The sequence below is a fragment of the Salmo trutta genome, chromosome 8 (genome assembly GCF_901001165.1).
Source record: "Salmo trutta chromosome 8, fSalTru1.1, whole genome shotgun sequence".
NCBI lineage: Eukaryota > Metazoa > Chordata > Actinopteri > Salmoniformes > Salmonidae > Salmo > Salmo trutta.
In genome coordinates, this window is record NC_042964.1 from 20,505,725 (window position 1) to 20,577,813 (window position 72,089).

The window sequence follows — 72,089 nt, forward strand, 5'->3', positions numbered from 1 at the left end:
TCCCTCCCTCTCTCTCCCTCTCACTGCATCCCCTCTCTCCATCTATTTCTCTACCACTTTTATACACCCCATCTACTCTACTCAGTACCTAAGTAAAGGAAAACAGTTGTTCCAGGCCAGGCCAGACAAGAGTGACTTCATTATACATACATAATCAATGTTTAATCTCCTCTCCTGAAACTGGCGTTGCTCTTCGCACCATGATATTTTCATCCCGGTAATCGAGATAAAACCAAATTGAATAACCTTCCCTTCCATAACCTGCAAAAAAAGAGAGAAAACATTAATACGGTATCAGACAGTGCCAGATGGCTCTTTCAGAATTAGGATTTTTTTTCGGTAACACCTGGTGATATTTGAAGAGTGCCTACATAACACATTCATAACCCATACATAACACATTCATAACCCATACATAACACATTCATAACCCATACATAACACATTCATAACCCATACATAACACATTCATAACCCATACATAACACATTCATAACCCATACATAACACATTCATAACCCATACATAACACATTCATAATCCATACATAACACCTTCATAACCCATACATAACACATTCATAATCCATACATAACACATTCATAACACATTCATAATCCATACATAACACATTCATAACCCATACATAACACATTCATAATCCATACATAACACATTCATAAGTAGCACTTTGCAATACACTACGGCAATACACTCTTGTTACCCTTCTAGAACATTCGAAAGTTCTCCGATTCTGGCTTGGATTCTCCTCAATCAACATCCCTACATTACCTGCAGATAAAAGTAACATTTTCAATACATACTTTGTTAATGTTTGGAGGAACCGTTTAACAGTTACATATAGAATTACATACAGAGTAAATCCTGTATTGGTTTGAGGTAAATCTGTGTGCTCTCTCTGTGAGTATGTGTGTGTGTGTGTGTGTGTGTGTGTGTGTGTGTGTGTACAAGTGCGTCCATACGTGTGTGTGCGTCCATGCGTGTGTGTGCGTATGTGTGTGTGTGTGTGTGTGCCTCCATGCATGTGTGTGTGTGCATATGTGCGTGTCTCTCTATCTAATTCTCTGTCATCGGGATTTGCTTTGCAAAGCGCTGTGCAAAGCTGCATAATACTTTATGCAAGGAGGTCTCAGATGGGGTGAGAGGGTCAGATGAGGATGGGATCAGCCCAGTGTTTGGACTTGTTTGTGTGTGTGTGTGAGAGCGGGCGAGAAAGAACGAGAGAAAAGCTGAGGAGATTGAGACAAATACACCGAAATAAATTGTGCCCAAGGCTTCAATGTGTTGGGTCTGCATGCGTGCGTGTGTTTACTTTCTATCTACCTATACACACGTCTAAGTGTGTGTCTGTGCGGATAGATTATCCAGTTGCGTTGGAGGCTGTTTTCAGATGTGTCCAGCAGAGGGCCCCAGACCGCGGTGAACCTTTGACCCCAGCGGTAGGGCCTCGGGTGACATCTGTCAGCTAAGCCTTTTATAGGCAAATGCAATTGCACACACCAACACTGACTACATCAAACTGAGATACATTCAGCCAAGGGTGCAACTTTCACTGGGGAGGGGTTTTTATCAGTACAATGTGATACAAAAAGAGGCAACGGTGTGCTTTAGGACCATGTGGACGCCTCAGAGTGGTCGGGTAGACTGTTTGGAGTGTTCAGCCGGCTGGATTTAGGACGGTGCGGACACCACTGTGCGGGCTGATAGGCTGTGTGAAGGCAAAGCCTCTGGAAGGCTGGCTGGACCAGCACGGGAGAGTTGAGCATAGTTCAGTGTGTATGTGTTGCGCTTTTTCACCGAGATGTAAAAGCCAGCAAGTAGAGCAGAAACGGTCTACTCTTTAGTTGACTGATGTAGCTGACAAGGTAACTGCTGTTTAACTTAACATAAAAAACAAAACTAGTATTTATGCGCAATGCTGAGCTAGTATTGTAACTGATGTGTAATGTTTTTAATCCCCTCTCAACTGAGATGAATGAATTAGCTGTGCTAGCTAGTAGCTACCACAGCCAGGTCAGCTCTAGCCTCTAGCTACCTGTCAGATAGCGATATGAGGTGGCTATTATTACTATCTATTATTATTACTAACAGCTGTTGTTTGTAGGGACATGTTTTGTAGCCTTTGTTTTGTCCCGTTTTAACAGAGAGCTGGCCAAAAGTTGGCAAATGTTAGCTAATCTTTTTGCCTCAATGACACTAGACGTAAATCAAACGATGAAGCCGTCGGCCAAATGATTGAAGATTGATATTGTGACATTTTTTCAGTGCAATGTGAGTTTTTAATAAGTCAGTATGGCTATGTAACGTTATTTATCTGTCAGTTTCCCCGAGTTAATTCTCTACTTTTCACACTGACAAAGTAATAAGCAGTTCTAAAGTTACAGGGGTCACTGTCATGGTCATATTCGATCCAAGATGGCGTAGCAGTTCAGACGTCCTGTCGTGTCCCGTGTATATATATATATATTTACATATTTTTTTTCTTCACTTATCTTTTTACATTTTTTTATTCTAAACACTCAACCTCAAAGCACTCTCCTGCAACCCGCCTCATCAATTTAAAAAAAAAAGAAAGTATTATTTACCTCATCTGAATTCCACGACAGAAGCTAGCCAGAGGTTAGCTATTTTCACTGGCTAACGTTGAAGTTCAGCTAGCTACGGTTAGCTGTCCTCAGCTATCCATTAGCTCGAAAAGCTATCGCCAGTTTTTGTACAGCGCGACTCAGACCAGAGCATATCGGACCTATTCTCTCTCCTTTCCTCGATTTCTACCGCAGGCTCTGGACATTTACACCTGGATCTTGCAGCTAACTAGCTGCTACCTGAGTGACTATTGGCAACGTCGGTCTCGGAATTAACACACACTATTACGGAGCTAGCTAGCTAGCCAGCTGAAGAATTCCGTCAGCCACTCGTGGGCTACTCCTGAGCTAGCCAGCTGAAGTGTCTCCTGGGCTACAACTCACCTATCCTGACCCGTTTTACTGCCGATGCGGAGCCCCATTGGGTCTTCACGACTGGATCACCGACGTTATCTGCCCGAGGGAGTTGTTCCAACTGGCCCCTCCGTCGCGACGTAACCTGATCGCCCATCTGCGGCCAGCTAATCGTTAGCTGTCTTTTCGGCTGCGATCTGAATAGGTCTATCGGACACTTTTCTTGGGCCACTATAACTAACTATTTTGCCAACTTGGACAGGTCCCCCCTTCCACACGGAACCCCACTAACCCACAGACGGAAACGCACGAGGCGGCTAAAAACAGACCTCCCTCCCATCTTCCACCAGCTTGCTACCTATGGCCCGGCTAGCTGTCTGATTCTCACTGGACCCTCTGATCACTCGGCTAAGCATGCCTCTCCTTAATGTCAATATGCCTTGTCCATTGCTGTTCTGGTTAGTGTTTATTGGCTTATTTCACTGTAGAGCCTCTAGCCCTGCTCATTATACCTTATCCAACCTCTCAGTTCCTCCACCCACACATGCTATGACATCTTCTGGTTTCAATGATATTTCTAGAGACAATATCTCTCTCATAATCACTAAATGCCTAGGTTTACCTCCTCTGTACTCACATCCCACCATACCTTTGTCTGTACATTATACCTTGAAGCTATTTTATCGCCCCCAGATACCTGCTCCTTTTTCTCTCTATTCTGGACGTCACAGACGACCAATTCTTATAGCTTTTAGCCGTACCCTCATACTTATCCTTCTCTGCTCCGCTGGGGATGTAGAGGTGAATCCAGGCCCTTCAGTGCCTGGCTCCACACCTACTCCCCAGGCGCTCTCTTTTGATGACTTCTGTAACCGTAATAGCCTTGGTTTCATGCATGTTAACATTAGAAGCCTCCTCCCTAAGTTTGTTTTATTCACTGCTTTAGCACACTCTGCCAACCCGGATGTCCTGGCTGTGTCTGAATCTTGGCTTAGGAAGACCACCAAAAACTGTGAAATCTTCATCCCTAACTACAACGTTTTCAGATAAGATAGAACGACCAAAGGGGGCGGTGTTGCAATCTACTGCAGAGATAGCTTGCAGAGTTCTGTCCTGCTATCCAGGTCTGTACCCAAACAATTTGAACTTCTACTTTTAAAAATCCACCTCTCCAAAAACAAGTCTCTCACCGTTGCCGCCTGCTATAGACCCCCCTCGGCCCCTAGCTGTGCTCTGGACACCATATGTGAACTGATTGCCCCCCATCTATCTTCAGAGCTTGTGCTACTAGGCGACCTAAACTGGGACATGCTTAACACCCCAGCCATTCTACAATCCAAGCTTGATGCCCTCAATCTCACACAAATTATTAATGAACCCACCAGGTACAACCCCAAAGCCGCAAACACTGGCACCCTCATAGATATCATCCTAACCAATGTGCCCTCTAATTACACCTCTGCTGTTTTCAACCAAGATCTCAGCGATCACTGCCTCATTGCCTGCACCCGTAATGGGTCAGCGGTCAAACGACCTCCACTCATCACTGTCAAACGCTCCCTGAAACATTTCAACGAGCAAGCCTTTCTAATCGACCTGGCCCTGGTATCCTGGAAGGATATTGACCTCATCCCGTCAGTAGAGGATGCCTGGTTATTTTTTAAAAATGCCTTCCTCTCCATCTTAAATAAGCATGCCCCTTTCAAGAAATTTAGAACCAGGAACAGATATAGCCCTTGGTTCTCCCCAGACCTGACTGCCCTTAACCAACACAAAAATATCCTGTGGCGTTCTGCATTAGCATCGAACTGCCCCCGCGATATGCAACTTTTTAGGGAAGTTAGAAACCAATACACACAGGCAGTTAGAAACGCCAAGGCTAGCTTTTTCAAACAGAAATTTGCTTCGTGCAACTCCAACTCTAAAAAGTTCTGGGACATTGTAAAGTCCATGGAGAATAAGAACACCTCCTCCCAACTGCCCACTGCACTGAGGATAGGAAACTCTGTCACCACCGATAAGCCCACTATAATTGAGAATTTCAATAAGCATTTTTCTACGGCTGGCCATGCTTTCCACCTAACTACCCCTACTGCATTCAACAGCACTGCACCCCCCACAGCTACTCGCCCAAGCCTCCCCCATTTCTCCTTCTCCCAAATCCATTCAGCTGATGTTCTGAAAGAGCTGCAAAATCTGGACCCCTACAAATCAGCTGGGCTTGACAATCTGGACCCTTTCTTTCTAAAATTATCTGCCGAAATTATTGCAACCCCTATTACTAGCCTGTTCAACCTCTCTTTCGTGTCGTCTGAGATTCCCATAGATTGGAAAGCAGCTGCTGTCATCCCCCTCTTCAAAGGAGGTGACACTCTTGACCCAAGTTGCTACAGACCTATATCCATCCTACCCTGCCTTTCTAAGGTCTTCGAAAGCCAAGTCAACAAACAGATTACCGACTATTTTGAATCCCACCGCACCCTCTCCGCTATGCAATCTGGTTTCAGAGCTGGTCATGGGTGCACCTCAGCCACGCTCAAGGTCCTAAACGACATCGTAACCGCCATCGATAAGAAACATTACTGTGCTGCCGTATTCATTGACCTGGCCAAAGCTTTTGACTCTGTTAATCACCACATCCTCATCGGCAGACTTAGTAGCCTTGGTTTCTCAAACGATTGCGTCGCCTGGTTCACCAACTACTTCTCTGACAGAGTTCAGTGTGTCAAATCGGAGGGCCTACTGTCTGGACCTCTGGCAGTCTCTATGGGGGTACCACAGGGTTCAATTCTTGGGCCAACTCTTTTCTCTGTATACATAAATGATGTCGCTCTTGCTGCTGGTGAATCTCTGATCCACCTCTACGCAGACGACACCATTCTGTATACTTCTGGCCCTTCTTTGGACACTGTGTTAACAACCCTCCAGACGAGCTTCAATGCCATTCAACTCTCCTTCCGTGGTCTCCAACTGCTCCTAAACACAAGTAAAACTAAATGTATGCTCTTCAACCGATCGCTGCCTGCACCTGCCCGCCCATCCAGCATCACTTCTCTGGACGGTTCTAACTTAGAATTTGTGGACAACTACAAATACCTAGGTGTCTGGTTAGACTGTAAACTCTCCTTCCAGACTCACATCAATCATCTCCAATCCAAAGTGAAATCTAGAATTAGCTTCCTATTTCGCAACAAAGCATCCTTCACTCATGCTGCCAAACATACCCTCGTAAAACTGACCATCCTACCAATCCTCGACTTCGGCGATGTCATTTACAAAATAGCCTCCAATACCCTACTCAACAAGCTGGATGCAGTCTATCACAGTGCCATCCGTTTTGTCACCAAAGCCCCATATACAACCCACCACTGCGACCTGTATGCTCTCGTTGGCTGGCCTTCACTTCATCATCGTCGCCAAACACATTGGCTCCAGGTCATCTACAAGACCCTGCTAGGTAAAGTCCCCCCTTATCTCCGCTCACTGGTCACCATAGCAGCACCCACCTGTAGCACGCGCTCCAGCAGGTATATCTCTCTGGTCACCCCTAAAGCCAACTCCTCCTTTGGTCGTCTCTCCTTCCAGTTCTCAGCTGCCAATGATTGGAACGAACTACAAAAATCTCTAAAACTGGAAACACTTATCTCCCTCACTAGCTTTAAGCACCTGCTATCAGAGCAGCTCACAGATCTCTGCACCTGTACATAGCCCATCTTTAATTGAGCCCAAACTACTACCTTTTCCCCTACTGTATTTATTTATTTTATTTATTTTGCTCCTTTGCACCATATTATTTATATTTATATTTTAACTTTTAACTTTCTTCAAACTACAAATCTACCATTCCAGTGTTTTTTTCTTGCCATACTTTATTTACTTTGCCACCATGGCATTTTTTTGCCTTTACCTCCATTATCTCACATCATTTGCTCACATTGTATATAGTCTTATTTTTTTTTTTCTACTGCATCATTGATTGTATGTTGTTTTACTCCATGTGTAACTCTGTGTTTTTGTATGTTGTCGAACTGCTTTGCTTTATCTTGGCCAGGTCGCAATTGTAAATGAGAACTTGTTCTCAACTTGCCTACCTGGTTAAATAAAGGTGAAATAAATAAATAAATAAAAATGGTGCACGGTAGAGGTCTGTGTTGGATTTCTTCATCCCGCTCCTGCCTGCACCCACAGCTTTTCATACCACCATCCACTGGCTTTCTGTCCGACTCCCACCAGGTAGCCGCAAGAACTGGTCCTAAACCCAAGCACAGTCCCGCAATGTTTTTTTAGGCGTATGTGACACATCTCACTTGCCAGCCATGGTCCCAGCAATTTTTGTGCCCTATAGGCGATATCAAACGCGCAAAAATCACTTAAGAAACATGTTATATTACCAGAGATTCTCACATGGCCTTATATTAAGCTATCTGTATTACTGGGCTGGATTAGCCAATATGCTAGATGTAGTTTGAAGAGAGCAGAGTTGGAGAGACTTACACTTTCTCTTGAGCTATTTTTTATAGCCTACCAGATAAATATGGGTGATCAATATTTAGGCCTTTCTAGACAATGTAGTAAACTAATAGCCTAATCATAGGCCTGTTTAGGAAGTACATTTCCTTGGAAAGATAACTGCGCCATGCTATAGCCTACTCTTTTTAATTGAGACCACACGTGCACCTGATCGCGCAGGTATGGCTACTGAACTTGAAGCAGCGAGAATGATGACAGCGACCCTTGCTACATTTTGCGTAGGCCAATAGGATATAGTCTACCTTTCAGGAGGACAATTTGCAGGCCGTGACAAATAAATGGGTAATCAATACTTATTGAAAATGAAAAGGTGCAATGCTCGCTCACCATAGTAGACTAACCTATGTATTTATTTACAGACACTAGTAAAATATAGTACAATCATATTTAAGTTCATTTCATATTTAAGTTAACTAAAGTATTTGAAGGTGGTTCATATACTGTTTGTACTGTACACAGTACTTTAGCGCTTGATTGAGCTTGCCTGGCATAATGTAACCAATTGAATAGTCCCCTAAAAGTGCAAATCAATCCTGTCTTTCTGACTCTAGAATAAGCTCAATCAAACACTCACAAAAGTAATTTGAAAGAAAATCATTACAATTTGAACCCAGGGAGGTCTCATGCATTCTTCCCTCCCCCTCTTTCCTCCCTATTTCCGCTGTCTCTATCTCTTTCTCCACAGGGTTAGGGTCATGGCACCCCAGGCGTTTACGTAGAAGGACATGTGAGTTTTGTTGACCTCTCTATCTGTCCCTTGTCCCTTGTTTAAATTTTCTTGCAAGATCTAACCCAAACAATGCAGTAATCAAGAACAAATCAAGAACAATGTAATACTAAAAATAACAAGGTAGAACAAAAACACATATAAAAACATATGAAAATAAGAAGAACACGATAGAAGAACCCATTCCTACCTCTTCCTACTTTCCTTCCTCCGCCCCAGAGCTCCCTGTCAAGGCTCCGCAGTGGTCTACGGCGATGACGTTGTTCGTTCTTTCGTTCATTCGAGGAAAGCACCTTGAACTCAGCAACCACCCCGGCAGTCACGCTCGTCACGTTGCGTAACTCCCTCCCAACCCCGCCACCTGACCTCTCCGTGAACCGTTACATCGCCGCCGGGGGTTACGCTAAACCGTCCCGTTCAGGAGGCAAAGAAGAGAGAAGAGCAACAGCGCCTCACCCCTGTCTTCTTCTAAAATCTATATCATAAATCTAAGCAGGAAGACAGCTGAGGATACAACTTTTGTGGTGTATAGGGGTTTGGGTTCACAAACAGGGAAATATGCATGGTCATAGCCTATAGTGGCACTGTATAGGACAGTGTACTTCATGTCCCAAAATATACAGAACAAAAATATCAACGCAACATGTAATGTGTTGGTCCTATGTTTCATGAGCTGAAATAAAAGATAGCAGAAATGTGTCAATACGCACAAAAAGCTTATTTTGCGCACACATTTGTTTATATCCCTGTCAGTGAGAATCTCTCTTTTGCCAAACTAATCCACCCACCTGAGAGGTGTGGCATATCAAGAAGCTGATTAAAAAAACATGATCATTACACAGGTGCACCTTGTGCTGGGGGACAATAAAAGGCCACTCTAAAATGTGCAGTTTTGTCACACAACACAATGCCACTAATGTCTCTAGTTTTGAGGAAGTGTGCAATTGGCATGCTGACTGCAGGAATGTCCACCAGAGCTGTTGCTAGATAATTGAACGTTCATTTCTCTACCAAAAACTGCTTCCAACGTCATTTTAGAGAATTTGGCAGTACGTCCAACCGGCCTCACAACCGCAGACAACATGTAACCACGCCAGCCCAGGACCTCTGCTTCTTCACCTGCGGGATCATCTGAGACCAGCCACCAGGACAGCTGATGAAACTGTGGGTTTGCACTTCCAAAGAATTTCTGGGTTATGGGCAGGCATAAGCTACAGACAACGAACACAATTTTATTGATGGCAATTTGAATGCACAGAAATACCGTGACAAGATCTATGTTGCAAGGATCTGTACACAATTCCTGGAAACTGAAAATGTCCCAGTTCTTTCATGGCCTGCATACTCACCAGACAAGTCACCCATTGAGCATGTTAAGGATGCTCTGGATCGACGTGTACGACAGCGTGTTCCAGTTCCAGCCAATATTCAGCAACTTCACACAGCCATTGAAGATGAGTTGGACAACATTCAATAGGCCACAATCAACAGCCTGATCAACTCTATGTGAAGGAGATGTGTCACGCTGCATGAGGCAAATGGTGGTCACACCAGATACTGACTGGTTTTCTGTTCCCCTCCACTACTTTTTATTTTAAAGGTATCTGTGACCAACATATAGATATCTGTATTCCCAGTCGTGAAATCCATAGATTAGGGTCTAATGATTTTATTTAAATTGACTGATTTCCTTATATGAACTGTAACTCAGTAAAATCTTTGAAATTGTTGCATGTTGCGTTTAGATTTTTGTTCGGTGTACATATATATATATATTTTTTTTTAATGGAAACTTCTACGTAATCTCAATACAAGAATACATACATTTTTGAAATTGTGTCGTGCTTTTCAAGAATCTCAAAGCACGTAAAAAGTGAAATAACAAACACGAAATTTTAATGGTGGACATTAAAAGTCTCGGGTCAGTTTAGGATGAAATGGAGGCTGTTTGGGCTGGAAATGCAGTGGAGGTTCAGTGGAGGGGGCATCGATGGAAAAGCCAAGGAGAAACAAACACAGTCCGAAAAACATTAGTCCCAAAGCTTTAACAGCGCACTACACCTGCTTCACTCCATTGAAGCCCCTTCTCTGGCACTGGTCCTCCATTGCCAGGAATGTAACACCCACCTGGGAGATGCCGTGGCTGCTGAAAAGCGCACGAAAAGCCACCACATCTTGGCAGTGGTTAGGAGCATTCCCTGAGCAGTGCCTGAACTTCCTTGGTTACCTCTGGACACAGCATGCAGTCCTTGGTTTAATACTTCCAAACACGTTATTTGAATCCAAACAGCCAGCTAGCTAGCTATCATGCCAAAATATAGACTTTTCATCACGATCCTGCAACTCTGAGAGTCAAGACCACAGGACATAATGAGCAAACGCTAGAGCAGCCTAACACCCCAAAAAGAAATAAAAAATGTAACAAAACACCCTTAAAAATACAAAAAATATGGACAATATTTACAGAAGAATGAACAGAAGTGGAGAATAAAATGTGTTGAATAAATGTATTTTCGATTCAAGAACAAGCAGAAAAAAATATTTTCAAGAGCGAAGTGAGGGGGGGTGGAGATTTCACTTCACTATGACACCATCTTTTGGACAACAGCGGTCACTGCATTTCAGAGCTGCGAAGCCCAACAGAAAAAACTCCTCCGATCCCTTTCATATATCTATACCAAAATGCCGTACTCATATGTTGACTAAAAACAAATGGAGCTTTGCAATCAGCTCAAACCAATCCAATAGTTTACAATTGACACGAATGAGGCTCACAAACAATAGCACAGCAGGATTTGAACACTCACTCCAACCAGTATATCCACAAAGACAAATCCAGACAAATGTAGCTTTTCATAGTAAAATGCCTGCTATATTTTTAGATGACTAGAGTATCATTTCCCTCTGATTTAGATGCATTGCTGTGTGCTGTATTGGATATGAATGTACAGTGCGGTATTTGATTTGGAACCTATTCTGACAGATGCTTGCCCACACACGGTCTCCCCAACCCACCCCCTCCGCCCCCTCTCGGGCCTTTTAGCCAATGGGAGCTAGGCAGACCCTCTGGGGTGTGACTCATTAGCTAGATTCCAGGACCTGGATCTGGCCCACTGCATGCGCTCAGTCAGAAGAGATGTGGTCCAGAGGGGCCGACATCATCTGCTTCCTCTCCTGTTGGAGAGGAGAGGAGGGGGAAGAGAAGAGAAGAGAAGAAAGGTCTGCTTATTCATACCTGAATATTACAGTCCATTATTTTTTTCTCTCTCTCTCTCTCTCTCTTACTCTCCTAATGACCCTTTCTATCTCTCTTTGTCTCTCTCCTAATGACTCTTTCTATCTCTGCTCCTCTGTCTCCTGTCTCCTCTTCTGTCCAATTTGCTGCTGTGCTAAGGATATTACTGTGATATACCAGTATTGCTTGTTTTGGGTTTGGATCCATATGTTAAATTGATAGTGTGGATGCTCTGTTCTGAGCTATGAGACAGGACCAAACCTAAGACCTGGTAGGGGAGGAGAGAAGAGAGAAAGGAGAGGAGAGAAGAGAGATGATAAGAGAGGGCTGGGTGGGTGGGTTTAAATAGTCATGCAGAAAGCTGCCTGTAGCCCAAGCCAAGCAAGCTCCCTTATTCAGAGATGCCCTTTGGGGTGGTAGAGGGGAGGGGGAGACGGGGGAGAGAGGGAGGAGATAAGCCCCCCTCCTCATGGTCCATCAGCTCTCGTACCCCCATGAGAGACTGGTCTGGTCTGATCAGTCTCTCATCCCCTTCCCCTATACACGTCTCTCTACCTCCAATGCCCAATCTCTCATCTTTCCTTCCACTATACTAACCTCTATCTCTTCTTCCAATGCTTTCAAAACAAGATATAATCAATTACCCCAAAAATGGAGCGAGAGAGAATGTAAAAGAATGCTAGCTTGCCACTTCCTTTTCCTGCTAGCTTGCCACTTCCTTTTCCTGCTAGCTTGCCACTACCTTTTCCTGCTAGCTTGCCACTACCTTTTCCTGCTAGCTCGCCACTACCTTTTCCTGCTAGCTTGCCACTACCTTTTCCTGCTAGCTCGCCACTACCTTTTCCTGCTAGCTTGCCACTACCTTTTCCTGCTAGCTTGCCACTAACTTTTCATGCTAGCTTGCCACTACCTTTTCCTGCTAGCTCGCCACTTCCTTTTCCTGCTAGCTTGCCACTACCTTTTCCTGCTAGCTTGCCACTACCTTTTCCTGCTAGCTCGCCACTACCTTTTCCTGCTAGCTTGCCACTACCTTTTCCTGCTAGCTCGCCACTACCTTTTCCTGCTAGCTTGCCACTACCTTTTCCTGCTAGCTTGCCACTAACTTTTCATGCTAGCTTGCCACTACCTTTTCCTGCTAGCTCGCCACTACCTTTTCCTGCTAGCTTGCCACTACCTTTTCCTGCTAGCTCGCCACTACATTTTCCTGCTAGCTTGCCACTATCTTTTCCTGCTTTACTGCCCGCTATAGATCTCCCATCTTCCCTTGTAGCAGAATGTTAGCTTGCCACTACCTCCACAATCCAAAAGGCTTTCAAAATCAGGCATATAATCAATTGCTGAAAACATTTATTTTTAATTTGCCATCCTGTAAAGGCTTATCAAAATCTGCCATCTGTTCTTTATCATTGAGCATTCAATAAACATGTGTTGGCTTTACCATCTGTCTGTCACGTACAGTAAGCTACTTTTTCCATTATTCAAACTAGTGGGTTTTTGTGTGCATTTTCATGAATAGAAATCAACCAAGCCATTAACTCCTGTTTTAACAAAGCCATAGTAGTCGTCCCAAATGGCACCCTATTCCCTACATAGTGCATTACTTTTGACCAGACCCCTATCAGGTATGTGTACACTGATGTGAGTAGATGGATACACAGGATGACCTGTGGAATGTGAATGGGACCTTTGTCCCACTACATTAACATCATGGCTGTGTCCAAAATGGCACCCTGTTCCCTATATAGTGCACTTCTTCCCATAGGGCCCTGGTTAAAAGTAGTGTACTGTAAAGGGAGTAGGGTGCCATTTGGAATGAAGCCCACGAGAGTGACCCTGAATGAAGAGAGGGCAGTGGGAAAGCGATATGATTTGATACAGTGCAATGGGGTTTTATCACATAACATGATTCACTATTATTATGAGGTAAAAAAATAAAATAAAAGAATGTTGGTACAAAATGATAGTACTTTTAGACTATGGTTCTGATGGCTCTCAAATGCAATCAAAGCAAATTTGTGGCATAAAGTTCCATGGTAGTGTAGCCATGGTTTTGGAATAACACATATTTCATGTATGTCTGATGCTTTTATTACACTGTAAAACCATTAAACATGTGACACATTTAGAACCTACATGTCAGTGTTTAAGACTTAGATTTGCTAATAAGTGTTTAAACAAGATTAAACATGATTGTCAGCTTTTTCCAGTCGGTTTCCAACCAGGAGACCACCTACAGTATATTGAGTATGCCAAACATTAGGAACACCTTCCTAATATTGAGTTGCCCAATCATCATTTATTCCAAATATAATTATAATTAAATCTAGAAATTTGAGTTAGAGAATGGTGACAGCGGTTCCTGCTATGCTAAGCTACTGTAGCATCCGACGTTCTTTTTTTCTGACCAAGGCCATGAGCTACCAACGCGTGACTCTGCTATCCCACGTTGGTGGTGAGTGGACTTTAAATGACACAAAGTGGACATTTGGAAAGACACGAGCTTCGTTTTCACCGCACATTTCACATTTGCAAGTTTAGTGAGCAATTACAGTAGGCGGCCTACAGGCCATTAGATACATCCATTGCAATTGGACATTGAAAGAGGAGTGGAGAGATGAGGACAAACCATATCTCTTTTTTTTATCGTCAATAAGTGCTTGATAAAAAAATAACACTTTGAAAGATAGTTGCCCCCTGCAGCGATGTTCAAACACATTGTCAAAATTGACTTCTTTGAGAGAGCATTTCACACATCCAGTCCTCGCTCAATGACAGACCGATGGCATTGTATGATGATTGGTTACAGAAATGGCAACATTTGCAGCAACGACAACTCAATCATTTCACAATTACCATTGAGTGTTTTGGCTCTCCTAGAGGTCTGCGAGCTAGAAAAGCTGTTTGCTTTCATATTTTTATACTACATTTTAGTAATTTAGCAGAGGCACTTATCCAGAGCAACTTACAGCAGTGAGTGGATACATTTTTGTATTTTTTTCCCAAACTGGTCCCCCATGGGAATCAAACCCACAACCCTAGCGTTGCAAGCACCATGCTTTACCAACTCATCCACATGTCTTTTAAGTTGATATAAAACATTGCCATGAGGTATGGGGGGACATTTCCCCTCCAAAATTCAGAACAGGTTGATTCGTCCCCTCCAGTAATTTCTTTAAAATCTAAAATAAATATTATAGCATATGAACACATAAGCAATGGCAAAATGTGAACGTGAATGTGACGCTGGGCATGGAAAACTGTCCAACTCCTCTTTCTCAATTTTCCAACTGAAATGCGTTGTGTCTTTCCTGGTTCATCTACTGTATGTGTAATTCTGCTCATGTGTACCGCGACTGACATAGATAGCTCGTTAACTAAGCTAGCCACTTGTAGCTAGCCAGTAACTCCTCCAATATGTGTTGATGTCATTGCACAGGATTTGTTTTTGGACAGAAGCGGTAGAGATCGGTAAGAAATGGCACTCCTCTAGCCAAATATCTTATTCATCCATTATATATATTTTTAAGCATTAAATTACCTTGTATGATGGTGCATTGATCAGTTATACCGTTTAAAGACCTTATTTTTGAATTTTTGCCCAAAGACGATCTTTAACATAGCTGTCCAGTGTTTCCAGCTTTGAAATATGAAATATGGCCTATAATTAATGACAATATGAGTTAAATAGTTTTCCTTCCAAAAAGCAGCTTTTCTGTGTTGGAATGGTGTTGTTGTACTCAAACAACAGAATGGTGTGGGCGTTGTCGTGGGAATTCATACTGAGAGAGACTTTTATTTCTTCAAACAATCATCTTTATTTAATATCGATTAATTATTGCAATAATGAGGCTGATTGACCCCACACCTTTGAGCGTTGGACCGAGTAACCTAACCTTTACACAAATACAGAGGACTATATATAGCTGACACTAAAAATGCTTTGTCATGGTTGGTTCCACCCTTCCCATGCAGACCAAGGAGCCACTCTGGGTTTATCCAGTCGTTATCTGCACAGGGTTGTTGTCTTAACCCCACCCTGGCTTAGTTTCTCAGTTGCAAGGATGATCTTGAGACAATGAGAGATTGTTCTACTCCTAAACTATCTCTAGTAATACACATTCTTGTATATGTAATGCAGTCTTTAACTCATTTGTCAGCTCAAGCCATCTCTAGTGACCGTACGCCCAGATTAGCTGCAGGGAACCAGAGTGGTATTTTTTTTTTAGGTATTTTCTTAAAACTGCATCGTTGGTTAAGGGCTTGTAGGTAAGCATTTCACTTTAAGGTTGTATTAAGGCACATGCGACAAATACAATTTGATTTGATTTGAAAAACACAGACACTAGTAAGACAGAAATGTCTTACTATTAGTTAAATATTAATTGTTAACCATAAATCTGGTAAATACGTATACCGGTCATAAAAAATATTCAAGCGAGTAGACTTCTGATTGGCCATCCTCCTCAGAAGGATGACATCATCCTCTATGAGAAAATAGCAAGCCTTTTTTAAAACAGTCTGTTTGAGATACAAGTTTGAGGTGTTTTTTTTAATGTATTATTTGTATTTATTTATCCTTTGGCCACAAATATGAGTATAGGATGAGTAAACAACATTATAGGGGGCATGAGTTAACAGAATATTAACTTTTAAAAGTGATATTTTCACTGGATAGTTACCTTTAAACTGCAAAAATGTTCCTCAGACTCATGGCAAAAATATGTTGAAATGCAGGAAGTTAGCTGTTCCCCCCCCCCCCCCCCCCAAAAAAAACCATTCTTGAGGGGCCTTCCTGTTATCCTTCCACTTATATTGTGTTTTCAAAATACCCCTCCATATACCCCTCAAATACCCCCCAAGCGAGGAATAATAAGTCATGTCAAACTGTGTAGAATTAATTGCAGGAAATGCATTTTAAAATGTAAAAACAAAAAAATCTGCGGGAGGACCCCATGGACCCTCCATCTACCGTTCGTCCCTCCCAATATCTACACCTTAATTTTGCCCTTGGTATAAAAGTTTGACGCTTTTAAAGCCATATAGACTATAACCCACTCATCTAGAATCGTATTCTACCTGTCAACCGCATAGCTGTCTCTGGTGAGATTCCCTGCGGCAATACTTAGCTCCCCTGCCCTCCTAGCAACAAAATATAGGTCAACAATCTTCATAAAGACACATTTAGATTTTATGAAAGGCTGGCTAATGCCCACCGACAAATATCTACTTTTATTCCTGTGAAAACACATGGCAAAATGTGTGGTTGGCCTATCTAATAAGGATGAATGTAGCTCACAAGTTTTAGGTCTATTAAACGTGTCGGTAAATACTGCTACAGTTCCTTGTTCGCTTCAACACAGAGAAGCACAGTTGAATAAAATCTCAAAAGATGAATTGCAACAATTCAGTAATATTTAATAATTCACATTTTACAACAATGGGATTAGTTTTTCCAGTTTATCTTCTATTTTTTATAAATGTGCCTGTTTTCACAAAGCATCTCAGTGTAGGAGTGTTGATCTAGGATCAGTTTTATCTTTTAAATCTCAATTAATACGATTGCATGGACAAGGGGAGACCTAATCCTAGATCAGCACTCCAACTCTTCGATACTGTGGATACGGGCCCTGGCCCACTATGTCCCTGTATACATTAGCCTACTTCATATTTCACTTATGACTTCTTCATTAAACGTACTGGTGCTTGGATACATTTGAACTAATTTAATACAATTTATTATCAACGTGTTGAACATCAGGATCTTGAAACACTCCATCTGCCGTCCACAGAAAGTGATACAAGATCTCTATCTTGTGGAGAAACTATGAACTCACATACTGTAAATCCAACTTTTTACCTATAAGCAGTCTTATGGGTCGTTCCGTGCGAAACTGGAACAAAAAGGACCACAACATTTTGGATCTTTCTGAAATGTAATACATGAAAAAGTCCTTTTGGAGCAAGCATGTTTGGTAAATGTTTGACATTTGTATGTAAAAGGATTGTCAAGGAATAATTCATTGAAGTTGGAATATTTGTGACATTTGTGAACGACTCATCAGTGATTTCTTTTTCTTCTGTAGTTTGGCTCTGTATTTGGTAACTGTAACATATCTCCTCATCAATTAATGATATTTTATTAAAAAAAATATTTAAAAAATACACATGAAATAAAACATCCTGCCATTGGCCTATTCACAAAGATTTCAAACAACTGATTATTTCCCTCTCATATCATCCCAGTCCATCCTTTGTCTCTCCATTCATCTCTACTCATCCCAACTGAAGATCAGTCTCCATTACATTGATAGTCACCGTTTCCTGCCACCATCTCCTCTATCTTCTCCATTAGCTCTGCTGTTTGAGAGTTGTTCTTCCTGCTGGCCAGAATATGGTATCTACCGCCGCATTGTCCCACGAGCCACTGGAGGTCCCCATTCCTCAATATGTGCTGCTCCGCACTCTCCCCTAAAGCTTCCCCCCACGTGAACAGCACCATAGTGCGACGCCAAATATCTTCCCCGAGCACACTCATATGGTGTTCCACCGCTCTCCGATACTTCTGTGTGAATGACAGGTAGGCTGGTAGGACCAGGAGGACAGCGTGGGGACCTGGGTGGGTCAGGGAAACACTATGGAAGATGTTCTGGAGCTGTGTTGGGTCTGTGGTTATGGAGGTGTTGCCGTCTGGTCCGTTACGCCACTTTAGCCCAAGTGGTTCTACCACACTGACCTGTCTGCCAGCGATTTGTCCCCGCCATGGCATGGAGATGGACTCACCTGGGTGTGAGGCCTCTCTGCCCAGGATTGTGTACCCTGCTGGGTGACGGGAGGACCAAGTCTCCCCTAACAGTACCAGCCTCAGCTCAGACCTTTGGATGTGTTTAGTGTTTTCTACACTGGGGCCTGGACTTGGAGTTAACTTTAAGTCTGAGATAGCGTTTACATCTTCAATTTCCTTATAATTATCCTCCTCTTCCTCCTCTTCACCCATTCTCCCCCTCTTTTTACATTCTTCCGGCCATATCTCATCCTGGCTCCCTCTTTTTAACGGAACACACTCCTTCCCTGTGTTCTGAGAAACCCCTTCCTGTTTGGGATGCCCTCTATTTCTCTCCTTGCCTCCCTCTTCTTCTATCTCCTCTTTCGTCTGTTCTTCCAGATTCTGTCTAGCCTCCTCTTTCTCTTCTGGCGCTGCCATTCTTTCAAACTGACTGTTATTGTTTAAGATTGCAGACGAGGCACATTCCATCATCTTCTGATCTTCCCGGTCTGTGATGCTTCCACTCCTCTCTGGTTCTTTTCCCTGCAGTTCCCGTCCTTCTTTCTCCACCACTCCTACTTCCTGGTACATCATATGGGAATCCTCTATACCCTCTAGTGTCACATTATCATATCTTGCTGTCATGTCACATACATCTCCTCCATGTGCTTCATGGCTTGGTATCAATCCGCTAGGCTCTCTGATTTCCACGTCATAATCTTTTTCAAAATGGTTCACTTCTCGCTCCTTTTCCTTGAATCCATTATTCATATTCCTCTGTTCATGCTCTCTCCTCTCTAGTTCTGTTTCAAGTCTTTCTAGACGCTGCTCCCAATTCCTCAACTCTTGCATTTTTTCTTCAAAACCTTCCTCTCTGTTCCTTAGCTCTTGTTGATGGTTTTCCACCTCCCCCTCCAGCTTTTCCATGTCTTGGCTCCTGTTGTTCATATGTTTCCCTTGAATTTCTAACTCTGTTCTCCAGTTCAGTAACTCTTGCTCTCCATTCTTCAAATTGTGTTCTCTGTTTTCAAGTCCTTGTTCGCTGTCTTTGATCTCTTTCTCTCTTTTTTCCAGAGCTTGTCTATGCTTCTTTATTTCTTCTTCTCTATTCTCCAGGTGAAGCTCCCTTTTCTCAAGATCTTGTTGTATATTTTCCAATTCTTCTTGTCTTTTGTCCATGTCGTGCTGTCGGTTGTTCATATCCTTTTCCTGGTTTTCCAATCCTTGTTCTCCACATCTCAAATCATGTTCCCTGCTGTCGAGTTCATGTTCTCTGGCCCTCAGTTCTCTCTCTCTTTTTTCCAGATCCTCTCTCTGGTTCTGATGTGCTATCTTCCCACTCCCTTGTTCATTTTCCCTTTCATCCAGCTCTAGTTGACGGTTGTCTTGTTGTCGCTGCAGGTTTTCTAGATCCAGCTTGATTTTCTTAATATTTTCTTCCGAAGTTTTTAAATCATATTCCCTACTATCAAGTTGGTTCTTTCTGTTTTGCAGCTCTTTTTCTATTTTCTCCACATCTTGCTCCTTGCTGCAGATGTTTTGTTCTTGGCTTTCAGATTCTTCTTCCTTTCTTTTCAAGCATTTTTCTCGGCTCCACAACTCCTGTTTCTGTTTTTCTTGTCCTTTCTGTCTTATTTCTAGATCTTCCTCCCAGTTCTTTACTTCTCGTCTTCTACTTTCCAACTCTTCCTCTCTTTTCACTAGCTCTTCCTCTCTTTTCACTAGCTCTTCCTCTCTTTTCACAAGCTCTTCCTCTCCTTTCACTAGCTCTTCCTCTCTTTTCACTAGCTCTTCCTCTCTTTTCACAAGCTCTTCCTCTCCTTTCACTAGCTCTTCCTCTCCTTTCACTAGCTCTTCCTCTCTTTTCACTAGCCCTTCCTCTCTTTTCTCAAGTTCTTCCTCTCTTTTCACTAGCATTTTCTCTCTATTCACTAGCTTTTCCTCTCCTTTCACTAGCTGTTCCTGTCTTTTCACTAGCTTTTTCTCTTCTTTAACTTGCACTTCCTCTCTTTTGAATAGCTCTTTCTCTCTTTTCACTAGCTTTTCCTCTCCTGTAACTTGCTCTTCCTTTCCTTTCACTAGCTCTTCCTCTCTTTTCACTAGCTCTTCCTCTCCTTTCACTAATTCTTCTTCTCTTTTGAATAGCTCTTCCTCTCCTTTCGCTAGATTTTCCTCTCCTTTCACTAGATCTTCCTGTCTTTCCACTAGCTTTTCCTCTCCTTTTACTAGCGCTTCCTCTCGTTTGACTAGCTCTTCCTCTCTTTTCACTTGCTCTTCCTCTCCTTTCACTAGCTCTTCCTGTCTTTTCATTAGCTCTTCCTCTCTTTTCACTAGCTCTTCCTCTCCTTTCACTAGCTCTTCTTCTCCTTTCACTAGCTCTTCCTCTCTTTTCATTAGCTCTTCCTCGCCTTTCACTAACTCTTCTTCTCTTTTGAATAGCTCTTCCTCTCCTTTTGCTAGATTTTCCTCTCCTTTCACTAGATCTTCCTGTCTTTTCACTAGCTTTTCCTCTCCTTTTACTAGCACTTCCTCTCGTTTGACTAGCTTTTCCTCTCCTTTAACTTGCTCTTCCTCTCTTTTGACTAGCTTTTCCTCTGTTTTTACTAGCCCTTCCTCTCTTTTCTCCTGTTCTTCCTCTCTTTTCACTAGCCTTTCCTCTCTTTTCACTAGATTTTCCTCTCCTTTCACTAGTTCTTCCTCTCTTTTCATTAGCACTTCCTCTCTTTTCACTAGCTCTTCCTCTCCTTTCAATAGCTTTTCCTCTCTTTGCACTAGCTTTTCCTCTCTTTTTGCTAGCTCTTCCTCTCCTTTCGCTAGCTCTTCCTCTCCTTTCACTAGCTCTTCCTCTCTTTTCGCTAGCACTTCCTCTCCTTTCGCTAGCTCTTCCTCTCCTTTCACTAGCTCTTCCTCTCCTTTCGCTAGCTCTTCCTCTCCTTTCGCTAGCTCTTCCTCTCCTTTCGCTAGCTCTTCCTCTCCTTTCGCTAGCTCTTCCTCTCTTTTCACTAGCACTTCTTCTCTTTTCACTAGCTCTGCCTCTTTTGTCTCAAGTTCACGCCCTCTGTTATCCAGCAGTTCTTTACTTCTTGCTTGTTCTCGTTCCTTCTCATCATACACTCTCTCCCTTTTCTCAAGCTCTTTCTCCTTTTCCTCAGCCGTCTGTTTCAGCTCATTCTGTCTTTCTCTCAGATTCTTCTCATAACACCCTCTTATCTCATCCACCTGTTTCTCTCTCACCTCCTCCTCTTCTTTCATTTTCTCCAGCTCCTTCTGTCTCTCATCGTTCGTCTGTTTCAACGCAGCAACCTCCAGGTCCCGCTCTTCCATAACATGGTGGATTTCCCCATCTTTGTTTTTTAACTGCTCTTCATATCCACAGAGCAGCTTTCTGATGTCAGCCTCCCTGCTCTCCCTCTTGGTCCTCTGAACCCCCTGGTCCTCCTCATACTCCTGACACTTCTTCCTGAGGTTGTCCATCTCTTTCTTCAATTTCACGTTCAGCTCCTGCAGTACCTCAACCTTCCTCTGGCTGTCCCTTAAGCATTCTGTCACGCCTGAAATGTTCCTTCTACTTTCTTCCTCCATTTTCTGCAGTTGGCCGATAGCACTTTCGTTGTCTTCTAACATCAACCTCCTCTCCTCTTCCTTCGTCTTGATTTCCTTTTCATATTCCTGTATCATGTTCATCCTTTCCTTCTCCATCATGGCAGTTAAGTTTTCCAGTTCTGTTTTTGTTTGTTTAACGGTTTGCCTTAAACTGACGAGTTCTCTCTTATTTTCCCCGTCCTTTTGTTTTAAGTTGTCGATCTCCACTTCTTTCCCTCGTAACTTGTCCATTGTCTCGGCATCTCTCCTACTTTTGTCCTCTGTGTGTTGCCGTTGCATTGCCACCACCTCAGACTCCTTCTGTTTGTTGTTTTCTTTCAGCCGCTCAATTTCTTTTACGTTGTCAACAGATCTCGCCCTCACTTCCACGATCTCTTTTTCTTTCTCTGTAACCAATTGCTGTGCATCAGTTATTTCTTTCTTTTCCTTTTCAATGATTTCTTTCAGCTTGCTCATCTCTTTCTTTTCCCTTTCATCTCTCTTTCTTTGCTCATCCCTCCTTTCTGTTTCCCTTGTCTTAGACAGCAGTCTCACTCCTTCCATCTCTTCCTCTTTTTCATGCAGTTTTCTCTCCATCTCTTCCTCTTTTTCATGCAGTTTTCTCTCCATCTCTTCGTCTTTTTCATGCAGCTTTCTCATCATCTCTTCGTCTTTTTCATGCAGTTTTCTCTGCATCTCTTCCTCATACTGTAAAAGTCTCTCCTCATACAACTGTTTTGACTCATACATCTCCTTCTGTGACGTTTTTCCTCTTTCTATCCATTCCTCTTTTTCTTTTTCTTCCAGGGCTATCCTGTCTTTCAACTCCTCTGCTTCCCTCCTCCATTCCTGATGCTTTCCTCTAAACTCTTCCTCCCTCTCTTTTTTATCTCGTTCTTTCTCCCCGATGACACGCTCAAGGTCGAGCAGTTTCACTTGCTGCTCATCAACTCGCTCTTTCAGCTCTTCAATCTCTCTCTCTTTCTCTTCGAGCTTGATGACTATCTCCTCTAGCTCTCTGCTTCTCTGATTGAGCGCAGCGATGAATCTGTAGTTTTCCGCGCCCAGATCCTGAATCTCTCTCTCCTTATCCTCCGTCAGCCACCTAATCCTCTCTTCCAGTTCACCCATTTCGTTCTTCCTCCCATCACTCCTTTTCTCTTCCTCCTCCTCCCCTCCGTCCTCGTCTTTTTCCACGCCTGACTTCCCCGGAGATTTAACTTTCTTCTTCCGATCAAAAAACCAGCGGATGCTCTTGACCTCCCTCTCCCTCATCCTCTTGAGCTCCATCTCCTGACGCTGCATCTTGTCACCAACCTCTTTGAGACGCTGGTTGAATTTCTCATTCCTCTGTCTGGTGAGGTCGCTGACCTCCTGCACTAGCGACGAGAAGGCCTCGCATCTGTTCCCGGCCACCATCTTCTCTACCTTCTCCAGTAGGCCTGACACCTGAGCGGCGTCCCCACGTCCATTCACATTACTGATGACGTGGTACCTGTCAAGTCAAGTTTTTACTTTTAAGTGCATTATCACAATGTCTCAATACGCCTTACAGTGGAAGATTACGAACTAAACATAAGAACAAGAAACGACAGCAACCAAAACAGAGAGATAAGGACAGCAGACATACCTGCTCCCACACTTCTCCACCAGCCACTTAAGGTCCCTCCCCCCACTTTGGATGTGCTGCTCAATGCCCACCCCCTCCCTCAGCTGGTCCCCATGGGTGAACAGGAGGACAGCATGCCTCCAGACCTCTTCCCCCAAGAGCTCCAGGTGTTCTCTTACAGGTGTGGAACCGACCAGGGTGTCCACCCTCAGGGTGAGGAGCACAGCGTGGGGTCCCGGGGGACACAGGGACACGCTACCCCACACCATCTCCCGCTTTACCCTCTCTGGGGTGGGGCCTGCTACTCCCCCTTCCCAACCGGGGGTGTCCACCACGGTGACCAGCCTCATGGCTACCTAAAATGGCAAAATACAATACACATTAGTGTTGTACTTGTCTCACAACACACTGACTCGCTTTTGTATTTTATTACTAGGACTGATTATGCTGATAGTGGCTTTCTGAAGATAACTGTGTGATATGTGGTTGTTTTTACCCATACCATAGTTGAATGCACTGACTGCTAGTTACTCTGAACATAGCGTTTACTAAATGACTACAATGTAAATGTAAAAACGACCTCTGCCTGGCACCGGGCACACTCCTCCGTCACTCTCCCTGTCTGGAAGAACCCTGCACCTTCTCCACCTCCACCCAGTATGGTGTTCCCAGCCGAGCTCTTCCCCGTCTCTCTCTCTCCCAGGAGGACCAGTCTCAGCTCTGGGAGACGACGAGTACCCTTGGAGAATGGTTGTTTCCCATCCCAATCAGAGCCCTGGGATCCAGTGTCAGCTGTCAGGGAGAGGGGGCACAAGATATCAGGGTTGGAATATTTAGTGGTTATCAGAGTGTACTGTATGTCACATCTGTTTAGGTATTCCTATTAGTTTAAGCTTATGTATCTCCCTAGGTCCTATTTTCCGTAAGGATAGTAAAATCACATATAGATTGAAAAACATGATCAGAGGTTTTGAATTTAAGACAACAACGTATTTATCACACATCATTTTCGCTTTATGTTTTTTGATACATTGTTATGCTGGTGAGGAAATATTCGAACCCAGAGAAGATAATCAAATGGGTCATACTAAACACAGCAAAAACAGAAACGTCCAAATAACTATACAGATCTTCATTGTAAAGGGTTTAAACACTGTTTCCCATGCTTGTTCAATGAACCATAAACAATTAATGAACATGCACCTGTGGAACGGTCGTTAAGACACTAACAGCTTACAGACGGTAGGCAATTAAGGTCACAGTTATGAAAACTTAGGACACTAAAGAGCCCTTTCTACTGACTTTGAAAAAACCCAAAAGAAAGATGCCTAGGGTCCCTGCTCATCTGCGTGAATGTGCCTTAGGCATGCTGCAAGGAGGCTTGAGGACTGTAGACGTGGTTTGCCGTCCTCTCATTTCTCTCTTTTCCATTTTTAAATTAAATATACATTCTGGTAACCTGCCTCACCCAATGTGACACGGATCCGCTATTGTTTAGACCAGAACCTCCATCAGAGGCTAGCCATCAGAAGCTAACCAGCTAATTAGCTACTAGCTATTTAGTCGTTGTTAGCCACTGCTAGCGGCCTTTACCTTCTGCACAGACACCAGCTGTTTTTTTTAGCCTGGATAATACTTGCCAGCCTGCCAGTATCGGACTGTTTTCCCCTCTACAACGCCGGATTCCTGCCGTAAACCCTGGACCATTACTCCTGATCATCACAGCTAGCTAGCTGCCACTGAGTGACCCAGCCCCAAAGCTAGCTACGAGCCAGGCCCACCTCCCGGCCTACTCTGTGATCACTAGGCTACTCAGCCGATGCCTCCCGCACTCTACCCCAACACGGCTAGAATCCACTACTCCACCGGATCATCGCTGCTAGCTAGCTGCTACCGAGTGGCTATAGTGGCTAATTCCCCTGCCCCGAAGCTAGCACCAGTTAGCCGCGAGCCACTAGAAAACGAAATTACTACAACTACAATACCCCTTTCGCCATCTGACCCTTTGTCGACACGGCACCCCGCCGTACCACCACGACTGGTCCGCCGATGTAACTCCATCCGCTGTGCCCTCAACCGGTCTTCACCGGACATCAGAGCTTCTACTTACCCCGGCCTGCTAACTTTAAACGCAGTGTCTCCCGCGTGCTAGCGTAGTAACGACTACCCCGCGGCTTCCCTGTCCCATCTATTGCTGTTCACTGGCCCCTATGATCACTTGGCTACATAGTTGATGCCTGCTGGACTGTTCATTAATCACGGTACTCCATTTTGTTTATTTTTTGTTTATCTGTCTGCCCCAGCCTCGAACTCAGGCCCTGTGTGTAGTTAACTGGCCCTCTCTGCCCATTCATCGCTATTTTACCTGTTGTTGTTGTCTTAGCTGATTAGCTGTTGTTGTCTTACCCATTGTTGTCTTAGCTAGCTCTCCCAATCAACACTTGTGATTGCTTTATGCCTCGCTTTATGTCTCTCTCAAATGTCAATATGCCTTGTACGCTGTTGTTTAGGATAGTTATCATTGTTTTAGTTTACTGTGGAGCCCCTAGTCCCACTCAACATGCCTCAGATACCACCTTTGTCCCACCTCCCTCACATGCGGTGACCTCACCCAGCATAACTAGCCCGTCCAGAGATGCAACCTCTCTTATCATCACTCGGTGCCTGGGTTTACCCCCACTGTACCCGCACCCCACCATACCCTTGTCTGTACATTATGCCCTGAATCTATTCTACCACGCCCAGAAATCTGCTCCTTTTATTCTCTGTCCCCAACGCACTAGATGACCAGTTTTGATAGCCTTTTCGCCGTACCCTTATCCTACTCCTCCTCTGTTCCTCTAGTGATGTAGAGGTTAACCCAGGCCCTGCGTGTCCCGAGGCACTCTCATTTGTTGATTTCTGTAACCGAAAAAGCCTTGGTTTCATGCATGTTAACATCAGAAGCCTCCTCACTAAGTTTGTTTTACTCACTGCTTTAGCACACTCCGCCAACCCTGATGTCCTTGCCATGTCTGAATCCTGGCTTAGGAAGGCCACCAAAAATTCTGGGATTTCCATACCCAACTACAACATTTTCCATCAAGATAGAACTGCCAAAGGGGGAGGAGTTGCAATCTACTCCAGAGATTGACAGAACTTTGCAGGCTTACTGTCCAGGTCTATGCCCAAACAGTTTGAGCTTCTAATTTTAAAAATATATCTCTCCAGAAATAAGTCTCTCACTGTTGCCACCTGTTATAGACCCCCCTCAGCTCCTAGCTGTGCCCTGGACACCATATGTGAATTGATTGCCCCCCATCTATCTTTAGAGTTTGTTCGGTTAAGTGACCTAAACTGGGATATGCTTAAAACTTGTTAAGGCTAGGGGGCACTATTTTCACGTCCGGATGAAAAGTGTGCCCAAAGTAAACTGCCTGCTACTCAGGCCCAGAAGCTAGAATATGCATATAATTTGGATAGAAAACACTCTAAAGTTTCTAAAACTATTAAAATTATGTCTGTGGGTATAACAGAACTTATTTGGCAGTCGAAACCCAGAGGACAAACCATCCAGGATTTTCTTTGTTTTTGAGTTCACTGTGTTTTCAATTGTTTTTTTTAGGGGAACCTAGATTTCTGTGGCACTTGGTTGCAGTTCCTATTGCTTTCACTAGATGTCAACAGTCTTTAGAAATTGGTTGATGTTTTTCTTTAGAGAAATGAAGAAGTACGGCTATTCAGAACGAGGGTCCAGCCAAGTGCACTCTAATGTTTTGATGCACGCGACCTGGAACGTTCTTCACTTTGTTTTCGTCCGGTATTGAACGCAGTTTATCCCGTCTTAAATTTTATTGATTTTTTACATTTTAAAATATCTAAAGTTTAATTAGGAAAGTTGTTTGAAATGTTTGCACAAAGTTTACTGGTAACTTATCCGATATTTTGTAGGCAAGTTGGCACCGGTGTTTTTCTGAATCAAACGCGCCAAATAAATGGACATTTTGGAGATATAACGACGGAATTAATCGAACAAAAGGACCATGTGTGATGATTATGGGACATATTGGAGTACCAACAGAAGAAGCTCTTCAAAGGTAAGGCTTGAATTATATCTGTCACAGGTGTAGCCGTGTTGAAGTGACCAAATCGCAGGCGGGATGTGAATACTCATCTTTTAATGATAATGAATAAAGCAAACACGGAAAACAATAAACAAGAACGACTAAAGACAGGTTAACAGGCTATACTTACAATAATAGCAGTGCTAACGAAACAAATCACAAACCCAGATGACAAACACACTCCTAATATATGACTCCCAATCAGGAACAACGATAACCAGCTGTCCCTGATCGGGAGCCACACAGACCAACATAGAAACAGACATCCCAGAACACACTTCTTCTGCCACGTCCTGACCAAAATACTACATAACTACTCCCTCTGCTGGTCAGGACGTGACAATATCGTTATTTCTGAGTTTTGTGTCGCGCATGGCGGGTTGAAATATGATTGTCATGTGTTTGTTTGATGGGGTGCTGTCCTCAGATAATCGCATGGTTTGCTTTCGCAGTAAAGCCTTTTTGAAATCTGACACGGTGGCTAGATTAACAAGAAGTTAAGCTTTAATTTGGTGTATTGCACTTGTGAATGTATAAAAGTGAAATATTTCTAGTAATTTTTTTTGGAATTTCGTGCTCTGCACTTTCACCGGATGTTGTTGAAACGTTCCGCTAGCGGAATCCCTAGCCATAACAGGTTTAACACCCCAGCAGTCCTACAATCTAAGGTAGATGCCCTCGATCTCCCACAAATTATCAAGGAACCCACCAGGTACAACCCTACATCCGTAAACATGGGCACCCTCATAGATATTATCCTGACCAACTTGTCCTCCAAATACACCTCTGCTGTTTTCAATCAGGATCTCAGCAGTCACTGCCTCATTGCCTGCATCTGCTATGGGTCCGCAGTCAAACGACCACCCCTCATCACTGTCAAACGCTCCCTAAAACACTTCTGCGAGCAGGCCTTTCTAATCGACCTGGCCCGGGTATCCTGGAAGGATATTGACCTCATCCCGTCAGTCGAGGATGCCTGGTCGTTCTTTAAAAGTGCTTTCCTCACCATCTTAAATAAGCATGCCCCTTTCAAAAAATGTAAAACTAAGAACAGATATAGCCCTTGGTTCACTCCAGACCTGACTGCCCTCGACCAGCACAAAAACATCCTCTGGCGAACTGCACTAGCATCGAATAGTCCCCGCGATATGCAACTTTTCAGGGAAGTCAGGAACCAATACACTCAGTCAGTCAGGAAAGCAAAGGCTAGCTTTTTCAAACAGAAATTTGCATCCTGTAGCTCTAACTCTAAAAAGTTTAGGGACACTGTAAAGTCCATGGAGAATAAGAGCACCTCCTCCCAGCTGCCCACTGCACTGAGGCTAGGAAACATTGTCACCACCGATAAATCCACAATAATCGAGAATTTCAATAAGCATTTCTCTACGGCTGGCCATGCTTTCCTCCTGGCTACCCCAACCCTGGCCAACAGCTTCGCACCCCCCGCAGCTTCTTGCCCAAGCCTCCCCAGCTTCTCCTTCACCCAAATCCAGATAGCAGATGTTCTGGAAGAGCTGCAAAACCTGGACCCGTAGAAATCAGCTGGGCTAGACAATCTGGACCCTCTCTTTCTATAATTATCCGCCGCCATTGTTGCAACCCCTATTACCAGTCTGTTCAACCTCTCTTTCGTATTGTCCGAGATCCCTAAAGATTGGAAAGCTGCCGCAGTCATCCCCCTCTTCAAAGGGGGTGACACTCTAGACCCAAATTGTTATAGACCTATATCCATCCTGCTCTGCCTTTCTAAAGTCTTCGAAAGCCAAGTTAATAAACAGATCACTGACAATTTCGAATCCCACCATACCTTCTCCGCTGTGCAATCCGGTTTTCGAGCTGGTTACAACTACTTCTCAGACAGAGTTCAGAGTGTCAAATTGGAGGGCCTGTTGTCCAGACCTCTGGCAGTCTCTATGGTGGTACCACAGGGTTCAATTCTCGGGCCGACTCTTTTCTCTGTATATATCAACAATGTCGATCTTGCTGTGGGTGATTCCCTGATCCACCTCTACGCAGACGACACCATTCTGTATACATCTGGCCCTTCTTTGGACACTGTGTTAACTAACCTCCAAATGAGATTCAATGCCGTACAACACTCCTTCCGTGGCCACCAAGTCCTCTTAAACGCTAGTAAAACCAAATGCATGCATTTCAACCGTTCGCTGCCCGCACCCGCCTGCCCGACTAGCATCACTACTCTGGACGGTTCTGACTTAGAATATGTGGACAACTACAAATACCTAGGTGTCTGGCTAGACTGTAAACTCTCCTCCAACATCTCCAATCAAAAATTAAATCTAGAATCGTCTTCCTATTTCACAACAAAGCCTCCTTCATTCACTCCGCCAAACATACCTTTGTAAAACTGAGTATCCTACTGATCCTCGACTTCGGCAATGTCATTTACCAAATAGCTTCCAATACTCTACTCAGCAAACTGGATGCAGTCTATCACAGTGCCATCCGTTTTGTCACCAAAGCCCCATATACCACCCACCACTGCAACCTGTATGCTCTAGTCGGCTGGCCCTCGCTACATATTCGTCGCCAGACCCACTGGCTCCAGGTCATCTATAAGTCTATGCTAGGTAAAGCTCTGCCTTATCTCAGCTCACTGGTCACGATAACAACACCCACCCGTAGCACACACTCCAGCAGGTATATGTCACTGGTCATCCCCAAAGCCAACACTTCCTTTGGCCGCCTTTCCTTCCAGTTCTCCGCTGCCAATGACTGGAATGAATTGCAAAATTGCGAAAGCTGGAGACTTATATTTCCCTCACTAACTTTAAACATCAGCTATCTGAGCAGCTAACCGATCGCTGCAGCTGTACATAGCTCATCTGTAAATAGCCCACCCAATTTACCTACCTCATCCCCATATTGTTTTTATTTACTTTTCTGCTCTTTTGCACACCAGTATTTCTACTTGCACATCAACATCTGCTCATCTATCACTCCATTGTTAAATTTGCTAAAATGTAATTACTTCGCTACTATGGCCTATTTATTGCCTTACCTCCTCACGGCATTTGCACACACTTTATATAGACTTTCTTTTTTTTCTATTGTGTTATTGACTGTACGCTTGTTTATTCCATGTGTAACTCTTTGTTGTTGTTTGTGTCGCACTGCTTTGCTTTATCTTGGCCAGGTCGCAGTTGTAAATAAGAACTTGTTCTCAACTAGCTTACCTGGTTAGATAAATGTGAAATAACTAAAAATAAAAAAATGTTGCCAGGGCAATAAATTGCAATGTCCGTACTGTGAGACGTCTAAGACAGCGTCTAAGACAGGACGGACAGCTGATCATCCTCGCAGTGGCAGGCCATGTATAACAACACCTGCACAGGATCGGCATCACACCTGCAGGACAGGTACAGGATGGCAACAACAACTGCCCGAGTTACACCAAGAACGTACAATCCCTCCATCAGTGCTCAGACTGTCCGCAATATGCTGAGAGAAGGCTGACTGAGGGCTTGTACGCCTGTTGTAAGGCAGGTCCTCACCAGACATCACCGGCAAGAACGTCGCCTATGGGCACAAACCCACCGTCGCTGGACCAGACAAGACTGGCAAAAAGTGCTCTTCACTGACGAGTCGTGGTTTTGTCTCACCAGGGGTGATGGCCAGATTTGCGTTTATTGTCGAAGGAATGAGGGTTACACCGAGGCCTGTACTCTGGAGTGGGATCGATTTGGAGGTGGAGGATCTGTCATGGTCTGGGGCGGTGTGTCACAGCATCATTGGACTGAGCTTGTTGTCATTGCAGGCAATCTCAACGCTGTGTGTTACAGGGAAGACATCCTCCTTCCTCATGTGGTACCCTTCCTGCAGGCTCATCCTGACATGACCTTCCAGCATGACAATGCCACCAGCCATACTGCTCGTTCTGTGCTTGATTTCCTGCAAGACAGGAATGTCAGTGTTCTGCCATGGCCAGCGAAGAAAACGGATCTCAAGACCATTGATCATGTCTGGGACCTGTTGGATCGGAGGGTGAGGGCTAGGGCCATTCCCCCCCAGAAATGTCTGGGAACTTGCAGGTGCCTTGGTGGAAGAGTGGGGCAACATCTCACAGCAAGAACTGGCAAATCTGGTGCAGTCAATGAGGAGGAGATGCACTGCAGTAGTTAATGCAGCTGGTGGCCACACCAGATACTGACTGTTACTTTTGATTTTGACCCCCCCCCCCTTTGTTCAGGGACACATTATTCCATTTCTGTTAGTCACATGTCTGTGGAACTTGTTCAGTTTATGTCTCAGTTGTTGAATCTTATGTTCATACAAATATTTACACGTTAAGTTTGCTGAAAATAAACGCAGTTGACAGTGAGAGGACGTTTCTTTTTTGACTGAGTTTACATAGACACTTTTAAGGAACTCACTCATAAGCACAGCCCGGATGGTACCCCTCTGAGTCTGGGCCTCCATCTGTCTCTGCCTCTTCCTCCGTTCCCTCGCTCTCCTCCTCCCGTCTGCCTCCAACCTCAGGAGGGCAGGATCTGCCCCAAAATGTCCTCCCTTGTTCTCCACCATCTCCACCATCTTCCTCAGTAGCTCCCTTACCTGAGTTCCGTCTCCCCGGCTCTTATTGTCCAGGACATGGTACCTGGAAGACAACAAAACAGAAATAAAAACCTTGTTCTTGTTCTTGCCTTTCTTGCACTCAGATTTCCAGATAGTTTTTTATGTATACAATTTTACTTGGGGTATGTGTTGTGATATGTGGATGTTTTGCCTACAGTACCTTCCTTAGCTTATTGCACTGATTATCAATCAATCAAATATATTTATAAAGCCCTTTTTGCATTAGCACTTGTCACAAAGTGCTTATACAGAAACCGAGCCTAAAACCCCAGAGAGCAAGCAATGCAGATGTAGACGCACGGTGGCTAAGAAAAACTCCCTAGAAAGGCAGGAACCTAGGAAGAAACCTAGAGAGGAACCAGGGTCTGAGGGGTGGCCAGTCCTCTTCTGGTTGTGCTGGTTGGAGATTATTAGAGTACATGGCCATTAAGGCCAGATCGTTCTTCAAGCTGTTCATAGATGTTCAGCAGGGTCAAATAATAATCGCAGTGGTTATAGAGGGTGCAAAATGTCAGCCCCTCAGGAATTAACGTCAGTTGCCTTTTCATAGTCGATAAGAGCATCTGCTAAACTAAGTTACTTGTATGTTGAAGTCCATGTTGCAGATTACATTTGGTAATAAAAAGTGAATGTACACTCCTCCAAGATGACACTATCAACCAAAAAAATGCCAATATTTTCATTTCATACCTGTTCCCACACCTCCGTAGCAGCTGCTGGAAGGCAGCCCCACCCGTCAGTATCCTCTGCTCCATGGGCACCACACCCAGCTCGTCCCCCCTGGTGAACAGCAACATGGTATGGTCCAGCACCCCTTCCCCCAGAGACTCCAGGTGCTCCTCTATTTGCTTTCTGTAGGACTCTGTTACCGAGGCGCAGGAACGTATCACTAGCAGGATAACGTGAGGTCCGGGGGAGCACAGGGACATGCTGCGCAACGTCTCTCTCCGGACCCAGTCGGGGGTGCTGTTGAGCGGGTAGTACCATTCCCAGCCAGGGGTGTCTACCACGGTGACTCGTCTCCCGGTTAGATCGGCTCGCTTTTTCGAGCATTCCTCGGTTGGTCTGCCGCTCTCAAACCCCCCTATTCCTCCCAGGATGGTATTGGCTGCAGAGCTCTTCCCTGTTCCTTTCCTTCCCAGCAGGACTAGCCTAAGTTCTGGGAGAGGAGGAGCACTGGTTGAGGGGTTCACCTCTTTCTGCATAACACCTTGCATTCTCTCATCTGTAAAGAAAGAGAGAGAATTGTATTGTACTTCCATAGTGTGACCGTAAATTGAGTGACAGAAAGCAGAACTGTGCCTGCTGTGACATCAGTTATTTAGACGTTTACTGATGACTTTTCAAATTTGTATGTTTTTTTAGCACCTAAATCAAACAGATTCAAACTCTAGTCAAAGTAATCATGTACCATCTACTATAGTTTCATACAGAACTTACCACCACCAGTTGAGACCGAAAAGGGAGGGTAACCTTCGCCCTGTGACTCCATCTCTTTTCTTTCTTTCTTTCACTCTCTCTCTCTCTTCTTCCTCTTTCCTCTTGCTCTTTCTTTGGTTGCAGCCTCTCTTTTATGGGAAGGCTTTACTCATGGGTAAATAGCTACTCCCTCAGTCTTGCACAACAATGCAGAGTCATAATCATTTATTAAAGGCATCACACAGAGCCGGTTGAATGACAATGTACAAAACACAGAACATAGCGGAACACAGAATGTGGAACTTTCAAGTCACATGACCCACCTGTGGTTTTTTTGAAGCACGCTCATTCTACAACACAGGAAGTAGAGAGCAGAGGATGTTTGCCTTCTTGTGAAGTCAGACCACATTTTGAGCTGGGTGGCGAGATAGAGAAACAGTGCTTTGTGGTAAGTGCTGCTGTGCTCCTCCGTAGCTCACACTGCCCTGTATTAGCATTTTGGTTTAATTGTGCCCTCTACGGGGTTTCAAAACTACTTTCCTTTTGGCATCACTGTATAATTATTTGTACTTGAATGAACAAGGACAGTATGGAGTGAATTCTGTTTACTGGGGTGTAATCATTAGACCAAACAGTTTCGTTTTGCAACTAAAACAAGAGTTTCTATTACACAAATTCAGGTAAGTCCCTCCCCAGTTCATTCCGTTTGTTTCCATTTAAGAAACGTTTTGCAACAGAATCGGCGGAATGAATACACCCCATGTGCCCTAAGAACACAGACAGTAGGCAGGTTTCCATTGACCCAGTTGTATTCGACAATAGTAATGTCAACACAAAATGTGATTGTGACATGTGTAATAGAAACAGCAGATACAGGATATTTTATTTTAATGATCGACAACATTTTCATCCATTCGACGGGGGTGGATTTTTATTTTGTCAAATTTTCTTTATTGCGACAAATGATATAAGGAAATCGGTCAATTTAAATAAACAAATGAGGCCCTAATCTATGGATTTCATATGACTTTTAAATAAAATTTAGGGGCGTGGATCAGAAAATCAGTCAGTATCTGGTGTGACCACCATTTGCCTCATGCAGCGTGACACATCTCCTTTGCATAGAGTTAATCAGGCTGTTGATTGTGGCCTATGAAATGTTGTTACACTCCTTCAATGGCTGTGCGAAGTTGCTGGATATTGGCGGGAACTGGAACACGCTGTTGTACTTGTTGATTCAGAGCATCCCAAACAAGCTCAAAGGGTGACATGTCTGTTAAATATGCAGGTCATGGAAGAACTGGGACATTTTCAGTTTCCAGGAATTGTGTACAGATTCTTGCAACATGGGGCTATGCATTATGATGCTGAAACATGGAGTGATGGCTGCGGATGAATGGCACAACAATGGGCCTCAGGATCTCGTCACAGTATCTCTATGGATTCAAATTGACATCAATAAAATGCAATTGTGTTTGTTATCCGTAGCTTATACCTGCCCATACCATAACACCACCTCCACCATGGGGCAAACCGTTCGCCCACACAACCCCATACACGTAGTCTGCGGTTGTGAAGCCGGTTGGACGTACTGACAAATTCTCTAAAACGACATTGGAGGTGGCTTATGGTAGAGACATTAACATTCAATTCTCTGGCAACAGCTCTGGTGGACATTTCTGCAGTCAGCATGCCAATTGCACACTCCTCAAAACTTGAGACATTTGTGGCATTATGTTGTGTGACAAAACTGCACATTTTAGAGTGGCCTTTTATTGTTCCCAGCACAAGATGCACCTGTGTAATGATCATGCTATTTAATCAGCTTCTTAATATGCCACACCTCTTAGGTGGATGGATTATCTTGACAAAGGAGAAACGCTCAATAACAGGGATATAAACAAATTTGTGCACCAAATTTGAGAGAAATAAGCTTTTTGTGCGTTTGGAATATTTCTGGGAATATTTCTGGGAACTTGAAGGAACTACACTGGACCTTATGCAAACTGGTCGTATTTATTGTAGCTGGGGATTTTAACAAAGCAAATTTGAGGAAAACGCTACCGAAGTTCTATCAACACATTGACTGTAGTGCTCACTCTGGAAAAACACTGGAACACTGCTACTCCCCCTTTCGAGATGCCTACAAGGACGTCCCCCGCCCTCCCTTTGGCAAATCAGATCACGATTTTGCTCTTCCCTTCCTATAGACAGAAACTCAAACAGGAAGTACCCGTGCTAAGGTCTATTCAACGCTGGTCTGACCAATCGGAATCCATGCTTCAAGATTGTTTTGATCTCCCAAACTGGGATATGTTCCGGGTAGCCTCTGAGAAATACCATTGACGTATACACAGACACGGTGACTGAGTTCATCAGGAAGTGTATAGGGGATGTTGTTCCCACTGTAACTATTAAAACCTACCCAAACCAAGAAACTGTGGATAGATGCCAGCATTCGTACAAAACTGAAAGCGCAAACCACTGCATTCATCCATGGCAAGGTGACTGGGAATATGGTTGAATACAAATAGTGTAGTTATTCCCTCCGTAAGGCAATCAAACAGCCAAACCTCAGTACAGAGACCAAGTGGAGACGCAATTCAATGGCTCAGACGCGTGAATAATGTGGCAGGGTCTACAGACAATCCCGGATTACAATGGGAAAACCAGGCACCAAGAACTGTGGGCTCTCGTTCTCTGTGGCCGACGTGAGTAAGACATTTAAGCGTTTTAACCGTCGCAAGGCAGCCGGCCCAGACAACATCCCTAGCCGCATCCTCAGAGCATGCACAGACCAGTTGGGTGGAGTGTTTTACGGACATATTCAATCTCTCCCTATTACAGTTTTCTGTCCCCACTTGCTTCAAGATGTCCAGTTTTGTTCCTTTACCCCAGAAAGCAACGGTAACTGAACTAAATTACTATCACCCCGTAGCACTCTCTTCTGTCATCATGAAGTGTTTTGAGAGGATAGTTAAGGATCATATCACCTCTACCTTACCTGACACTCTACACTCACTTAAATTTGCTTACCGCCCCAATCGATCCACAGACGATGCAATTGCCATCGCACTGCACACTTCACACTGTCCTATCCCATCTGGACATGAGGAATACCTATGTAAGAATTCTGTTCATTGACTATAGCTCAGCCTTTAACACCATAGTACCCTCCAAGCTCATCATTAAGCTCGGGGCCCTGGGTCTGAACCCCGCCCTGTGCAACTGGGTCCTGGACTTCCTGATGGGCTGCACCCAGGTGGTGAAGGTAGGAAACAAAACCTCCACTTCGCTGATGATCCTCAACACAGAGGCCCCACAAGGGTGCATGCTCAGCCCCCTCCTGTACTCCCTGTTCACCTATGACTGCGTAGCCACGTACGCCTTCAACTCAATCGTCAAGTTTGCAGATGACACAACAGTAGTAGTCCTGATTACCAACAATGACGAGACAGACCACAGGGAGGAGGTGAGGGCCCTGGTGGAGTGGTGCCAGGAAAATAACCTCTCCCTCAACGTCAACAAAAACGAAGGAGTTGACCGTGTACTTCAGGAAACAGCAGAGGGTGCACCCCCCTATCTACATCGACGGGACTGCAGTGGAGAAGTTGGAAAGCTTCAAGTTCATCGGCGTACACATCACTAACAATCTTAAATGGTCCACCAGCACAGACAGTGTGGTGAAGAAGGTGCAACAGTGCCTCTTCAACCTCAGGAGTGAGAGGTTGTTTTCCAGGCACCACACTCCCAGAGCCCTCACCTCCTCCCTGTAGTCTGTCTCATCATTGTAGTGACTGGGGGTATTGATACACCATCCAAAGTGTAATTAATAACTTCACCATGCTCAAGGGGATATTCAATGTCTGTTTTTATTTTTATTTTACCCATCTACCAATGGGTGCCCTTCTTTGCGAGGCATTGGGAAACCTCCCTGGTCTTTGTGGTTGAAAATGTGCTTGAAATTCACTGCTCGACTGAGGGACCTTACAGATAATTGTTTGTGTGGGGTACAGAGATGGGGTAGTGATTCAAAAATCATGTTAAACACCATTTTGCACACATAGTTATTATCTGACTTGGTAAGCACATTTTTACTCCTGAAGTTATTTTGGCTTGCCATAACAAAGGGGTTGAATACTTATTGACTCAAGACATTTCAACTTTTCATTTTTTATTAATTTGTAAAAATGTCTAAAAACATCATTCAGCTTTGACATTATGGGGTATTGTGTGTAGATCAGTGACACAAAATCGAAATGTAATTTTAAATTCAGGCTGAACACAACAAAATGTGGAAAAAGTCAAGGGCTATGAATACTTTCTGAAGGCACTGTATATAGTATGTGGAGCAGGAAAATGCATTTATATATTGGACTGGTATATCTATATATTTACAGTACCAGTCAAAAGTATGGACACACCTACTCATTCCAGGTATTTTCTTTATTTTTTCTATTTTCTACATTGTAGAATAATAATGAAGCCATCAAAACAATGAAATAACACATATGGAATCATGTAGTAATCAAAAAACTGTTAAACAAATCAAAAGATATTACATATTTGAGATTCTTCAAAGTAGCCAACCTTAGCCTTGATGACAGCTTTGCACACTCTTGGCATTCTCTCAACCAGCTTCATGAGGTAGTCACCTGGAATGCTTTTCCAACAGTCTTGAAGAAGTTCCCACATATGCTGAGCACTTGTTGGCTGCTTTTCCTTCACTCTGCGGTCCAACTCATCCCAAACCATCTCAATTGGGTTGAGGTTGGGTGATTGTAGAGACTAGGTCATCTGATGCAGCACTCCATCACTCTCCTTCTTGGTCAAATAGCCCTTACACAGCCTGGAGGTCTGTTTTGGGTCATTGTCCTGTTGGGTCAATGGTTTAGCGTCCATTATCAGGACAAATCATAGTCCTGACGACCTAAAACATTCTGTAAATAAGACCTATTGTGATCTGATGTTTAAATTCTTCTTTATGGAAAATGACTTTATAAATGGTCAATATCTTCATTTATTGTTATCAACTGTTTATACAACTTTCATTGTCATGTAAATTACTTTATTAAAACAAGCATAAAATGGATTTGTCATCATGTTTAGTTTTTTCTTTACAACATCATCAAATTGAGGGGGATGCGCAATACTGAAATTGAGAAACTATCTTACAGGCAATTTTCTTAAATATTGATTAAATTGAAGGGGCATGTACATGTACATCCCCATTCTCTGCCTATTGAAATGTCTCTGTTTCTATGGGCATGACGCCACTGCTTGGTCTGCTTTCTAGCACATCTGTTGGGCTTCACAGACTTTTTTTACACCTTGGTTCAGTTGTGGTCCTGGCTTTCATCGGTTGCAGCTAACGTGTCTGTGGTAACTCGGCCAATGCCAATGCCAATAACAACGGCAATGCATATATGAATGGTAATGCTACTATACTGCAGGTAAGTATACATACACATTCAAAAGTAATTATGTATAGTGTCCACGCTATAACCATTTATATTGGATTTCACAGACTTTTCTTCACACCTTGGTTCTGTTGTGGTCCTGGCTGTCATGATAGGGTACAGTTTGTTCTCCTAGTTCAGTTCCAGACAGCACAGCAGCACACCATCGTTAGCTTAGCTCACTGCTATGATTCATATTTGCCACTGGCATCACTAGTGGGGCTAAGACAATCAGACTGTTGTTTTTGGTTTTGGAGAGTTCTTTTTTAGAATTTATTGTAATATACATAGATTTGACACATAACATATACGCCTCCTATATTGTATTGTATGTTACATACCAATGTCATCATGCTAGTTTATAACACACATACTGTACAACACAATAAGCATAACATGTTTATTAATAGTAGTTCATACTGTAGTTGTGAGCAGCCAAAATTGAAAACTTTGATTTGTCAGTGATAAACAAAATCAACTAGTGCAAATGTGTGATAAAACTGTATTTATCTTAAAGACTGAATGTTGTCTATTTCCTTAAGATCACTGTGACCCATTACCACTGACAAGATAATGTAGCAATTGTGTATTCGGAGGCTACAGTGTAAACGTGTGTTAGGTTTACGTCATTCTATTTGATCTCTAATAGTATCAAAACAAAGCTTTAGAGAGACATTCACACGGATTGTGACTGAGCATGGCTTGTCCCCAGTGCTGGCCTGTCTTTCACTGTCTGGCAAACAGAGATGACAATTTCCCCACCCTTTTCTCAAGTTGGCCAAACCGCCACCCAAGGGCCTAATCCCGTCCTTTCCAACCTCAACCCCTCCTACACACAACCCATCACACAGCTAATGCTGGGACTGGTTCTCTCTCTCTCTCACACACACACACACACACACACACACACACACACACACACACACACACACACACACACACACACACACACACACACCTCACTTCTAGTCCTTAAGAAACTTTGCACAAGCATTTCGCTACAGTCGCAATAACATCTGCTAACCATGTGTATGTGACCAATACAATTTGATTTGATTTGACACACGCACACACTCACAAGCCCATCCCAGCAACAACTCACCCTGGGGCTGGCTCTCTTGCAAATTCACACACACACACACACACACACACACACACACACACACACACACACACACACACACACACACACACACACACACACACACACACACACACACACACACACATGGCCTATCTCTGCCATGGAGAGGGCCCTTCCCTTTCCTGTATATAAATGGATTCAGAGGGGCCCCAGCAGCAGCCTGTCTTTGTGTGTGAGAGAGACAGACACTCAGCCCCTGAGGATCAACTCTATCAGACAACTGCAGCTTTCTCCTCTTCAACTTCTACAGAGGTGAGTTTACTCTTCAGCGGTCACTCGTCAAGCAATGTTTTCTGTCTCCAATCTTATTTGTTTGATACTGCATGTATTTGACAATGCTTTGATGAAAAGCAATGCGATGCCTCATAGAATGCATCATTTGCAGTACTCTAAATTCAGTTGCAGTACTCTTTGTGTCTTCTGTGTCTTTTCTTTTCCTTTACATCCGCATTTGGTTGCAAAATGCTGTTAAACTATTGATAAGTTTTACTTTTCGGGAGTCACATTTGTTCCTTGCACAATGCTTCCGTGTCTAAGTACACACTACACAAAACTGTGTATATGAGGGACATATTCGTAGCGCAGGAGCATTGTGCAAAGTGCAAAAAATATTAAAAACCTAATTATAATCTGGCAGCATGGCAGATGAACAATGTGCGTCATAAAGAGAACACAATTTAAATATTGCTCCGTTTATGAAATGCTATTTAAATAGTCACCTCTTGTAACACACATTGTTCAAGAAAAAGATCGAATTAAAGGAAAACTCCACCCAAAAACTATCTTTTGGCATTTGTTTCATTAGTCCATTGTTGACATAGTCCCAAAAACATTTTGCTTGTCAGCAATCAAGTTTTCAAGATGTATAACTTTCAAAATACAGAAATCATCCCTGTATGATGCATTTTGCATCGTACGATGCTGCGTTTTGCATCATATGATGCAAATGGCATCAAACAGGGAGGATTTCTGTATATTATAATAAGGTTTGCGGTATTTTTTGCACTTTGCACAATCATTAATTTTGCCCTATGAACATGTCACCCTATACATACAGTATGAATATGGCATAATCCATTGACTAATAGCTGAAAATAGTAATAACTTGCAGCATTTCCACCTACAAAAAGGCACGGCACTGTCCCAGAAAACATCGCTAAAAACCTGTGGTGATGTTGTTTCTCCCCAATCAGCATTGACCAGCAAATGTTCAGATGAAGGGGGTGACGGCACGATGTGAGCGCGCGTGCGTGTGTGCCACGGGTGGACAAGGTGAAACAGTGCTTTCACTGTGCAGGTCCATGACTCACCTTTCCAACACTGGCCAGAGATCGTCCCACACCCCAAACCTGTCTCCTCGACCAGCACAGCACAGCACACGCCCATTACATAACTCAATTCTTCAATAGTTGTTTGTGCCACAAAGCTGCATGACGTATATTGTGCCATACTTACATTTTATATGAAAACAACCGTGGTGTATTTCATGACTAAAACTGCATTACCATACTTACATAATCATTTCCATTAAACAACCACCCCCCTCCCTCCTAACCTCAAATAAAATAGGCTTTAAAGGAAGAGACCCCCAGAGGATGGTTGGTTGAGGGGATTCCTTTTTCAGTGCTGCTTTATAGACTTACAGCATGTCTCGAGATTTTTATTTACATTTAACCCACTATTAGTAATGTTGCACCACTGCTTGTAGTATATGATGGGGTCTAATAGCTTGTCATTTTATGGACTGCCAAGTTTGGACTTAGATATAGTTTGTTAATGTATATTATTACCTAACTAATTGTAAATGCGCAAGGTCATTTGTTAGTTTTACCACAGATACTGGCATAATTTTACTGGTACACTACTCGTTGTGAAAATGATAAAAATGACAAAATTACAACAACAACAAAAATACACAATGATTCTAAGCAAAGGAATCTGATGACATTGTTGTGTCCCCCACACACTGACACTAAAGTTTCCCTTGTCATTTACGACCGTTTTCTCTCTTTAATTTTAAGATTAACTGCACAGTCTGGTGACACGCTGACCACAAGGGACGGAGAATAACACAACACGCCAAAACAAACAACCAAACACCCCAAAATGTCCGAGCTTGCCAACTGCTTTTCTGGAATTACACCATCAGTAGGCTCCTCTTTATACAGCAAGGAAATAAACAATGAAAGGAAAAATTAACACAGGCTCTACTCAGTGAAACCACAGAGCATTTCAAACCTAAGTTTACTGATCTAGTCACTGCAATAATGCACACTAATACACACATAGAAGTGGTTCCCAAAGTCCTACCAGCACTGACTTCGCTGATAAGTACTTTGTTGAGGGAAAATGTACTTGATACGATTGTGATGTGTGTTGTCTCACCTAGCTAACTTAAGATAAATGCACTAATTGTAAGTCGCTCTGAATAAGAGCATCAGCTAAATGACAAAAATGTCAAATGTAATATATATAATTTTTTTGACATGTGGCTTGTCTTAAAGTTTACGTGCACCTCATCCAGGTCAGTACTCAAGTTCGGTATTGCTGCCCTATCCCAATGTGAAACAGATGGTTTGTGGGAACAGTTAATCTCTTAGCATCTGCAGTACAACTGGGAGTGTCCTCCCCAAGGGCTAGCTGAATATGAATGGAGTTGTCATGTGATATGATACCATACCTAGGAATTGTCTGCTTGTCTGTTTGACTTTCTGTCTCTGTCTCTCTCTCTGTTCGTCCGTTTGTCTGTGTCCCCAGGCACGTGAGGTGACGTTTCAGCGCTGGTACCATGTCTGACTCAGAGCCCGCCGCCAAGCCACAACCCCAGGTGTCTCACCGCGGACGCAGTGCCGCCCCCATCGCCAGCTCCAATGCAGATGGGGAGGAGGTGCCTGAGTTTGAGCCCTTTGGCCTGATGCCCCGAGGACCCCCTCCACTCAGGGGTGAGGAGGAGAAGGAGCCTGTGTGTGTCTGTGGGTGCGTGCACGTGTGTGTGTGTTTGAGTGTGTGTGTGGTGTGCGACAGAGAGAGACAGAAGTGTGTTTGTACGTCAGAGTGTTGGTTTGTGAGTCAGTATGTGCCTTGGTCACAAACGAAAAGAGACCCTACAATGACACGTTTCCTGTAGATTTAGGATGCTGACTGACAAATGAATGGCATTCCGTTCAGAGTTATCTCAACACACGTCTTCAGACACATCCTGAGTCTATCAGCCTCGTCACTGTTCTCCGTTCCTCAGCATTATCTCCCTAGAACACAAGGCAGGGTTCTAAATAAGAATGGAATGACTGGAATTTAGAACCTCTAACAGACTGGAAGCAACTTCAGCTGTCCCCTCATGATAGGTAATTCTGAGACCTCAGGATAAGACCCAGATGCAGACAGTTCAAAGTAACAAAAGTTTATTACAAAAACAGGGGGCAGGCAAACGACAGGTCAAGGGCAGGCAGAGGTCAGTAATCCAGAGCAGAGCCCGAAAGGCACAGAACGGCAGGCAGGCTCAGGGTCAGGGCAGGCAGAATGGTCGAAAACAGGGACTAGAGCAAAAACAGGAGTACGGGAAAAACGCTGGTAGGCTTGACGAGACAAGACAAACTGGAAACAGACAAACAGAGAACACAGGTATAAATACACAGGGGATAATGGGGCAGATGGGCGACACTTGGAGGGGGGTGGAGACAAGCACAAAACAGGTGAAACAGATCAGGGTGTGACAGTCATAGCCATCTAAATAATATCTTGTAGTGAGTTTCCCAAAAAGAACAACCAACAACAACCACGTTGTTGATCTTCGACTACAGTTCATCATTTTTACTATACGTCACCACAGTCTGCAGACAAAGCTGTCTGTCTAACCTAGGATAAGAAGGCTCCCAAATTTGAACACTCAAAGTAATCGGCCTTCAGAATGTCTCTACCACTCTTCATACATTTGAACTTACAGGATCCCATACGTTACGTTATGTTGAAGATAGAATCGTTAGTTGCCATATCCATTTTTGGACTTATAAATAAATGATATATACAGTTGTGGCCAAAAGTTTGAGAATGACACAAATATTAATTTTCACAAAGTCTGCTGCCTCTGTGTCTTTAGATATTTTTGTCAGATATTACTATGGAATACTGAAGTATAATTACAAGCATTTCATACGTGTCAAAGGCTTTTATTGACAATTACATGAAGTTGATGCAAAGAGTCAATATTTGCAGTGTTGACCCTCCTTTTTCAAGACCTCTGCAATCCGCCCTGGTATGCTGTCAATTAACTTCTGGGCCACATCCTGACAGATGGCAGCCCATTCTTGCATAATCAATGCTTGGAGTTTGTCAGAATTTGTGGGTTTTTGTTTGTCCACCCGCCTCTTGAGGATTGACCACAAGTTCTCAATGGGTTTAAGGTCTGGGGAGTTTCCTGGCCATGGACCCAAAATGTCAATGTTTTGTTCCCCGAGCCACTTAGTTATCACTTTTCCCTTATGGCAAGGTTCTCCATCATGCTGAAAAAGGCATTGTTCGTCACCAAACTGTTCCTGGATGGTTGGGAGAAGTTGCTCTCGGAGGATGTGTTGGTACCATTCTTTATTCATGGCTGTGTTCTTAGGCAAAAATGTGTGTGAGCCCACTCCCTTGGCTGAGAAGCAACCCCACACATGAATGGTCTCAGGATGCTTTATTGTTGGCATGACACAGGACTGATGGTAGCGCTCACCTTGTCTTTTCCGGACAAGCTTTTTTCCGGATGCCCCAAACAATCAGAAAGGGGATTCATCAGAGAAAATGACTTTACCCCAGTCCTCAGCAGTCCAATCCCTGTACCTTTTGCAGAATATCAGTCTGTCCCTGATGTTTTTCCTGGAGAGAAGTGGCAGCTTCTTTGCTGCCCTTCTTGACACCAGGCCATCCTCCAAAGTCTTCGCCTCACTGTGAGTGCAGATGCACTCACACCTGCCTGCTACCATTCCTGAGCAAGCTCTGTACTGGTGGTGCCCCGATCCCGCAGCTGAATCAACTTTAGGAGACAGTCCTGGCGCTTGCTGGACTTTCTTGGGCGCCCTGATGCCTTCTTCACAACAATTGAACCGCTCTCCTTGAAGTTCTTGATGATCCGATAAATGGTTGATTTAGGTGCAATCTTACTGGCAGCAATATCCTTGCCTGTGAAGCCCTTTTTGTCCAAAGCAATGATGACAGCACGTGTTTCCTTGCAGGTAACCATGGTTGACAGAGGAAGAACAATGATTCCAAGCACCACCCTCCTTTTGAAGCTTCCAGTCTGTTATTCAAACTCAATCAGCATGACAGAGTGATCTCCAGCCTTGTCCTCTTCAACACTCACACCTGTGTTAACAAGAGAATCACTGACATGACGTCAGCTGGTCCTTTTGTGGCAGGGCTGAAATGCAGTGGAAATGTTTTTGTGGATTCAGTTCATTTGCATTGCAAAAAGGGACTTTGCAGTTAATTGCAATTCATCTGATCACTCTTCATAACATTCTGGAGTATATGCAAATTGCCATCATACAAACTGAGGCAGCAGACTTTGTGAAAATTAATATTTGTGTCATTCTCAAAATTTTGGCCACGACTGCACACACTGATTCTTGAAGAAGGCAACTTATAAATGCCTCATGATTAGTTCAACTGTCGTACCTCTTCAGAACCCAAAACATAAGCTTGTTTTACTCTAATGTTTGTAAACAACGTACATGTAAACAATGTAAATGCCTCAAAATCTGGTTAAAACTATAATTTAGATGTCATGGATGTTCAGTCCTTCAAATCAAAATGTATTAGTCACATGTGCCGAATACAACAGGTGTAGACCTTACAGTGAAATGCTTACTTACGAGCCCCTAACCAACAATGCAGTTTAAAAAAAATACAAATACAGATAACAATTAGAGATACAAGTAACAAGTAATTAAAGAGCAGCAGTGAAATGACAATATACAGGGACTATATACAGGGGGGTACTGATACAGAGTCAATGTGTGGGGGCACCGGTTAGTTGAGGTAATATGTACATGTAGGTAGAGTTATTAATGTGACTATGCATAGATGACAACAGAGAGTAGCAGTGGTGTAAAGAGGGCGTGAGAAGGGGTGAGGGAGGGGGGGGGTCAATGCAAATAGTCTGGGTAGCCATTTGACTAGATGTTCAGGAGTCTTATGGCTTGGGGGTAGAAGCTGTTTAGAAGCCTCTTGGACCTAGACTTGGCGCTCCGGTACCGCTTGCCATGCGGTAGCAGAGAGAACAGTCTATGACTAGGGTGGCTGGAGTCTTTGACCATTTTTAGGGCCTTCCTCTGCATCCATAGCTCTGTCTATGAATTTGAGAGACGTTATATTTCTCCAGGCCCATCCCTCAGCTTTTTACTGAAACAGAGGTTTATTGGAATAACTGCTCAAGGTCACATGGAAAAATATCAGGGCCCAAGTTACGATGACAAGTCTGCATCTCTCTCCCCTTTTATATTCCTCTCTCTCCTCATCTCTCTCTTCCTCGTTCTCTTCCTACTCTCCTATCAGAGTTCTTGGACATCTGGGACGTGAACATGCTGCGGAACCCAGACGAGGTCAATAAGCGGCAACACACCACCCACCTGTACGCCAACGACCACCTCATCGTTCGCAGGGGACAGGAGTTCCAGCTGAAGGTGACCTTTGACCGTCCCTACAAGCCCTCCGACGACCAGTTCGCTGTGGAGTTCGTCATCGGTGAGATAAAGAAACCCCCACCTAAAAAAGTTTCCTAAGATAAAAAATGTCTAACTCTGTATCATTGGTTACTGGTTAAGAAGTAGTTTACTGTATGTACATCTAGTAACTTGCATCCAGATGCAGGGTACCAAAAGTAAAGTCATGAAAATAATATAGTTTTATTATGTTTCAAGTGGCGGTTACATTAAGTGCGGGGACATTCATTGTATCTTTTTTTCATTGAATGTTCCCGCACTTAATTTATAACCGCCACTTGAATCATAATAAAACTAAGGAGGAATGTGTGCAGGTATTTATCTTTCTTTCCTGTATCAGTGGTTAGGTCTACCATAGGTCTACCATAGCTCTAGTCCAGGGTGTTAGTACGAAGGCTTGGTGTAGGGTGAAGTTGCCCCTAGACGCTGATCTTTGGTCTGTTTTACATTTTCTCCACTAATGGTTAAGGTTAGGATTGGGGGATGGGAAGTTGATCCTAGATCTGTACCTAGAAGAAACTGCACCCCGGAGCCAAAGACCAGAGCTAGGTCTAACCCTGCCCTGACATGTCATTCCCCTGTTCCTCCTATCCACCAGGGGGCAGTCCCCAGTTCAGTAAGGGCACCTACATCCCTGTGTCTGTGGCCAGTGACCGCCAGAGCCCGTGGGCCGGCCGGGTGTTGGACAGCGCAGACAACGTGGTCACGGTGGGGATCACCCCAGCGCCAGACTGCATTGTGGGAAAGTGGCGCACGTACGTGGCGGTGGTGACGCCATATGGAATCCGCAGGACCAGGCAGGACGAGAGTCGAGACGTCTATATCCTGTTCAACCCCTGGGCGGCAGGTCCGTGACACTCACTGATGACAGCAATCACACTAGCCTGTTCCCACAACAGTTGTTTGTACTGACTGATTGATTGATTGATCGATTTAGCTCTATTAATCTCGTTAGTCTATTCATCTACATTCTGATAATAGATTCCATTGTATTGTTCTGGCTTCCTTCCACCAGCTGATTCTGTGTTCCTGGATGATAGCAATGAGAGGGAGGAGTGTGTTCTCAATGAGGTGGGGGTCATCTACCACGGGGCGTTTGACGACGTGTCCGAGCGGCCCTGGAACTTTGGCCAGGTACAGAGAGACCCAGTGCACCACTACTAACTACGCAATGATTGGTTTTGGTGTGGTGATACGCTATCTGTACCATGCAGAATTCATTTGTAACTACTGCACATGTAAGTCATTATACATCAAATAGCAGGACGGTTGTTTCTTAGTCCATACACATTACCTGTCTGTCATCTTTTTGTTTTGGCTTTAAGAAACTGTCTGATTCTCTATGTGATCATCAAAGAAGTTCAGTGAACACTGAACTGAACTTTGCTTGTTGCAGTTTGACTATGGGGTGCTGGATGCCTGTCTGTTCATCATGGATAAAGCTGCCATGCCCATCACCAACAGGGGCGACCCCATCAAAGTAGCCCGGAAGGCCTCAGCCATGGTGAGGGTTACGGGGGTTACCACCGGTCCATACAGAGAACCCATTAAGATCACAACGTTCTTACAGTACAACCGTTTCATACAGTAGATTTATAGGGGGGAAAACTCCATGGAGGCTTGAGAAAAGACTCCTTGCCAGAAGACACATTTCAAACCACATCAAATCAAATCACATTGTATTAGTCACATGCGTCGGATACAACAAGTGCAGACCTTACAGTGAAATGCTTACTTACGAGCCCCTAACCAACAATGCAGATAAAAAAAATATGGATAACAATAAGAAAAAGTCATGAGTAATTAAAGAGCAGCAGTAAAATATCAATAGCGAGACTATATATGAGGGGTACTGGTATAGAGTCAATGTGCGGGGGCACCAGTTAGTCGAGGTAATATGTACATGTAGGTAGAGTTATTAAAGTGACTATGCATAGATGATAACAACAGAGAGTAGCAGTGGTGTAAAAGAGGAGGAGAGGGGGTGGGGGGCATTGCAAATAGTCTGGGTAGCCATTTGATTAGATGTTCAGGAGTCTTATGGCTTGGGGGTAGAAGCTGTTTAGAAGCCTCTTGGACCTAGACTTGGCACTCTGGTACCACTTGACGTGCGGTAGCAGAGAAAACAGTCTATGACTAGGGTGGCTGGAGTCTTTGACAATTTTTAGGGCCTTTCTCTGACACCGCCTGGTATAGAGGTCCTGGATGGCAGGAAGCTTGGCCCCAGTGATGTACTGGGCCGTTCGCACTACCCTCTGTAGTGCCTAGCGGTCGGACGCCGAGCAGTTGCAATACCAGGAAGTGATGCAACCAGTCAATATGCTCTCGATGGTGCAGCTGTAGAACCTTTTGAGGATCTGAGGACCCATGCCAAATCTTTTCAGTCTCCTGAGGGGGAATAGGTTTTGTCATGGCCTCTTCTTCATTTCTACTTGAAGAGAGATTTGTACTTACAACTCATAGGCTTGTAACAGGCTATTTGCATCCAAAATGGCACTCTATTTCACATATAATGCATTACTTTTGACCAAGGTATTCCCTATATAATGCATTACTTTTGACCAGGGTATTCCCTATATAATGCACTACTTTGACCAGGATATTCCCTATATAATGCACTACTTTTGGCCCGGCTATTCCCTATATAATGCATTACTTTTGACCAGGATATTCCCTATATAATGCACTACTTTCGACCAGGGCCCATAAGGCTCTGTTCAAAAGAAGTGCACTGTAAAGGAAATAGGGTGCCATTTCGGATGCAGAGAACCGTATGTTTGCCTCTCTCTCCCAGCTGAACTCTCGTGACGACGACGGCGTGCTGGTGGGAAGCTGGAGTGGTGACTACACCTACGGAGTGGCACCCACCTCCTGGACTGGAAGTACTGAGATCCTCCTCAACTACTCCAGCAGCAAGATGCCCGTCTGCTATGCCCAGTGCTGGGTCTACGCTGCTGTCTTTAACACCTGTGAGACCTGCATACGGCTACAATATTCCCCAAACTTTCAGAAAATTCTATTTTTTCTGAAATCTGTAATGATTCCAGAAATGTTTAACTAGGATTTCCCAAAAATCATTTGGGCAAAGTTTTGGGATTTTTACAATGCTAATGAGTGAAATATTTGGGAGGATTTCATAATTAATAACTCAAATTAATTTCCTACTATTTGATGTGCAGAATTCCCCCAAAAAGTCTGAATTTTTTGGGTTGTTGCTGATGATACAGTTTCTTTCCTTCCCCCTCGGCAGTCTTGCGCTGTCTGGGCATCCCCGGCAGGGTTGTCACCAACTTCTTCTCTTCCCACGACAATGACGGCAACCTGAAAACTGACATCATCCTGGATGAGAACGGCAGAATTGACAAGCAACGCACCAAGGACTCTATCTGGTAGAATTGTTCCAGTGACAGACAAATCATTTTCTGATTTGATTTGATTTCAACATTTAAAAATACAATTCACGAGCGGAGAGACTGCCTTTAGAATGATTTATGGTAATGTCAAATAATGGAATGGATGTGTTGCCGTAGGAACTACCATTGCTGGAACGAGTGCTACATGAGCAGGCCAGACCTTCCTCAAGGGTTTGGAGGCTGGCAGGCTGTGGATGCCACGCCCCAAGAGACCAGTGATGGTGAGGTGTTCATACACACAAGCATGTATGCACGCGCACACACACACACATATACTGTAGAAACAGGCACAAGCACTCACACACGCGCACACATACGCAGCAACACGCACACAAACACATATGCAGAAACACACACACACACACAATTTAACTGACCATGTTATAATTTTTACATAACCATGTTATGAAATGTACATGCTGTGTAGTTACTATATTATATCATTATTTGGGATATTACTAATTCCTAATGTGTCTTTCATTGTATCCAGGGATGTACAGGTGTGGCCCTGCATCCGTCCAGGCCATCAAACATGGCCAGATCTGCTTCCCGTTCGACGCACCTTTCGTGTTTGCTGAGGTAAATACTACAACAATGAGCCATATGTAACGGGCGTCGTAAGGATTAGACCAAGGTGCAGCGGGAACGTGTATACTCTCTTCTTTATTAAATCAAAAGAAGGAAAAACAAACAAATCACGTGTACAAAACAACGAACGCCACTAAACAGTCCTGTCAGGTGCACAGACACAAAACAGGAAACAACTACCCACAAATCCCATTACAAAACACCCCTATACACCCCTATAACACCCCCATTAACTAAACATAGAAATAGAAAGACTAGAACTAACATAGAAATACACTTACATAGAACATAGACCAAAAAACCCCGGAACACATAAAACAAACACCCCTCTTACATAAGCACATAGCCCAACAAACCCCGAAACACTATAAACAAACACCCCCTGCCACGTCCTGACCAAACTACAATAACAAAATACCCCTTTACTGATCAGGACGTGACACCATCCTAGTGGCGCAAAACACCAACTGAACAGGACAGTATACAAAATGTTACAACCCCTATTGGTCACTTTCCAAGACAGTCCATTTTTGTTTGCATCAGTTTGAATCAGTGAGCTCAATTGTAATAGTGAACATACGGTACCAGTACATGTGTTTTGGTATTACTAGTATATATATATATATGACTTATATATGACTAAACATATCAATAGATGACTAATTACTGGAATTTTACATGATGAATGTGTCCCATTTGTTCTATAGGTGAACAGTGATGTGGTGTTCTACTCGCGGAACCCCAGAGATGGAACCCTGGAGCCGGTCAAAGTCAACAGCAGCCATGTTGGCCGGATGGTGGTGACCAAAGCTCCAGGCCAGGACACTAGGCGTGACATCACTGACCAGTACAAGTTCCCCGAAGGTAAGAGAGGAGAGAGGAGGGAGCGTCACAGAGCAAAAGCGTAAAGGGACACTTTCCCGGACACAGATTAAAAATGACCTATGCAGGAATCACTCCACCATTTCCTGCTGGCTAAAATTCGAATAGTTCGCCTAATTTCAGTTTACGTGACAAAACAAGCAAGTATCATGGAGAGAATCATTGTACCATCTAAACCGCTGTATATTCAGCTGTTTGAAGCTGGTATACAAAACTGAAAGTAAACGAGACAAAAATGAAACTTAAGCATGGGTAGCATATAAATAGTGCACATAGAACAAATCTAACATTTCTTGGACTTGCTTTCAATGAGAATGACAGATCTATAACTCAAATGTATATGTGAATTTAAACTGCATTAAAACTGCATTGTTGATTTAAGGGCTTGTAAGTAAGCATTTCACTGTAAGGTCTACTACATCTGTTGTATTCGGCGCACGTGACAAATAACATTTGATTTAAATGTTAAAAGAAGGGTTTTGTCTCTGTGTGAACGAGGTACGACCACTCGGAAAAACCCAGATTCTAAATGTGGACTACTTCTGAAACAAACCGTATAATCTTTCCCTTTCATCTGTGGTCTCCCACATCCACAGGTAGCCCAGAGGAGCGCACGGTTCTGGAGAAGGCAGAGGAGTACGGTTGTCAGCGTGAGAAGGCCATCCTCACAGAGGCTGACGTGGAGCTGGACATGCCCCTGATCGAGGTGAGGGTGGGGGATGACTTCGAGCTGAAGCTGGAGTTCAACAACAAGAGTGGCCAGGCTCGCACCGGGGACGTGTACGTCAGTGGCAACGTGGTGTATTACACAGGAGTCAACAGCTCTGAGTTCCTCTTCAAGACCCCTAAAGTGACATTGGATCCCATGAAAGGTGGGCAGGTGGGGGAGGAGGGGTGGTGTGTGTGGGTTGGTGGGTTCTTGTAAGATCAATATTCTAGTTACTAGTGGCAAGCCAGTTGCTCTCCAATATTTCTAAAGCAAGACGCGACAAAATACATGAAAATTCAAGTAAAACTCAAGGAGACAAAGCATAGCCTAAGAAAGTCCTCTCTGTGTGTCCACAGCTGAGAAGAAAGTGATCCAGGTGCGTTCCCAGGACTACATGAGAAAGCTGGTGGAGCAGGCCAACCTCCACTTCATCGCCACTGGGAAGGTCAAGGAGACGGGTCAGATTGTCACCGCCATGAGGGTCGTCACTCTTCACAACCCCAAACTCTCTGTCCAGGTCAGAGGTCATGTTTTTAGGAGTGGTAATATGCTCACAGCCTGAAACAAATCAATTTGTACTCTGTAGAGCAGGGGTGTTAAACAAACGCCGCAAGGGGTCCAATCCGGCAAATGTTTTAATGGTTTGTTTTGGGGTGGGGGGGGGGGGGGGGGGGGGGGGGGGGGGCGGCGATCTCAATATACTTTAAAATGACAAAAACCAAATCAAAACGGTAGAAATTATAATGGACCTGCATTCAGATATTATCTTGACTGTGTTCAGCGTCGCTAATAATCAGCTAAATGAAAGCTAGACAGTCAGGGAGCACTGAAAAATTCATAGAGGACTATTTTGGGCTAATTCTGATGGCGAGGAAATATAACCAATTTTCAGTGCAGCCCTCCGGACCTCGTTGAAGACCGAATAAAGACTGAATTCTGCGAAAAGTGTTTGACATCCCTGGTATAGAATACAAAGTATTTTCCAAATATGCTCAGTTTATCGATCCTTGCTGGGTCTTCACGGACAGGACCGGGACCAACTCTCATCCCCTCTCTGTAGGTGTCTGGTCTGGCTAAGGTAAGTGAGGAGATGTTTGTGACTGTGGAGTTCACCAACCCCTTCAAGTTCAACCTGGAGGATGTGTACGTTCGCGTGGAGGGGCCAGGAGTCATGCCACCCAAGTATAAACATTACAGGTGAGCAGAGTGATACCTGTATGTGTGTGTGTGTGTGTTTTGTGTGCGTGTGTGTGTGTGCATACTCACGTGTATATGTGTGTATTCCAGTCTGATCCTGGCTGGCTCGTCCCTGACGTGGACAGAGAGTTTTAACCCACGAAGGGAGGGACCCACCAAGCTGATGGCCAGTCTGGACTGTGCTGCACTCAGGCAGGTGTACGGTCAGGCCCAGCTGACCGTCATGCCCTGAGCAACACAAGGGAGATGGCACAGCTATACAACACAGCTACAGCACAGCTAGACAGCCTATTTACAGCTCATTTACAGCCCAGCAAGCAACAATTAAGAGATTAGTTTTTTCTTCTTCTTCTTCTTGGATGGATCATGTAATTTTACAAAAGAGGCAATATTTTTTAACTATGCAACATTTAGTGTAGTTCAATGTAATTGTTTCCATTTCTATCCAAGGAAAACACAACTACATCATAGCTAATACAGCCCAGCTACCAACAGATTAGAGATTGGGCTTGAATATTAGGCCGAATACATGGTTCAACCTATCTTCACAAGAGATGCAACATTTTCTAACCACAAGATGCAACATTTATTGAAATTGATGAAAAGTTAAATATCCCTGTTTTCTTTTCTTTTCTGTTTTGACTTCTATGCGAGAGAAATACTTATATAACCCAAATTAAAAAGATGAACATGACTATGATTTGCGTGTTATCAATTATTGTGTTTTTATGGCAATATACTTTGGTTTTGAAATGTCCAGATAAGATCTTTTGAAATCAAATATTTAATGTATGCTCTCAAAATTATAATTCTTCGAGCATCCAGTTCTAAATTTGAAGTTGTGCACCTTGCCCTATGCACGACAGGGATGAGTGAGTAAGTGACTTGAGCACTTCTGTGCTTCGTTCCCTTCCGCACAAGCCTAGGAGTTTCTTTCATAGGCTGTGTTTATACAGCCATCCTAAGGTTTTAATTTTTTTTCTTCGTACTGTTCTGACAGTTTTATATGTCAACCATATCAGATTAGAGCATTCATACTGATGTATTCTCTGAAATAGCACACAGACGCAATGCTCATTTCCTTTCACTGTTCCTATCAACATTTGGTGTGGTAGTCTTGGTGATGGCAGGTCATGTGCAAAAAATATATACTACATGTACAAATACGTATATGGTATGAATCAGAACTCAAAAGACCAGATTCCATGTGTTTTCTTTCTGTTTACACATTGGGAAAAGATCAGATATGTATCAGATATACCAAATAAGTGTCAAAAGATCAGAACTGGACTGCCTGTGTAAACATGAAATGTTTCAAGCTATTATTTTAACAAAACTATTTAAGAACCTCTTTTACACACTGAGACCGACTGTTCAACAGTAGGCCAATGCGTGTCCAGCAAAGGCCAGCATGATATTACCTGATATCATACTACAATCTCTATTTTGCCAGACTTATATCTATAAAACCATAATTTGAAAATTAGCCAAAAATACAAGACGATTTATTTTATTTGTAGGACATAAAGCATGATGAAACTAAGAGGCTCAAAGTGAAGGTGTAGTTAGTTACTAACACATGTAGCACAGCCTCATACAAGGTCAGGGTTTTGTGATGGCCACTCCAATACTTCGACTTCGTTGTCCTTAAGCCATTTTGGCACAATTTTGGAAGTATGCTTAGAGTCATTGTCCATTTGGAAGACCCATTTGCGACCAAGCTTTAACTTCCTGACTGATGTCTTGAGATGTTACTTCAATATATCCACATAATTGTCCTTCCTCATGATGCCATCTATTTTGTGAAGTGCACCAGTCCCTCCTGCAGCAAAGCACCCCCACAACATGATGCTTCCACCCCCGTGCTTCACGGTTGGGATGGTGTTCTTCGGCTTGCAAGCCTCCCCCTTTTTCCTCCAAACATAACGATGGTCATTATGGCCAAACAGTTCATGGTCCCATGGTGTTTATACTTGTATACTATTGTTTGTACAGATGAACGTGGTACCTTCAGGGATTTGGAAATTGCTCCCAAGGATGGACCAGACTTGTGGAGGTCTACATTTTGTTTTCTGAGGTCTTGGCTGACTTCTTTGGATATTCACATGATGTCAAGCAAAGAGGCACTGAGTTTGAAGGTAGGCCTTGAAAAACATCCACAGGTACACCTCCAATTGACTCAAATGATGTCAATTGGCCTATCAGAAGCTTCTAAAGCCATGACATCCTTTTCTGGAATTTTCCAAGCTGTTTAAAGGCACAGTCAACTTAGTGTATGTAAACTTCTGACCCACTGGAATTATGATCCAGTGAATTATAAGTGAAATAATCTGTCTCTAAACATTTGTTGGAAAAATTACTTGTGTCATGCACAAAGTAGATGTCCTACCGACTTGCCAAAACTATAATTTGTTAACAAGAAATTTGTGTAGTGGTTGAAAAGAGAGTTTTAATGACTCCAACCTAAGTGTATGTAAACTTCCGACTTCAACTGTACTACACATTTTGTTATGTTACAGCCTTATTCTAAAATGTTTTTTTTAATCTTCAATCTACACACAATACCCCATAATGACAAAGCAAAAACAGGTTTTCAGAAATGTTTGCAAATGTATCAAAGATAAAAAACTGAAATATCACATTTACATAAGTATTCAGACCCTTTACTCAGTACTTTGTTGAAGCACCTTTGTCAGTGATTACAGCCTTGAGTGTTCTTTGGTATGAAGCTGCAAGCTTGGCACACCTGTATTTGGAGAGTTTCTCCCACTCTTCTCTGCAGATCCTCTCAAGCTCTGTCAGGTTTGATGGGGAGCGTCGCTGCACAGCTATTTTCAGGACTCTCCAGAAATGTTAGATCGGGTTCAAGTATGGGCTCTGGCTGGGCCACTCAAGGACAGACTTGTCCCAAAGCCACTGCTGCGTTGTCTTGGCTGTGTGCTTAGGGTTGTTGTCCTGTTGGAAGGTGAACCTTCGCCCCAGTCTGAGGTCCTGAGCGCCCTGGAGCCCTGGAGCAGGTTTTCATCAAAGATCTCTCAGTACTTTGCTCTGTTCAGCTTTCCCTCAATCCTGACCAGTCTCCCAGTCCCTGCCGCTGAAAAACATCCCCACAGCATGATGCTGCCACTACCATGCTTCATCGTAGGGATGGTGCCAGGTTTCCTCCAGACGTGACGCTTGGCATTCAGGCATTCAGAGAATCTTGTTTCTCATGGTCTGAGAGTCCTTTTGGTGCCTTTTGGCAAACTCCAAGCAGGCTGTCATGTGCCTTTTACTGAGGAGTGGCTTCCGTCTGGCCACTACCATAAAGGCCTGGATTACAGCAGACATGGTTGTCCTTCTGGAGAGTTTTCCCATCTCCACAGAGGAACTCTGGAGCTCTGTCAGAGTGACCATCAGGTTCTTGGTCACCTCCCTGACCAAGGCCCTTCTCCCCCGATTGCCCAGTTTGGCCGGGCGGCCAGCTCTAGGAAGAGTCTTGGTGATTCCAAACTTCTTCCATTTAAGAATGACGGAGGCCACTGTGTTCTTGGGGACCTTCAATGCTGCAGAAATGTTTGGGTACCTTTCCCCAGATCTGTGCCTCGACATAAACCTGTCTCTGAGCTCTACGGACAATTCCTTCGACCTCATAGCTTGGTTTTTGCTCTGACATGCACTGTCAACTGTTGGACCTTATATAGACAGGCGTGTGCCTTTACATATCATGTCCAATCAATTGAATTTACCACAGGTGGACTCCAATCAAGTTGTAGAAACATCTCATGGAAACAGGATGCACCTGAGCTCAATGTCGAGTCTCATAGCAAAGGGTCTGAATACTTATGTAAATAAGGTATTTCTGTTTTGTCATTATGTGGTATGGTGTGTAGATTGATGAGGAAAACATTTATTTAATCAATTTTCGAATAAGGCTGTAATGTAACAAAATGTGGGAAAAGTCAAGGGGTCTGAATACTTTCCGAATGCAATGTACATGAAAGCAATGATATCAAATTAAAGAAAAGTAATAGTACACTACTTCTACTTCTAAAACAATTGTCTACAAATTAAAGCAACAAAGTCATTTATCATAGCGCATAGGTTTATGATCAGAGGCGAAGTGAGAGTGAAGATGCTTTACAGGCACCTTCGGTGTTCATGATGATATAAACCACCAAGTGTAGGGGTTGATATGAAGTCGTGATTGGGGAGAAGTGTGTGTGTGTGTGTGTGTGTGTGTGTGTGTGTGTGTGTGTGTGTGTGTGTGTGTGTGTGTGTGTGTGTGTGTGTGTGTGTGTGTGTGTGTGTGTGCCCTGTGTGCGTTCAGAAAGGTTCTGTTCCTTTTTTTAAGTCAGAAAATCACAACCTGAAGTTGCTGCAGACAAGACACAAATGTAACAGATTAGAGAGTGGGATACTTCATCACAATGCTTAAAACATAATGAGCTCATCGTCTGTGATTTGGACAGGATGGCTTCCGTGTGGTAAGGTGAGTGTGTGTTGTTCTGTTTCTAAGTGAACACGTTGAGATGATCGAAAAACTCCACTTTGAAGCCTATGTTGTTTTGTCGATTTTATTTACTTAGAAATAGTTTGACGCAATTTTGTGAAAGAAAATATAGTTGTGAATTATATTAATAAGCGCAATAAGAACCCCAGGAGAAAGGTTCATAAGGAAAACCTCCAACATTCAGCAAGAAAGTTAAAGATGGATTTCTCAAAAATCTATGCACATCCAACATAAATAATGATATTCTATTTCTGTGATTTACACAATTCCCAAACAATGGTCACCCGAACCCAGTTGGAAAAGGAGCTATAGAAAAAAAATTGAGAAAATAAATAAATGCAGACATTTCTGTGCAAACTACTCCAAAATATCTGTTGTACTTTATCATAACATTTGTGTGAAATATGTTGTACATCAGTTGTACAACTTGAGCGTGCAGAGGGCCAGTATGTGTCATTGTTAATTGTAAAGAGAAAATGATCTGCATTCCGCAATCAATACTGGAGCTATTTATATTTGAGTAATTTATCTGAAACTCTTAATCGGCATGGGATACAGTTAGCGCATGCACCTTAAAAGGTTAAATCCACTCAAAAACGAAATGTTGGTATTTTTTACACGAAGTCCAGTGGTGTTATAGTCCAAAATGTTTTGTATGTCAGCAGTCAAGTTTTCACAATATTGGACTTTCAAGATGCAAAGTGTCACTGGCCACATTATCAGGCCGGTGACACTTTGCTTCTACTTAAACTAGATCTGACTTCTATTGCAATGATGCCAATTATTACAAAAACATTTATGAGATCAAATGTAGCCAATCCATTTAGTTATTATAGAAAACAGACATGTACTGTATCAGTTAAACCAACCATACACTTTGTTTACTGCAATAAATACCAGAAAATGATTTGAAAAAACTTAATACAACTAAAATATGTAGCAGGTATTGTAGTTTATTCAATATGAATTTAATCTTTACACTTTATCTTACAAAACTTCTATATATCCTTTCAATTGTAGATAGTGAAACGACAGGAGGTTGGTGACACCTTAACTGGGGAGAACTGACTCGTGGTAATGGCTAGAGCAGAGTCAGTGGAACGGTATCTTAATGCCATTCCATTCACTCCATTCCAGCCATTATTATGAGCTGTCCTCCCCTCAGCAGCCTCCACTGAGTGAAATAATTCCTTTGCTTGAAGGCATCTTAACAACAGATGAGGGTGAGTATCTTCATAATTCATTTATTTTTACACCTTTTTCTCCCTAATTTCGTGATATCCAATTGGTAGTTACAGTCTTGTCCCATCGCTGCAACGAACCCGGGTCTGTAGTGACTGGGGAGGCGGGTGAGTATCTTCTGAGTATCTACTGATTCCGATGGAGAGCTTTATACTAAATCATATAACTAAGGAATATATTTCCATGTGTTTGATCCCATTCCATTCACTCCATTCCAGACATTATCTTGAGCCGTCCTCCCCTCAGCAGCCTCCATTGAGTGAAACAATTCCTTTGCTTGAATGCATCTTAACCACAGATGAGGGTGAGTATGTACTGATTTTGTTGCAGAGCTTTATTCATATAACTAAGGGATCTTTGTATTCTGTATTCTGTCCATTAATGATGCTATTTCTCTGTCAGATGTCATCATAAAAGACATAAAACTTGTTCTGATTGGAGGTTATGGAAAGAATTCAGTTGGAAACATCATCCTAGGACTAAATAAGTTTACACGGTGGACATCCTTTTAAAAGACATATGTGAGGATAGATTGTAATTGGCACATCACATTGCTTCGCACACCAGGCTCTTTTAGACATTTAAATAGTGACAATCATATAAAAGAGGAAACTGTACATTGTGTGCAAAGCTTATTTAGCACTGGACCTCACGTCATCCTTCTATACTGAACAAAAATATAAACACAACATGCAACAATTTCAACAATTTTACTGAGTCACAGTTCATATAAGGAAATTAGTCAATTTAAATTAAAAAATGATGCCATAATCAATGGATTTACATGATTGTGCAGGGGCGCAATCATGGGTGGGCCTGGGAGGCCCACCCTTTTCCTCACAAAGGTCTTTATTACAGACAGAAATACTCCTCAGTTTCATCAGCTGTCCGGGTGGCTCGTCTCAGATGATCCCACAGGTGAAGAAGCCGGATGTGGAGGTCCTGGGTTGGTGTGGTTACACATGGTCTGCGGTTGTAAGGCCGGTTGTAAGCACTGCCAAATTCTCTAAAACAACGCTGGAGGCAGCTTATAGTAGAGAAATGAACATTTAATTATCTGGCAACAGCTCTGGTGGACATTCCTGCAGTCAGCATGCCAATTGCACGCTCCCTCAAAACTTCTGTGGCATTGTGTTGTGTTACAAAACTGCACATTTCAGAGTGGTCTATTATTGTCAGAATAAACTTGTTTTAAACACCAAGAAAACCAAAGTTATGTTGGTCTGTTCCACTAGGAAAAGGCCAAAACAGCATGGGATACAATTAAGTATGGGAGGAGTACAAATTGAAGAAGTGGCAGAAACCAAACTATTAGGAGTGCAGCTAGACAACTGCTTATCATGGTCATCTCAAATAACTAATCTATGTAAAAAAAATATTAAAACAGCATGCATAATCAGAAGGATAGCTAAATATTTACCAGGAAAAATTCTTAAGCAAATAACACAAGCTTTAATTGAGAGTCAAGTGAACTACTGTTCTGTGGTCTGGGGAAATGCATCATCAAGTGAAGTTAGGAGGCTGCAGATTGCACAGAACAAAGCAGCAAGGATTGTTTTACGGTGGAGATATGGTTTTTCTGTTGCAGTCATACGCAATGTTCTTGGTTGGTCATCAATCGACAAGATAATTGAAAAAAACATGCTTATTTTATTTCATAATATACATCATTTAAAACGGCCAAGTACAATTCACAACGGTAATCAGTTGGTAAGAGACAGACATTCCGTAAATACTAGGAATAGATTGCACCATCTATGCGTTATCCAGACAGAAAAGAGAAATAGGCAAAAGAACATTTCGATTTAGAGCAATAAAGAAATGGAATAAATTAACTGAGCAAACCAGAAACCTTTCAATATATAAATTCAAACATTATTTTAAAACAATTTAAATATAATACACAGAAATGTTGTGGGATTACAGTAGATGAAGAATTCATATTTTTTAGATTATTTATTGGTTTATTACGTTAGTATATTATGTATGTTTGTAATAGTGTGTTATATGTGAAAATGTGTTCGTTTATAAATTGTATTTTAATATTTAAGGACTCTTGGAAGATTAGTCCAAATAGGGACTAAAAGAGATCCAAATAAAATAAAATAAAATAAAATCCTTAGACTAAACGGAACCGAAAACACCCCAGCCTGTCTTGATCCCAGATCCTGAACATTTCAGCTGTTAGTCATTGATTTAGGCCACAATTGCTTACAGATTTGATACACATTTAAATAAAACATTTAAAAAACATGAAGACATATATTTAATCAGGATTTGACAAACAAAAGCCTGACTAGGATCCTGACTTTCCCCCACTTCATATTTGTTACCAATTACCACATTGTTACTTACCTTACAGATCACAAAGCCAGCTCATTTACACCCTATTCATATGCAAATACATTTCATTCATACACTGGCTTGTCTGGCTGGCATGTTTTCATTTTAAACAGGCCTTCCCTTATCTACACTGAAATAATATTAGACCTCTATTATGATAAAAATAAACATAACTCATTAGTACACCCTTGTGGTTGACTATATATCTATTGTACGTCTTACATTACCTTTACATTTTAGTCATTTAGCAGACACTCTTATCCAGAGCGACTTACAGTAGTGAATGCATACATTTCATTCATTTTTTTCTGTGCTGGCCCCCCGTCTTACGATACAACAATTAATAATGTGGAACTAACAAATACCATCAAGGGATACATTACAATTTACAATAACAAACACCTTATGAAACAGCTGTGAAAAACAATCTAGCAATACTTTAGATTTAAATACATAAATGTTGATATTTCATTGACTGAAATACTGAATTCTGGTGTGTGGAATAGAGAGGAGGTGGGTGCTGTGTGGATGGGAGGTTCTGCCTGTCACTTGTTTTCAACAGGTAGTAAGTCTTGGAAGGTGGACTCGATGAGGGAAACTGCAAAGCCCAGGCGCTGCTGCCCTGTTTGTTCTGAGTGTTTGCAGTGCTAGTGTTTTTAGCTAACGTGTGCAGCTCACATTATGTGCCCTGTATGATAGTTTTCTTGCTCTCTCTTAGCAGATAATGACAACTTGACAATAACAGGTGCTGATGTAATGAAAAGTTGGAGGGTAGTTAGTAATGGAGGACATCAGGTGGATCCATGTCTGGGTGTTAGGCAGAACCATAGGTACTGGAGAACAGGAGCAGAGTAAAGGGAACAGGGTAGGAGACAGACGTAAACAAGCAAAGGTTAAATTAATATTAATAATAATGTTAATGGCAGACAGAAAATAAAGGATGTAGCGGATGCGAGCTTCAACGGGAAGCCAGTGGAGAGAGCGGAGGAGCGGGGTGACGTGAGAGAACTTGGGAAGGTTGAACACCAGACGGGCTGCGGTGTTCTGGATGAGTTGTAAGGGTTTAATGGCACAGGCAGGGAGCCCAGCCAACAGCGAGTTGCAGTAATCCAGACGGGAGATGACAAGTGCCTGGATTAGGACCTGCGCCGCTTCCTGTGTGAGGCAGGGTCGTACTCTGCGAATGTTGTAGAGCATGAACCTACAGGATCAGTCACCGCCTTGATGTTAGTGGAGAACGACAGGGTGTTGTCCAGGATCACGCCGAGGTTCTTAACACTCTGGGAAGAGGACACAAGGGAGTTGTCAACCGTGATGGCGAGATCATGGAACGGGCAGTCCTTCCCTGGGAGGAAACCTTTTTGTTTCCAGGTAGAACCCCTTTGGTGGATAGGTAGAACCCTTTTGTGTTCCATTCCACAGATGGTTCTACATGGAAACCCTTTGGAACCTCGTTTTCTAAGAGTGTACTCAACAAGTTCAACCTGTTCAGTTTACACCATTTCATTCTCTACTCCAACATCTGCCTGGTATTCAAAATAAAACGCAATATAGCACCACCACCTTTGAATGTTTTCGTCAACCTCTGCTCAGACTTAAATAGCAGTGTCCCAAGAAGCTCCTCCAGGGGTGATTGTAGCGTCCTCAAACGGTCCACCACCTTCTACCAAACTGCCTTCTCATACAAAGCAATAAAGACATGGAATGGCCTTCCCTGAACATGGATCAAGTCGAATTTGATCTAATAGGCAAAAGTGACATTTTTAATGCAACAGAACACACACTAAAAACACATTACATTTCAATAGGAGCAATACTTTATCTTTGATTAGATTATGTGTTTGTCTCTTTTACAAGTCAAATGTACACTAGCCTACTCCCATATCGACACAGTAAATAATATTGCCTACGTGCTTTCGACAATACGTTATCAACAACAAAAATATTTTCAAATAAATCAAATTTGACTTATAAACACAGTAGGCCTAAATACTTCCTAACAATATCACAACTTCAATATAGCCTACTTACTCCTCAATTGGATCAAGGACATCTTGGTAATTATTTTCATAGTCTCTAAGGAAACTATCTGGGGCAGACACTCGATTCGCTTCTGCCGGCTGTAAAAAAAATCTAACAAATGAATGTCTGTGTCGCTGCCGAGCTCTCAAATACCGTGCCAGTCTCTCACTGCTATCCGGATTCCTTGGGACGTCCTTACCCTGAACTAACACTAAACCTAACCATTTTACATTTATACTTGATAGAGGTAGGAACATCCCAAGGATCCCGAATAGCACAGACCCTCTGGGAAAGTGAACTGCTCTATTCGACTGAAGGGACATCCTAAGGAGCCCGAATAGCACCGATGAACTCCTCTATTCGACTGGAAGCCGTGGACGCAACAATTATTGGGTGTCTGATTTAGGCAACTGGGAACTGGTAACAACACAGTCTGTGATTGGCTAACAACATTTAGATCTGTATACGGCGAGAAAAGATAACATACCATGAGGTGTTGAGGGAAAGACAGACTAGCTATAGATTGGACATCATGTTTTCTAGGCCATTAGCAATAACAGGAAATACACAAGCGTAGGCTACACAAGAGTTAAAGGTGGGTACGTCAGAATGTCTGCTTGCATGGGAAAAATTGTACGTTTCTAACATTTATGGTTGAGATTTAATTAATATAAACATAAACTATGCACATTATGACTTTCATTAACACGCGACGCAGACGTTAGTAACAGGCTGACTACACCGTGCGCTAGCGTTGCAAAATAAATGTAGAAATCTATGTTATTCAATTATTGCACCAATGAGCATCTGCATTGCCAAGGGCTAAAATAGAAATCAGTTCTATTTCTGACGCAGATCGCGCTACAAGTCCTGCCTCTCCCATCTTCTTATTGGTTTATAGAAGCAGGTACCCACGTGCCGTCTCCTTATTGGTTATACTCACGTGGGTGACTGAAAAACGACCGAGATCAGTCAGGGTAATGCACCTAATTTATGAAAGTTGCCAATCCAATATAAATACAAGAGAAGAAAAAGCCTGGAAGGAAGAGAGATGACTAGAAACGATTCGGTTGACCATTTTATGTGTGGATTAATTGGCAGAGTAGAGGACCGTGTGCATTTCAGGTAAAATAACAACTCAATGTTTATATCCCAGGACAAATTAGCTAGCAACAGCAAGCTAGCTAAATAGGACAAATTAGCTAGCAAGTGCAAGCTAAATTACCATACATGTTTAATGCTTTTCCAACTGTCACCAAATTAATGTAATTGGTTCAGAGTTTGTTTTGTTATTTTAACCTGCGTGTCGTGTCGAGTTTGGTGTGGGTGGACAAAATACATTTATACACGTGCCCAGCCGGTCTGGGTTCAGTGTAAAGGCAGCCACACGGTGGTACGGTTGTCGAGGCTTTATAAAGTCTCTTATCACCCCGCATAGAGGGAGGTGAACAACAAAGCCAAGTCCTACCAGAAACAAGCCCTGCTGGACAACATTTTGTGCGGAAGAACCTCGCGCCCAAGATCAATTCTACCAGTTCGTGAGAGAAATAGACACTTTTTTTGGTGAAGAGCCATCACCCTGACCAGAACTTGTTTGTGTGTTGTGTGTAATGAAGTAGGCTGAGGCTGCGCGACCGAATAGAACGCCTCTTCCCCAGAGCCAAAAAATTAATAATTTTCTCCGCGTGTATTAGCTGTGAGACTTGCGAGCTGATGCAGGATCAGAGACGGTGTCGCCGGTTAGAATGTCGTGGTGTTTTCATCCAAGTTTTTTTTTTTTTTTAAAGTAGGATAGCAGCCTTAATGAGAAATATCACAATATTGATAACCACCGGGATACAGTCTATTCAGTGAGGAGAACATGCACAACAAGTCCGGACAGTGTCCTTCATATTCCAACCCCACCAAGAATAGGACACCATGCACTTTAACCAGTAGGCTGCTAGGCTACAGTACCTCAGTTATACGGTTGGCGTTATCAGTGCAGCTTACCGGCAAAATGACTAAGAAGTGAGGCTACTTGAGAGGGTTTACTCTAGAGATGCGTTCAGAGGGGTGAAGCATTTTACAAATAATAAGTAGTGTTCAGAAAGATGTACTAGCTGCACACAACAAGCTCAGGGAAAAGTCAACAAGCTGTTCAGAAAACAACTGTGGTTGAAGCTTGACACCAGTGTTATAGTTGAAGATGAACAGTGTTGGGTTTTGAATATTACCCTTTACACTGAATAATATTGTAAGCATATACTTTATTTGATCGTTTTGTCACTTTCATTTTATATTTTGTTGTATTATGTATTTTCCTACCATATTCTGCTATGTGACATTGAATTCTTAGTGATCAATAACTCAGTTATCCATTTACGTATGCAAAAGATGTTATCAATTATTACAGGAAACTTGGGTTAGTTTTGTCACTATTTTATATTTTGTCATATTTTTCTACCATAGGCTATTCTGCAGTGTGACACTGAATTACTTGTTATTTATCAGTAATGTATACATCTATCCATTCAGGTATTCATTTATTTTAAAATAAATGATTACAGCAAACTGGTGAAATAAAAAATAAGTTAACCTAGTCTGAATTTAGCCTTTGCCAGTCTCTCTACATTATTCTAATTTAATTCAGTGTTACTTCCATCATCTCAATGTTCTACCTGGCTTGGTGTTCTGTTTGGTAAAGTGTTCCTTCAGTTTGCCCGATTGCCTCGTATCGCTCTCTGGTCCTTGGCTCCATAAGCAATACGGAATAAATACAGTACACATGTTCAATTCCCAAATAGGCCAATAGATGTCATACGATTACTGGAATAAGGACCAGATTTCACCAGGACTATCTGAGAGGAACAAGTGTGTGTATCTCTGCACACACACAGATTTGAATCATTTAGGGACCGATTGAAATTAACTGGAGGGGAGGGGCTGGTCCCCAACTCAAGCTGTCCCCCCCCCTCACAGGACCCTCCCTTTGCAGTGTCAAATACATTGAACATGTTCACCCCCTCATAGAATTAACTCAATAATGTTTACGACCAAAAATAACTGTAGCGACCCTGTGTTTGTAAACGTGGATATCGACTTTGCCATTTCAGCATGCTTTGGTGGCACAATTGATGCCACTCAGGGCTACGGGCATGAAGGTTGGGGATTCACCTAACACCACAGGACAAGCTCACTCTGTCTGCCTTTTTCATTACACTACGATCAGAGCCGGCTGCAGACAATGATCAGCTAGGGGGAAATCAGATTTTCAACATTTTGACGCCATATTTATAATTGCACTGAAAAAAATATAAAAGCAACAATTTCAAAGATTTTACTGAGTTCAAGTAAAAAAGGCATATCAGTCAATTTTAAATAAATACATTTGGCCCCAAATCCTTGGATTTCACATGACTGGGAATACAGATATGCATCTGTTGTTCACAGATACCTTTTAAAAAGAAAATAGTAGGGTCATGGACCACAAAACCAGTTAGCATCTGGTCTGAACACCATTCGCCTAATGCAGCGAAACACATCTTCGCATAGAGTTGATCAGGCTGTTGATTGTGGCCTGTGGAATGTTGTCCCACTGCTCTTCAATGGCTGTGCGAAATTGCTGGATATTGGCGGGAACTGGAATACATTTCGAATCCCACCGTACCTTCTCCGCTATGCAATCTGGTTTCAGAGCTGGTCATGGGTGCACCTCAGCCATGCTCAAGGTCCTAAACGACATCATAACCGCCATTGGTAAGAGACATTACTGTGCAGCCGTATTCATCAACCTGGCCAAGGCTTTCGACTCTGTCAATCACCACATTCTTATTGGCAGACTCGACAGTCTTGGTTTCTCAAATAATTGCCTCGCCTGGTTTACCAACTACTTCTCTGATAGAGTTCAGTGTGTCAAATCGGAGGGCCTGTTGTCCGCACCTCTGGCCGTCTCTATGGGGGTGCCACAGGGTTCAATTCTCAGGCCGACACTCTTCTCTGTATACATCAATGATGTCGCTCTTGCTGCTGGTGATTCTCTGATCCACCTCTATGCAGACGACACCATTCTGTATACTTCTGGCCCCTCTTTGGACACTGTTAACTAACCTCCAGATGAGCTTCAATGCCATACAACTCTCCTTCCGTGTCCTCCAACTGCTCTTAAAATGCTAGTAAAACTAAATGCATGCTCTTCAACCGATTGCTGCCCGCACCTGCCCCCTCGTCCAGCATCACTACTCTGGACGGTTCTGACTTAGAATATGTGGACAACTACAAATACCTAGGTGTCTGGTTAGACTGTAAACTCTCCTTCCAGACCCACATTAAGCATCTCCAATCCAAAATTAAATCTGGAATCGGCTTCCTATATCGCAACAAAGCATCCTTCACTCATGCTGCCAAACATACCCTCGTAAAACTGACCATCCTACCGATCCTCGACTTCGGCAATGTCATCTATAAAATAGCCTCCAACACTCTACTCAACAAATTGGATGCAGTCTATCATAGTGCCATCCGTTTTGTCACCAAAGCCCCATACACTACCCACCACTGCGACCTGTACGCTCTCGTTGGTTGGCCCTCGCTTCATACGCGTCGCCAAACCCACTGGCTACAGGTTATCTACAAGTCTCTGCTAGGTAAAGCCCCGCCTTATCTCAGCTCACTGGTCACCATAGCAGCACCCACTCGTAGCACGCACTCCAGCAGGCATATCTCACTGGTAACCCCCAAAGCCAGTTCCTCATTTGGTCACCTTTCCTTCCAGTTCTCTGCTGCCAATGACTGGAACGAACTGCAAAAATCACTGAAGCTGGAGACTCATATCTCCCTCACTAGCTTTAAACACCAGCTGTCAGAGCAGCTCACAGATCACTGTCTGCACCTGTACATAGCCCATCTGTAAACAGCCCATCTATCTACCTCGTCCCCTTACTGTATTTATTTTATTAATCTTGCTCCTTTGCACCCCAGTATCTCTACTTGCTCATTCATCTTCTGCACATCTACCATTCCAGTGTTTAATTGCTATATTGTAATTACTTCGCCACCATGCCCTATTTATTGCCTTATCTCCCTTATCTTACCTCATTTGCACTCACTGTATATAGACTCTTTGTTTTCTTTTTTTCTACTGCATTATTGACTTTTTTTTTTATTCCATGTGTAACTCTGTGTTGTTGTATGTGTCATTGCTATGCTTTATTTTGGCCAAGTCGCAGTTGCAAATGAGAACTTACCTGGTTTATATAAAGGAGAAATGAAATAAAAAATTTAAAAACGTCGCCCCAGTCTGAGGTGCTGAGCGCTCTGAAGCAGGTTTTCATCAATGATCTCTGTACTTTGCTCCGTTCATCTTTCCCTTGATCCTGACTAGTCTCCCAGTCCCTGCCGCTGAAAAACATCCCCATAGTATGATGCTGCCACTTCCATGCTTCCCCGTAGGGATGGTGCCAGGTTTCCTCCAGATGTGACGCTTGGAATTCAGGCCAAATAGTTCAATCTTGGTTTCATTAGACCAGAGAATCTTGTTTATCATAGTCTGAGAGTTCTTTAGGTGCCTTTTGGCAAACTCCAAGTGAGCTGTCATGTGCCTTTTACTGAGGAGTGGCTTCGGTCTGGCCACTCTACCATAAAAGCCTGATTGGTAGAGTGCTGCAGAGATGGTTGTCCTTCTGGAGAGTTATTCCATCTCCAAAGAGGAACTCTAGAGCTCTGTCAGAGTCACCATCTGGTTCTTGGTCCCCTCCCTGACCAAGGCAAATCTCCCCCAATCGCTCAGGTGGCCAGCTCTAGGAAGAGTCTTGGTGGTTCCAAACTTCTTCCATTTAAGAATGATGGAGGCCACTGTGTTCTTGGGGACCTTCAATGCTGCAGAATTTTTTTGGTACCCTTCCCCAGATCTGTAGCTCTACGGACAATTCCTTCAACCTCATGGCTTGGATTCTGCCCTGACATGCACTGCCAACTGTGGGATCTTTTTATATAGACAGGTGTGTGCCTTTCCAAATCATGTCCAATCATTTGAATTTTCTACAGGTGGACTCCAGTCAAGTTGTAGAAACATCTCAAAGATGATCAATGGAAACAGGATGCACCTGAGCTCAATTCCGTGTCTCATTGCAAAGGGTCTGAATACTCATGTAAATAACATATTTCAGTTTACTATTTTTAATATATTTGCAAAAAAAAATGTGTCATTGGGTGTAAAATGAAAAAATATATCATTTTAGAATACCGCTGTAACGTAACAAAATGTGGAAAAAGTCAATGGGTCTGAATGCTTTCCGAATGCGCTGTATACAGTACCGGTCAAAAGTTTGGACACACCAACTCATTCAAGGGTTTCTCTTGATTTTGACAATTTTCTACATTGTAGAATAATATTGAAGACATCAAAACTATGAAATAACACATATGTACATGTACACATGTAGTAAACGGAAAAGTATTAAACAAATCAAATATATTTTAGATTTTTCAAAGTAGCCACCCTTTGCATTGATGACAGCTTTGCACACTCTTGGTATTCTTTCAATCAGCTTCATGAGGAATGCTTTTCCAGCAGTCTTGAAGGAGTTCCCACATATGCTGAGCACTTGTTGGCTACTTTACCTTCACTCTGTGGTCCAACTCATCCCAAACCATGTCAATTGGGATCAGGTTGGGTGATTGTGGAGGCCAGGTCATCTGATGCAGCACTCCATCACTCTCCTTGGTCAAATAGCCCTTACACAGCCTGGAGGTGTGTTTTGGGTTATTGTCCTGTTGAAAAACAAATTATTGTCCCACTAAGTGCAAACCAGATGTGTTGGCGTATCGCTGCAGAATGCTGTGGTAGCCATACTGGTTAAGTGTGGCTTGAATTCTAAACTCATTGACAGTGTCACCAGCAAAGCATCCCCACACCATCACACCACCTCCTCCATGCTTCACAGTGGGAACAACACATGCAGAGATCATCCGTTCACCTACGCTGCGTCTCACAAAGCCACAGCGGTTGGAACCAAAAATCTCAAATTTGGACTCATCAGACCAAATTACAGATTTCCGCCGGTCTAATGTCCATTGCTTGTGTTTCTTGGGCAAAGCAAGTCTCTTCTTCTTCTTATTGGTGTCCTTTTAGTAGTGGTTTCTTTGCAGCAAAACGACCATGAAGGCTTGATTCACACAGTCTCCTCTGAACAGTTGATGTTGAGATGTGTTTGTTACTTGAACTCTGTGAAGCATTTATTTGGGCTGCAACTCTAAAGAACTTATCCCCTGCAGCAGGGGTAACTCTGGGTCTTCCTTTCCTGTGGCGGTCCTCATGAAAGCCAGTTTCAACATAGCTCTTGATGGTTTTTGCTACTGCACTTGAAGAAACTTTCAAAGTTCATGAGATTTTCCGTATTGTCTGACCTTCATGTCTTAAAGTAATGATGGACTGTTATTTGTCTTTGCTTATTTGAGTTGTTCTTGCCATAATATGGACTTAGCCCTATTTGGTAAAAGGCCATCTTCTGTATAGCACCAGTACCTTGACACAACACAACTGATTTGGCTCAAACTCATTAAGAAGGAAAGAAATTCCACAAATGAACTTTTAACAAGACACACCTGTTAATTGAAATGAATTCCAGGTGGCTACCTCATGAAGCTGGTTGAGAAAATGCCAAGAGTGTGCGAAGCTGTCATCAAGGCATATCAAATATATTTGTATTTGTTTTAACACTTTTTTTGGTTACTACATGATTCCATATGTGTTATTTCATAGTTTTGATGTCTTCACGATTATTCTACAATGTAGAAAATAGTAAAAATAAAGAAACCCAGGAAGGAGTAGGTGTGTCCAAACTTTTGACTGGTACTGTATATCCTATATAAAAGGAAGAGAAGCATAGTTCTAACCCCAGAGAGAGAAAGAGATATAGAGATATGCCGGCGGCATGCTATGACACCGACATGCATTTCATTATGTCAGATGGCTACTGCATCTGCTATACAGGCATAAACTACAGAAGGAGGCTAATTTGTTAATTTTCGATCAGAATATTTTATACAAAGGTAAGCATTTTAATTGTTAGATCATAGGAGTAACTCTGGTAGGCCTGAAGCAGACTTCCTCACCGCAAGTTCACGTGTCGGAGCACTGGGGCCCACTGCCTTCGTACCATAGGCCTCCAGTAGCTAAAGCTTAATAATAGCCACACCATACCCAACCTTCCCAAACGTTTCTAAATGTATCTAAAGTAAGTCAAGCCATTGTTTATATGAGCAGAAAAGCGAATGTAAACAAGGGAATAAACGCACTACTGTCACCTGTGCCCCATAAAACACCATAACATACATTCAAGTGGGAAACACGGCGCACAGGAGGTACAACATAACTAAGTAAACAAACCAAAATAA

The 72,089-nt window shown here is 43.0% G+C and overlaps 2 protein-coding genes across 2 annotated transcripts; one reads left to right on the forward strand and one right to left on the reverse strand.

Moving 5' to 3' along the window:
- Positions 1 to 16,846: 16,846 nt before the first annotated feature.
- Positions 16,847 to 33,845, reverse strand: si:dkey-185m8.2 (trichohyalin). Its single transcript, XM_029760364.1, has 6 exons — positions 33,546 to 33,845; positions 32,796 to 33,330; positions 31,904 to 32,127; positions 23,987 to 24,198; positions 23,428 to 23,762; positions 16,847 to 23,292 (listed from the first exon to the last, which is right to left on the reverse strand). Exons 1-6 carry the CDS (start codon positions 33,595 to 33,597, stop codon positions 17,742 to 17,744), a joined length of 6,909 nt encoding a protein of 2,302 aa, XP_029616224.1. The 5' UTR covers positions 33,598 to 33,845; the 3' UTR covers positions 16,847 to 17,741.
- A 6,427-nt stretch (positions 33,846 to 40,272) lies between these two features.
- f13a1b (coagulation factor XIII, A1 polypeptide b) lies at positions 40,273 to 54,314 on the forward strand. Its single transcript, XM_029760365.1, has 15 exons — positions 40,273 to 40,379; positions 42,885 to 43,069; positions 46,659 to 46,847; positions 47,424 to 47,672; positions 47,841 to 47,959; positions 48,222 to 48,329; positions 49,620 to 49,794; positions 50,076 to 50,214; positions 50,356 to 50,459; positions 50,729 to 50,817; positions 51,534 to 51,690; positions 52,305 to 52,580; positions 52,774 to 52,934; positions 53,478 to 53,614; positions 53,705 to 54,314. Exons 2-15 carry the CDS (start codon positions 42,916 to 42,918, stop codon positions 53,844 to 53,846), a joined length of 2,199 nt encoding a protein of 732 aa, XP_029616225.1. The 5' UTR covers positions 40,273 to 40,379; positions 42,885 to 42,915; the 3' UTR covers positions 53,847 to 54,314.
- Positions 54,315 to 72,089: the final 17,775 nt, after the last annotated feature.

Coding starts and splice junctions, on each gene's coding strand:
- si:dkey-185m8.2 (XM_029760364.1), bottom strand. CDS start 33,597: ATGGAGTCACAGGGCGAAGGTTACCCTCCCTTTTCGGTCTCAACTGGT. Junction 32,128..32,795: donor CTACGGAGGTGTGGGAACAG/GTATGAAATGAA, acceptor GTTGTCTTCCAG/GTACCATGTCCTGGACAATA. Junction 23,293..23,427: donor GTGGAGAAGTGTGGGAGCAG/GTATGTCTGCTG, acceptor TTGACTTGACAG/GTACCACGTCATCAGTAATG.
- f13a1b (XM_029760365.1), top strand. CDS start 42,916: ATGTCTGACTCAGAGCCCGCCGCCAAGCCACAACCCCAGGTGTCTCAC. Junction 46,848..47,423: donor CGCTGTGGAGTTCGTCATCG/GTGAGATAAAGA, acceptor CCTATCCACCAG/GGGGCAGTCCCCAGTTCAGT. Junction 50,460..50,728: donor GCCCCAAGAGACCAGTGATG/GTGAGGTGTTCA, acceptor CATTGTATCCAG/GGATGTACAGGTGTGGCCCT.